The sequence below is a fragment of the Thamnophis elegans genome, chromosome 1 (assembly GCF_009769535.1).
Source record: "Thamnophis elegans isolate rThaEle1 chromosome 1, rThaEle1.pri, whole genome shotgun sequence".
NCBI lineage: Eukaryota > Metazoa > Chordata > Lepidosauria > Squamata > Colubridae > Thamnophis > Thamnophis elegans.
Genome location: NC_045541.1, coordinates 89,873,801 through 89,945,889, shown reverse-complemented (window position 1 = coordinate 89,945,889; position 72,089 = coordinate 89,873,801). Strand labels below are relative to the sequence as shown.

General features: G+C 38.9%; 1 protein-coding gene across 1 annotated transcript; it reads left to right on the top strand.

The window, feature by feature from the left end:
• The first annotated feature begins 18,253 nt into the window (after positions 1-18,253).
• On the top strand, positions 18,254-39,547 carry LOC116523579 (spondin-1-like). The gene is made up of 9 exons (XM_032238695.1): positions 18,254-18,449; positions 24,394-24,534; positions 25,701-25,779; positions 28,107-28,289; positions 28,427-28,597; positions 28,707-28,874; positions 34,297-34,461; positions 35,318-35,581; positions 36,217-39,547. Exons 1-9 carry the CDS (start codon positions 18,297-18,299, stop codon positions 36,378-36,380), a joined length of 1,488 nt encoding a protein of 495 aa, XP_032094586.1. The 5' UTR covers positions 18,254-18,296; the 3' UTR covers positions 36,381-39,547.
• Positions 39,548-72,089: the final 32,542 nt, after the last annotated feature.

Below are 72,089 nucleotides of genomic sequence, written 5' to 3'. Positions count from 1 at the left end.
GACCTTTCTTCCACAATTGCTGTTTTGTTTGAATGATAAATCCTAAAAAGTGCCAGTGGGAATGTTTTCCCCAATGCTAATAACAGCTAAGGTCGGGGGTGGGATGTTACGCTGGATGCTAATGAGGTCATCATTAACTCATAGCTCTGTCCTGGCCCATTCAATTAGTTGCTGTATAAAATTGTAGTTCATTTGTGGCTGACTTGACGGTTTAAACAGCAAGTTGGTTGGTTCTGGTCTTGTGGTTTGAGGAAGCTGGTTTTTCTTCCCTAGACTTCTAGTATCACTGTTATTGTTATATCATATAAATATTGCCTGTATTGACTTTTACCAGAGTTTAATTATTTTTAAATGGGTTAAGTGCTGTTTAAAATTGTCATGTTACAGGTTTTATAAATCATTTATTTATTAACTTGCTTAGAACATTTATATAGCCACCCATCTTATCAAAAACTCTGGAGGGCTCCAATCAAAAATTAAAGTAACACAAAAGCCATATGAAAACTAATAAATGATAATGGCATCTTGCACTGAATAGCATAGTAACCCAAGATGATGCCATATATTTTTAAGACTTTCGAAGTAAAACAGTTACAGGCAAATATTTTCATTTTACTTTCTGTGCTCTCTGACCCCTGCCAGCAGACTTTTACATTGGTTATTATAGCTAAGTTTATTAGGAAATCAGTGCTGCCAGATACATTTGAGTAGGCTAACCTTTTATAAATTGTATGGTGTTGCATTAAACAAAAAATTTGCCGTTTGGGAATTATAGAAGAGAAAGATAAGACAGTTTCTTGTCTCTATGGTAACAGTGTGGTGTGCCATGCTCAGCTGTTTCCACCCCTTTTAACATCATTCTAAAGATAACTGGGATATGTCTAGCATGGAAAGATTCCTTTAATGTAATCAACAATAGAGTGTGAAACAGTGTTACATAACAAAAGGCACGTCTCAAGCATGAAAGGAGAGTGAGAACAAAATTATCTACTGTATGATTGCAAAAAGAAAATTTACTGAAGCTTTTATTTTTGGTTTGGCTAAGAGGGACAAAAATGAATTATATTGTTTTCCTCAACTCTGTATCATCATTCTTTAGCTGTCTACCAACTTGAGTAGAGAAATTCTAATTAATTTCTAATTTGGCATCTGTGAAACTAACTTACTTTTGTTTGCAATGATTGATTGTTGATAGAAGTGCCATTTTGGCTGAATTATTGCATGGACCAGATGGGGAAGTTGATCCTACTCATCTCAGTCCAATGGTACTCATGCAATGCCAACACTGACTTGATGGTCAAGAAGAATTTCTTATGATTTGTGTGATTTCAATATATTTTGCCCATCTGGTCTTCTGTCCATTGTGACAGTTTTGAGGATTTAAGTAAAGTTAGTTTATGGCAGGAAGTACACAGAAATGTCTTGTGACATCTTAAAACATGTATCTTAGATCTGAAATCCTTAAAGAAAAGCCATGAATGTTAGAAATAAAATACCATATTAAAAGTGTTTTTAATATTCTACAATATGTTTTATAGTGTTGACTATAGTTATATGTACTTTTATTTGTTTCCTTAAAAGATTTGTAGAGCTGCCCATCTTGAAACAGTTCTGGGCAGTTCTATTTGTACAACTACTTGTACAGGCCTATCATGACAATTGATAAGTTTAGCCATCACATTGTTTAACCATTCTTCTACAGAAGAACCTAGACCCGTGATGGCAATCCTATGGCACGCATGCCACAGGTGGCACACAGAGCCATTTCTGAGGGCACACAAGGCATTGCCTTGTCAGCTTCAGTGCATGCATGCACTGGCCAGCTGATTTTCAGCCTTGATTTTTGTCCATTTTTGCCCTCCGCAGGCTTCAGGGAAGCCTCCTGAAGCCTCTGGAGGGAGAAAAACGCCCCCAAGGGCAACCCGGAAGTCTGTTCCAAAACTTCCTGTTTGCATAACGGGCCTTTTTTTGCCCTCCCCAGGCTCCTATAAAGCCTCTGGAGCCTGGGGAGGGTGAGAAACGGACCTACTGTCCCACCAGAAGTCAGGAAATGGGCCATTTCTGGCCTCTGGAGGGCCTCCAGGGAGGCAGGGGTGGCTGTCTTTGCCCTCCCGGCTCCAAGAAAGCCGTGTGCGCATGTGCGGGGCAGCAGGGGAGGTTTCACACATGCATGCACAGGGGTCATGGGGGTATTAAATTATGGGGTGGGCACACGAGTGAGCACGATAGCATGCACGCACATGCTTTTGGTACCTGAGGTGAAAAAGGTTCACCATCACTGACCTAGCTAGACCAATAAAAGAAGTCACTCAAATGATTGTTATTCCAAAGAACTTTACCATTATACTGATTCTGCCTCTTCTTGACATGTCAAAACAACTATATAACAACAAAGTTATTAGTGTTTGGGGGCCAAAGCCAACATGATGAGAGGGGGGGAGGGAGGGAGAGGGGAGAGAGAGAGAGGGAGGGAGAAAGAGAGAGATATACAATTGTGAGCAGGAAGGACTTTTTTATTTGAAGGAAACTTCTCCTCTTCAAAATAAGAAAAGCTTATACCATTCTCTCTTTTCTCCTCATAGTTTGTGATTTTCCATTATCTAACTTATGGGAAGACACAGTCATCAATTCATTCATCCTAGATTTCTGAACTTTGTAAAGGTCACTGTGTATGTGCAGTTTATAATTGTTAAAAAAAGGTGATTCTGTTGCATTATTTTTTACTTTTCTCTTAATTTTATCACAAGTGCTTCATGAAGATGTGTGTGTGTGTGTGTGTGTGTGTAGGGAGGGAAGGAGGGAGGGAGGGAAGGAGGGAGAGAGAGAGAGAGAGAGACGAATAAAATTCTATTTAGCAATTATTTTAAAATACATAATGCAACCTAATATGCCTGCTGGCCTACTGCAAGGTGTTGAATGTCCCTTTGAATTTGATATGTACAACTTAAATCACTCACTTTTTGATCTCCGCATATACAACCTGCTAATTACCATGATATAAATGCCCAAACAGTGTGCACGTAAGAGAAACTAGTCTCCCGTGCCAGTCCAATCTTGGTTTTTGTGACTGCTAAGGTAATGGTGAGAGATGTGGTAGCAACAACACCACTATTATGCAGAATAGACAGTGGACTTTCTTTTCAGCCAAGTTCCCATCTTAGCATTGTAATTTCCATTCCAGTTATAAAAATGCTAGACCAAAATCTTTTTTTGTAGAAATAACAGAGCATTTATCATTCACCACGTGAACATATATACAACTGACTTACTGTCAAGAACAAACCTGTTTCCAGGAGCCAATCTGGGTCAGTCACTCGGACCAGAGGTTTAGTCACCCAAGCTTTCAGACTACTGCTGGAACTCATCCTCAGGGAACTTCTCTCACACCAGATTGTGCGAGACCTCCATTCTTCTTTTAAAATCCATGGGATTCATGGAGAACTCAATGATTGCTTGCGTTGATGCGTCAGTGCTTCAGAAATAAAATGCATTAAAAGTTCTAATCTGAAAAGATTTATTAAAGGATGTTTCTTGTCATGGCAAAGAAAAAAAAATTTAATTGCAAAGTTATGAAGCAATCCATTCCCTGTAATTAAAGTTTCTATTAAAATGCCTTTCTGACCAGAAAGATGATTGCTAATTTGAAATATAATATTGAATGTTTAATATGAATATTGAATGTTAGATATCTTTGAAATAGTATGGTTTGTGAAGTGATTCAGCAATTTCTATATAATAAATAACTCCATCTCATATCCAAATCCTACAATCTGCTCTATACCACAGGCAATAGTGAACCATTTAGGCAACCTCACCAAAAAACCCAAGGATTTCAGATAAATAATATTTACTAAAAAGAAGCCATAATCAAAGGATCTGAGAAACTTCAATGTTTCAAGAAGTGTTACCTGTTGTGGCCCAGCAGGATCCAGTTGAGCTGCTGATGGACTCGGATAGCGAGGAACCATATGAGTCTGCCAGGAAGATGTGGAGGACCCTAGGCAGGGTTCAGACTCAGAGCAGGGACCAGAGAGGCTGGTTGGCCACCAGGAAGCGCCTGAGACATGGAGCAGTGAGGAGGATTCAAGGCAGTTTGTCCCTGACGCAAGATTAAAAAGGGCGGAGAAACGGAAGCAGCAGCTCCAGAGCAGACTCAGAGACGATAATTAAGCCCAGGTGGTTGTGGCCTGGCCCCTCCCAAGAGAGTATATAAGTGGAGAAGTTGGGAGGGGACACAACCGTTTGAAACAGTATTGAAATACTCTGTCTGTCTTGTATCTGTGTCTGTTGGATTTTGGGTTGCTGCCAACTATTCTTGCATGTGAGTCTTGTCTGGGCCTTCAGCCAAAGAAGTCGATAACTCCATGATTAAAGAGTGGCAAACAGCCAAGCCTGTGTCTGGGTGATTTGAAGATCAGAGTGGGGGGTCAGAACAGTTACCTATAGAAGCAATACTGTATTCAAACCTTTGAACAAGGACTCAGCCTCATCTTTTGAATGTCTTCTTTCCACCTATCCTTTCCACACACAAACGCCACAACTATCGGTTTATGATTGTGTTGTGACTGTGAACACTAACTCTCTTAACATCCTTTATCACTGTGCCCATCTTCTATTTCAAAGAGAGAGAGAAAATGACTTGGAGCGGCTATTGGCAACTTCTTAAATCTATGTGTGCTTTCCCAGAGTTGAGTTATAGCCATAGTTTCAGGAAGTGACACAGCGGCTTTTAAGAATGGTCAAAAAGAGCTATGAGAGCCTCTCTGTGGAACCAAAATGTTTTCCCCCCTCCACATCCAGATAAACAGTACAGATGTACACATATATAGTTGATATAAATACAGATAGATGCATACCAGTAGTCCTTGAGTTACCACTGCAGTGGAGCCTAAAAACTGATTCAATTTTACCACCTTTTTGTGGCAGTTGCAAAATAAACAGTGCAATTTTTAAGTGAATCTATTATTTGCTATGGTGTGATTTTATTGAGAACTGGAAATAAGTGCTGTAAATTGTGGTGACATCATTATTTGTCTGGAACGGTATAGGGTTTCCTGCCTAGGCATGGGGTTGGACTAGAAGACCTCCAAGGTCCCTTCCATCTCTGCTATTGTATTGTATGACTGCAGGATGCTGCAAATGGCTATAAATGCAGTCCTGATGTCAAAGTTTGATTGCAGAAGAGCCCTGACCATTAGAACTTGGACTCTGGGTTGTAAGTAGCCCCCCAAAATAGGTCCATTGTAACTTCAAACTAAGTGACAAGTTCTAAGTTGGGGACTACTTGTAATTAACTGTGGATATTTTGGTAGACACTTGCAGTGTCAGTTTTGAAAATGTATTGCACCCTGCTAAGATTTAAATGGATCTCTTAAAATGCAGCTAGGCCGCCATCCAACTTTAAAAATTGCACATTAGAAGTATTCATAGGCTTTTTAAACACTTATTAAAGGAAGTGATGTGTTTTAGGTTTTTTAAGGAAGCACTCTGATGTCTGGCAACCCTAGAGATTTTACACAAGACTGCAAATACAATTGTAGGCTTGTTGCTGTTTATAAAATATATTGCACTTTAGATTGAAAGCTGCTTGAAAGCTTTAAGAAATGCTTCAGGGGTTACTTCTATTATCTCTCACTTTTTTATATATTATAGCAAGTAGTGCAGCAGTCAGAAAATAACATTCTGTGCACTTGTTGACCAGGCAGACCATTTCAATGTTTGTTATCTGTGAAATCCAGATTTGTGGCCTAATTCCCTTTTATCAGTCTTGATAAAAGCAAGCAGTGTCGTTTCCATCGCCAGTGACAACGCAAGCAACCTGTGAAAGAGAGAACATCCTTTCTGAATGGTATTCCCTTGTAGCTAATTATTATATCTACACCTTGGCATAATTGTCCTAGCAATTGGCTGTCTGATTTTGGGTGCTGAGTGATGAATTTCCATATTTTAAGGGACAAAGAGTCAGGCATTTTTCACTGCTAATTTCAGAAACTTACAGTATGAGGTTCTACACATCCATGGATGCTCTGTTAAATGTAATGATGAATGAGGACAAGAAGGTATTCATTATCAGAGGGCATTCTTTAAATGGTGAGGCTGCATTCTTGTTTAAGAGATGTGGTGGCGCAGTGGTTAGAATGCAGTTCTGCAGGTCACTTCTGCTGACTGCTGCTGCCAGCAGCTCGGAGGTTCAATACCTGTTCAAGGTGGACTCAGCCTTCCACTCTTTCCAGGTGGCTAAAATGAGGACCCAGATTGTTGGTGGCAATATGCTGACTTTGTAAACCTCTTTGAGAGTGCTGTAAAGCACTGTGAAGCAGTGTATAAGTGCTACTGCTATTTTATGTAAATTATACATGGAAAATAACATCTTGTCTTTAGGTTCTGTAATAGAAAGCCCCAATAAAAAATCCTGAAAGGTCTAACTGGCTAAAATAAGGTCTTCCTTATGGCAGAAAAGACAAATACCAAATTACCTGTCATAGCAAAAAAGACCCATTTCCTGCTCATTTTACCTTTAGCCAGACAACATCTTCTGAAGAATATTGGGGAAGGTCATCAATAGTGTCTGTTACAGTGCAATACATGGGAAAAACTCATCATGTTATCTAGGAATGTTTAGAGTTGCATGGTCATCTATTCAAGTATCTTGCCTCTAAAGGGGGAAAGTATATAATTTGTATAATTATCCAAATTCACAAAGGGCTTATGAACCAATTTCATGACTGTCTTCAAGACAATCAGGACTAATCCATCAAGGAGCCATTAATCATTTTCTGTACCCAGCTAGTCATTCTGATACCCATGATCCTAGAATGGAGATGGAGAAAAGAGATTAATAAATGTGTTATAGATCACACTCCTTCAGATACACTCCTACAGTTAGTTAATAATGGAGACCTTGACAAATATATAAAAATCAAACTGGCAAAATAACAGATGACAGGACAGAAAATGGAAAGCCTTCTTTTAGGGCATCATTAACTTGTGCAATCTATTGCAAGATTGCAAGAAGGCCAAGACTCAGTATTACTTCCCTTTTTTTAGGAACATAGCTTTAAAAACTAGGTCCAAGCAGTAGTGGTAGAGTTAAATAAATTGAACTTTATTCCAAATAAATACAGATGTCTTCCATACATTTTTAGTCAAAGATTCATGAGGGCAACAGTAAATTAGTTGTCTTAAAACCTTGATGGAAAATATCAACCTCATATTCATCTCAGAAATTCCTAAGAACCATATTTTATCATTGCAGATCCAACCCTGGATAATCTCTCGGTCACAATCCCACAATCCATCCCACATTTTCTTTCATTGCAACTTATTCATCATGTAATTTCCCTGTTCTGATTCCTAACCTATAGTTCCAGAACTGAAACTCCTTTATGCAAGGATGTGAAATCAGGGGAGGCAGGGCCTCACCACTGTCATCATGAAAAAGAAAAAGAAATTTAAAAGGAAAAGGGCTGAGGTAGTTGCTGCCAGAGTCACAGTGGATGACTCTGCTTAGTGCTTAACTGCAGGAAGAGGCGAGAGAACCACGTGCCTTCTTTACTCTATCTTTATAATTACTTGAGCAGAGTTAAGCAAGGGTTAAAAGGCAAAAAAATTCTTATGCAAAGGAGGCACGTGGTTCTCTCACCTCCTGTAGAGGGCATTTTTAGAGGCTTTTTAGAGCTCTCTGGGAGCAACTAGCTCAGTCTGACCTCAGAGCTCTTGCCTTTCTCCTTTTACATTTTTTTTTCTTTTCATGATGGCAGGCAAGAGCAGAGTTGAAATCCTCTCTGAAACAGCTGGAAAAGGTGTGTGTGTGGGGAGGGGGGAGGAATTCAAAAAGTTTGATTGCATGCAGAGCCATGTTGCCTTTTCAAACACACACACACACACACACACACACACACACAGAGAGAGAGAGAGAGAGAGAGAGAGAGAGAGAGAGAGAGAGAGAGAGAGAGAGATGGATGGATAAAAGTATATAAGCCCAGCTTCACTGATTACAAGTTTGAAAAGGCAACGTGGCTCCACCTGCAATCAAAGGCTCGGATCGGAAGGCAGCAGGGGAATGGTGGGGGGTTATGGCAGAGAAGCTGCTTTCAAGCCATTGGAAAATATATCCAATCCAACTTCTGTGTTTGTGTTTGTTTGAGAGAGAGTGAGTGAGAGAGGGATCCAACTTCTCTGTGTGCGTGTGTCTGTTTGAGAGAAGGGGGAGAGAGGGAGGAAGGAGGGGGAGGAAGAAGAAAAAGAATGAAGGAAAACTTATTTCGCAAGCGGGAAAAATGCTGTCACTTTAAATCAGAACTGGCTGTGCCTGGCTGTGGAATTCTGGGAGTTGAAGTCCACAAGTCTAAAAAAATTTCAAACCCCTGTGTCAGTGCCTCACCAGCTATAAATCTCACTGCACGTCACTGCCTTTGCTGTCTTGGACATCCAATATAGATTATTCCTTATGTGTTCAAGTTATCAAAGTAATGCCCATCATCAATACTGAAAGCCCACTTTCCTATCATTTGAAGTAGGATATGATCTTTGTTTTGTCCCATTAATAGAGTTGTGGAGCTTGGTGGCAACATGTAGAGAGTGAAGCAATGAAGCCTTCATTCTCTTTAAAGTTCAGTCATTTTCCTTTCCAACATCCAGTAAGTCATTATATTGAGATATTTCAGGGTCTTGAGACACTGAACTGCACTATTCCTTGCTTTCTTCTTCAAGTATATTTCATAAACCTCATACTGTTTATTGACTTAGTGATTGTGGCCACAGCTAATTACTTTTCTCTGTCTCTATTGATTATAATAATCATAAACAATGTAAATCTTATGGATATAGTGTATTGTGCCTTTATCTCTATTGCCTTTATTTTGAATGCCTTTCTGAATTCTTTTCCTTAATTTGCTTTGTTTAATTTACAACAGTAATCTCCACTTTGTCATAGTTTTGAGAGCAATTAGAGATCTACAGTTTGGTCTCTTTCTCCTGAGATATTTTATGCCAGTTTTGTTATGTAATCATGCAGGTTAAGGCTACAATGAAAATACTACTTCTATTTCCATTACACTACATATTGCAGTATACAAAATTAAGGTACTCAAGGTAACTCAAATAAAATGCCTATCTTGCTTCAGTAGCTTAGATGCAGTTGTTCCCCAGGGTGAATAGCAGTCTTGGGTGTAAGTATAAAAGTTTATGATTGCTGAAAGTAAAAAAGCTTATGATAAAATAATATAGCTTTGCCCTTTAAAGCAGGAGCAACTTTGATTCCCAAACCACATGTAGAACCATCTCTCCATTGGTGAGCCCCAAGATTTTCTTGCTAGCATTTGATAGCATGATTTTTGTTTTGTTAAAAATAATAAAGATTGAAATTGACATTACACTCTTCACATATACACACAGAGAGAGAAAGAGAAAAGCTTGCTTCTAAGATCTGCATTTGTCTGCCCCCTTTGGTGTCACAAATGCAGTCATTTTGATGAGAGGAGAGGGAAATTGAAGATTTTTCAGAGCACAAATGGGCACAGATATCGTTTGTTTCTCATAGACTTTCCATTCACATTTTTAAATTTTAAAACAAGTCACAATAATGGTCTGGGCTCCTTTTTGTAATATCTAGCTGTTTAGATAGGACTCAAGAACTTTGGAAAGATTTGTCTCTTGTTTTAGGCATCTTGGACATTTAGAGAATAGCACTAGGTTTCCAGAAAAGCATTTATAACATCACCAATGTGTGCCCTCTTTCTGACTTATTGGGGGAATGGGTAAGAGAAACCAGAAGGAAGATAAGAAGTAGGTGGCTATGGGGGATTACCATTCTACATTTTGACCAAATGGCCAGTGTCATTTTGATACATGCAGATGAGTTATGTAAACAAATGTCTCAAGAAATGTACCCACATGTCTTCCAAGTTCACAACAGAGATTTGTGAAAGCCTGATTCAGAGAATCACAATGTAAAGCTCTCCCCCAACACTGTCCTGGTGTCTAAGGCAACACAGTTTAGTTTAATTATTTACCCCATAGATATTTGTTCCATATGCAGACATGTATCAGTATAATACAGATGGTCTACAGTAGGACCCAAAGCAGTTCCTCTCTGTCTTAAAGATTTTATACCTAGTTGTAATCAAAGTAAAGCAAATTGCTTATCCAAACATTCATTAATTAAGATTAAAAAATAGCTACATTTGGCCTGGGCACATTTGACTTCATAACAGAAAGTTCTGCCAACCAAATAACATTAAAAAAAGAAAAAGATGATCTCTGCCTGGAAGAGGGGACATTTTTGATCCTCAAGTTCATATCTGGATGACTCCTGGGAGAATACAGTGGTCCCTGAAAGAACCCAATTAACATAATTACTTCTCTTGTAGCAACCTGAACGAGAAGCTGTCCAAGGAACAACTCTCTTGGAGGTCTGACCAGTAAGATTTCTTAAGAAGTAGCAACATAATTTGGCAAGAGTTCTACTTTCAAATGAGAAGACTATATACAGTATGGGTAAATTTGGGTGTAAAATTTCTGATTTTTCTTTTTAAGCAAGAAGGGGCAAGTTTCTTTTGTGAAGGAAAGATAGGTTGCACCTGTTGAACTTTTTAGAAAAACTATGAAGAATTTTTTTTTTTTTTTTTTTTTAAACCCAGTCTAAGAACTAGCTCTCATTTTTTCCCTGGGCTGTTACAAACTACTTTTCCAATAAACACAACAAAATGCTCTTATTTTTACCCTTTAGCTTTGACCATATTTCAAACCAGTTCTATAGGCCTCAGTGAAACGTTATCCTCCTCTCTATTGCCCATGGCAGTCTGAGTCTGGCTCAGCCTGATTGGAAAAACACTGTATTTTCTTTTGTACACTGTAAACGATGTGGGGAGTAAAATCTGTTCTCCTTGGCAAAAGAATTCCAGCTCTTTCCTTGACCTCTGTTTTGCACAAAGAAAAGAAAAATAGAAGAATAAAATCATTTCTTGCCACAGTACCTGGATCTTATATTTCTGTTGCTGGAAAAGCACAGTAAGTCAGGAGAAAGTCTAATAGACTTTCCAAATATCCCAAGGATTATCTCAACAAAACTCACCTAAGCTATCTATACAGAGAGCTTCAGTTAAAAGGCACTATATTTGTGTGGAATGAGTATCAGGATGGAAGGCATCTAAATATACTGCTGGCATTCAATAATATTACTCTGGAGACATACTATAAATCCTCTCTTTTCATCATATTCAATCATTCTTAAGCTTACTTTTTTTTCTTTTGCTACATTCCTGTCAAATGCAAGCTGAACAATGGCTATTTATGTATTGTGGGCCCATGCATATACATGCCTATCTGCATGGAGAAACCTTTTGCTCCCAGATTTACTACTGCACCCTGAAAAATTTCTTTCAACACCCCCTCTTTGCACTCAGTATTATCCTTTTAGCACACCATCATTTTCCTCCTGCTATTCTCACCAGTTCTCTGTCAACATCGCTGATCTGAGAACCATTGTCCTGTCACAGACTTTGTCCCCAGCATGAACGATCTGAAATCATTTGTGTGCAGATGTTTCTTTTATCTCAAACTATATGGAAACACTGGGAAATTGTAGAGAAAAACACCTGCCTACATTTCATAAAAAAAGAAATGGAAAGGCTCTACATTCATAAAACAGGAAATGGCACAGATCCACATGTAATATCGTGTTCTCTGTGCTTTCCTTGATTTGAACTTTTGCAAATTGGAGTCCACATTTATATGAAGTGCAACAGATGGAAAGGGCTGTTCTTAGTTCTTTTGCTATAGTAAACATGATAAGGAACGGAATGTCTACCATCTATTTTACAACACCTAATTATTTTAGGGAATAATTAGGCTATCAAAGCAGAAGACAAACCTACTACAATCATTTAGGTACTTCCACATATAGTCAGAATAGTCATCCAGTTGGCCAGGTGAAATTGTTGAGTTTGTTGAGGTTTATTCTTAGGTACCTATGTTTCTATTATGCTAGAGCAAAATATTTATTTATTAAATTTATTTGCCACCCATTTTGCTGTCCAAAGTGACTCTTTAAAATATAATGTGTTTTTATTTTGCTAAGTGGCTGGCCAGTGGGTTGCACTTAACAATTTGTAGGTGCTGATCATAGTAAGCATGGTGGAAGTAAAAGTGGCTAGAGACAGATATTTGAGTATTTAGAGATATTTTTTTTAAATGATGCTAAATTACAATAGAGTTTTGTATCTTTCCAAGCTAAAGAAACTGCCACCAATTTTCAGCAAAGATGGGCCCAAAATGGGATTTTAAAATCACATGAAACTAGAGGTCTCAAACTATGGTAATAGCAATAGCACGTAGACTTATATACTGCTTCATAATGCTTTACAGCCATCTCTAAGCAGTTTACAGAATCAGTATATTGCTGACCAACAATCTAGGTCCTCATTTTACTGAAAGTCAACCTTGAGCCGTTCAGAATCGAACTCCTGAAAAAAGAAATGCAACGACCAAAAAAAATTAGTCAATATGAAGTTATCATTTCCTGATTCTATATATTTCAAAAAAATGAAAACATGCATACTGTATTCATAATTTTAGTAAATTACTTCATTTAGAAAGAAAGATGGTTATGATTTTATTGCTGGCCCTAATACAATGTGAAAGAGCCATTGTGCCAACCTGGGAGAAAGCTGATGTAGTTAGGTTGCCCATAAGTCTGTTCAAATATTTTTAGCTTATTGTCACTAGAAATCATGTCAGAGGCTTATCCCATACTCACTAAAATACAACTATACTTCAATATCATTTAATTGCTTTTAATATATCACCATTAAAGGTAGCTTCTTAAAGTGGTTGTTGCATTTTGTTTCCATGGAACTCACTTCTTCTGCTTTGAATGGCATTTGAATGGCATTTCGTAACAAAAACAAAAAATAGTAGGGGTGTGCCCCCCCCAATAAAATGATATTTCTTCTATTTCTTCTTTGGTTTAATTCTGCAATCTTCTTTACACTAGTTATGAATATCCTTCATTAAATTTGGTAGGATTTATTTATCAGCCCTGTATGCATTCATAGTAACAATGTCATCAATATCCTTTTTTTAAAAGAGCATGTTGCAAATTACAGGAGGAAGGTATGGTAGTACAGGTTTTTATATTCCTGCAATTTTAAAATGAAACCTTATGTCCCTTAATTTAATAGTGGCACAAAGATGAATGATCAGGGGATTAAAATGGCAGCATATCCATAATTGCTATGTGACATGATTGGTTCCTTTTGTTTCCTGGTAAGTCCAGTGCCTGAGAAACCAGGTGGGGGGAAGCAAAAATTCAAACTGAAAAGTAATAAATAGGAAGATGATTATATAATATTTCACATACTAGGTATACTGAGGAACCTGAATCAATAGCAACAGATGAGATTTCCTAAGCTTAAATATTTCCTTCCACTAAATAAAAAGCAGCCAGATATGGAACAGAGAACTGAGCTAGAAAATAGCCCAAGAATCAGTAAAATTAAAGTTCCAAATATCCAAACTGACTTTAGATCCAAGAATTTGGGTTGAGGATATGATATAGGAATTCAAGAAGTGAAATACAAAAAATTACAGTGAAAACATTCTTCCATGATCCAAGTTACCAATGAAAAGTTTTTCAAGTCTACTCAAAAGCAACATCTCAAAAGCAATACTGATTCCTGAACAGAATTTTATTTCTAAGATATCTTCATTGTAGATGTGCAGATTTTATGCCTCTCAGTTGTCTTCATTATTCACTTGGCAATGCTGATATCGTGTGGGGTTAAAGATTGATTAAAAGCAGCTTACACTGGAGGCATTACACTTGCAAAAGGCTATTTATTAATTAAATTTATATGCTGCTCATTTTCCTGTTGCAGTGATGCTAGATGGCTTATAAAATGATAAAATGGTCTTTAAAAAGGTAATACAAAATAATTAAAATTAGAAAGATTAAATAAAAACTAAAAACTAAGAGGAAAGATGAGATGAGGTGGGGATCTTATTCCTAACCCATTAGTCACTCCCAAAATAAAGTGTCCTATCAGGGGCCCAGGCTACCTGGCAGATGGACATTTCAGCTCTTCGGGAAGGCCTGGAGTATGGGGGCCACCCAGAGGTGGGTTCCTACCAGTTCGCACCTATTCGGTAGAACCAGTTTGTCAAATCTACCAAACCGGTTAGAAGAGGTTCCACCAGTGGACCCGGAAAGCAGGCCACACCTACAGAAGAGGTTCCAAAATTTTTTGAAACCCACCACTGGTCCTTGGATATGATTATTCTACACTATCATGCTCATATTTATAAAACTCAGTGCACCTGTGAAAGGTAAGGATGACTACTATGTTTGTGGTGCATTCAGAACATTGCGTGTGTTGAAGTTGTTTTAACGCAAACCAAAGATACCTTTTAAAAAACAAGTTTACATCATATTCTTATGCATGCCAGTGCTGTGTGTGAGGTAATTTAAGGTGGTTCTGACAAGTGTCGTCGGCATCTTCATATCCGGTCACATGGGCGGCAATCCACTCCCACAAAGGAGACCACACCCACAGAGTAGGTTCGAACAAGTTTTGAAACCCACCACTGGGGCCACCCTCACCTCTGGCAGGAGAATATTACAAAGGGCTGAGGCCATCACAGAAAAGTCTCCTCTCCTGAATTCTGCCAGCCAAAACTCTTTGGCACAAGAGATTCACAGTCAGCCTTTTTGACTGGAGCAATTCTTATTACTTTCTTTCTGCTGATATTAGACCTTTGTTCTGAGCATTTACTGGTGACAGTTTCTCCTATAGATTTGTCTTCATTTTTTGAGCAACCTCTATGTCGGTGATGGCGAACCTATGGCACGCGTGCCACAGGTGGCACACAGAGCTCTCTGTACAGGCAGAGAGCTGTTACCCCAGCTCAGTTCCGCCGCACATGCTTGTGTGCCTACCGCCAGCCAGCTTCGGGGGGCATGGGGGAGTGCATGTGCCGGGATGCAGGGTGCACATGAGGGGTGTGTGCATGCATGGGGAGTGGGGTGCATGCGGGGGGTTATACCCACATGCATAGGGGCAGGGCACATGGGGAGTCACACACACATTGCATTATGGGTGTGCACACATGCTCTTTCGGCACTTGATACCAAAAAGTTTAGCCATCACTGCTCTAAGTTGTGATACAAGGAGCTGAACTTTATTTTTTGACACTTAAGACTTGCAATGAGCAGGGCAATAATATAATTAAGTCACTAGTGGAGCTGCAAATCAGTGAAAATGTTATCATTGCTATTTGTTGTTGCTGCTGCTGTTAATTCTTGAATTTGTGGGGTCCTAAAATCCACAAAAAAGCCACAGGCTACAAGTGACCATTCTATTGTATCAAGAGACGGATTGATAAACCTGATCATACTCTGAAGCAAACCTTTAATGGTTGTACTCCTTTCCACATTGCACCTGAAAAATGTCTATTAGCTTCAGAAACATATTCCAGAAGTATTGCGGATATTGTGGAGGTGTGATGACTCTATAGCAAGCGTGATTGATTTCAGTTGGCGTTTGCTCCTTTGCAGCCTTCCTAAAATTGATCTCTGCAGTTGAAACCCCAAGCCTGCTAAATGTTCAAAGCTTTAGCATTTAGTTCGCTTGGTGCTCCTCAATCTGTCAAGATATTCTTCGTGGAGCAAGATGTTTGTTCAAGGAAAGCACACTAATGGCTTGAGATATTAGAATTAGACTGCTGCATCACTACAAAGCAAAGAGCCATCTTATCAAGGGGGGCCAGGTGATAGATGAGATGACAGAAGAAGTCTTTTCATCGGCAGCATTTATGATGCCTTATCCATCTTGCAAGCGTGGGCTCACAGTGTTAACAAATTTTCACCTAGGAAGTCTCAGATGAAGACAAAAGACAAAATTGATATTCCCTTAACAAAGATAGAATGTGAGTTCCGGGATTTTTTTCTTTTAAAGGTTCTGGTATTTGATCAACCCACTCAAGCGGGGGGAAAACAACTACACTTATTTGATATAAGTATTTTACCATATCTCACTCTGAAAATGACCAGCTGTAGGATGGCTCATCTATGTTATTTATAAATATATAAATCCGCAAGCTAGCCAAATGCAGCATTACAACTGGAAGAACCAGTTTTCAGTTTTAGCTGCATTTAATTGTAAGCTGTCAGATACAGAAGAATAATAGAATTCACTATCTGGCTCTTCATCTACCAAGTTATTTGATATACTTTCATACCCAGATTCCTTTCCTTTCACACAAAAGTTCATATCATCCTACCCTCTTTTTCTCTCTTTTGTTGCTCTCCAGAACAGGGGCTTTAAGAAGATCAGGAAGGATACACTAAGGATGAAGTCAGGTTGTGTACAGAAAAAAAGGCATGGAATTGAACCAAAAGAGAAATACTGTTTGAGGCAAACTCTAGCACAGAATCACTATGGGTGGCCCCTGCTCTGTTTTAGTTCTGGGAAAATATTTTCTCCCTTAGGGATAGTATTTGGGTTACCTTGAGATGGAGAACAAAATGGAGAAGGCATCTAAAATGACTTTAACTTCATAGCTAGAGTAGAACACTGAAAAGATTGACGACAAGAAGAGTTTATTTCAATAAAAGATTAAAAAGGAGGTCACATCTCTCCAGAAAACTTATAAGTCAGGGTATCTTCCTCATATCAAGAATTGCAATGGCAAAATAAAGAGGATTTGACAAGGTTTTGTTCCGATCCAGGTGTGCTTTTCTGTTTCTCACATAAACTGTTTTTAAAGAATGTGAGCGTAACTGTTCTGTTCCCTGCAGTTCCTTCCAATTCTGAGAAATTACCGTGACCTACAAGGCCCATGCAATCTTATAGGGACCTTGATGGGTAATTTTCATTTCTCAGGGTGGAGAATTTAGGAAGATAACAAACTTTCCAGGGATTCTGATGCTGCAACGTCTGGCAAATAATGAGAAATTGTCCAGGCTGTAGTTCCAAACTGATGCCTGCTCTGTCTCCTTGCGGCATCATTAAGATAGTAAAGTTGCAACAGTTTGTAAAGGTCCAGTCCATTCTTAAACCCTATCTTTTTGGCCTTCATTTTTGTTCTCAGATTGGAACAACCTATCTGGGCTTCCTGGAAAGTAAAACAGATGCCAGATGTCAGTGACATGGTTGCCAAGAATAGGATGCTTCAGTAGCATCAGGCTCTGTTTGTGCATAATTTAGCATAGGCAGCAAATTTTTAAAGCACTAGTTTTGTTCACAGCACGGATGCTTCATCCTCAGATAAATGGCCTGTCAATCACTGAAGACCTTTGGAGATTTATTGAAAGAGCATCATTGATTTCATATGGCAACATATCCTCCATTAAAGGAATCTTTGGCAAGTTCCCAAAAATCAGGGCGTACTGCTTATCACCGTGAATTTATTTTGGCAGAAATTTGCACAATGCTTGGCTGCATCTTTTTTTCCTTTTGCTATAAATCTCACACATGCTTGAGCATTAAAATCCAACTAACAGTTGTTTTGACTATTCTGCCAGCTTCGGTGTTTAAGATGAAGCCCAGATAAGTTCATCCAGATGCTATGCCTTAAGAATGCATCAGCAGCGTTGCCTGAATCTTAAAACAGTGTTTTGCCATAAGCATTAGATAATAATTTCTTATATTTCCTTTGCAAGTCAAGTCAGAATAAAATTGTGAAAGAAATACAGCAATGGGGTAAAATGATTTCATTAAGCATAAATACTTGACATGGAACACTGAGAGGGACCTGACCTTCATTTCTAAGCTCCCTTTAAAATCTGCAAGAATACTCTTCCTATCCTATGATTTGAGTCATCAGGAGCCTTCTACCAATAGGCAACAGAAATATGTGTAAAGCATTGTAATCAAGTTAAGCCATGTATAATTATTACTTCTCTTCCAAAGCCGCCTGTCAGGACAGGAAGGTGGAGGTACGAGAGTATATCTCAGACACTTTCCCTGACTCTTGTTAATGCCTGAACAAACTCATCAATGTAAAAAAATAGTGCTCCATAAAAACATTTTTTTACATTAAATCTGTTTTATAAAGCTGAGCTCCTAAATGCACCCTGTAGGAAGCACTATGTTAATTGAGGTTTGATTCTCTCCACAGCAGTGCTTCAGTAGCTTACAGCTGCGTCTGGGTTTTCCTGTCCTTATTTTATTCTGCAGACATGCTTGTGATTCTCAAGTTGCAATCTTTACTTTAGTCTTCATTTTTTTTTTTTTGTCTTTACTTTTAGGAGAGCAGCTCCCTCTGCTGAATTTTCTGTGGACAGAACACGCCACCTTATGTCTTTCCTTACCATGCTAGGCCCCAGCCCTGACTGGAATGTAGGGCTTTCAGCTGAAGATCTATGCACTAAGGATTGCGGATGGGTCCAGAAGGTGATTCAGGACATGATCCCATGGGATGCTGGCACTGACAGTGGAGTCACCTATGAGGTATTGGGAATGCTTAACCTCTTCCTAAACTTCCCGTGCTCCTTTTATGACTGAATCATAGAAAAACTCATGGAAGATGAGTTCTGTAGGAAACAGAACAGGGGTGAATCATACATCCCTAAGGTAAAAGTAAAGGTTCCCCTTGCACATATGTGCTAAGCCAAAGAGCCAGCGCTGTCTGAAGTTGTCTCTGTGGTCATGTGGCCGGCATGACTAAATGCCAAAGGCACATGGAATGCTGTTACCTTCCCACCAAAGTGGTCCTTATTTTTCTACTTGCATTTTTACATGCTTTCAAACTGCTAGTTTAGCAGAAGCTGGGCCAAGTAATGGGAGATCAATCTGTTATGCAGCACTAGGGATTTGAACTGCTGACCTTTCTGATCGACAACTTCAGAGTCTTAGCAATTGAGCCACTGGATCCCTCTATCCCTAATAAATCCCCAATAAACAGCTAAAATGTCATGTCTTCTGGTCCTAAGCATTTAGTCAGAAGGGAAGGGAATCAAAATATTTTGAGAGCTGATACACTGAATGTTGCAGATTGAGTTTTATTGATTGATCCTATACTACTTATTCCTTGTTGATTTCATTGATGAGATCAAAAAATGTATTTTTATCTGCAGCCCTGATGCATAAAATTAGAAGAAGGTGATAGTTTTTGCATGCAGTTATGCCCATGGTTTGCCTAGAACAGTGATGGTGAATCTTTTTTGGCTCCCATGCCAAAAGCGGGGGGAGGACAGGGGGGGTCGTGCATAGGCGTGCCACACCCATAATGCTATGTGTGCAACAACACCACCCCACGCACAAATGTGCACGTGACCAGCGACACACACACACACACACACACACACACACGCTTTTGGCACCGGTTTTTGCTCTCCCCAGGCGCCGGAGACTTTCTAGGAGAGAGGGCAAAAACAGCCTCCCCTGACGACGATGCCCCGATGCCAGAGACGTGCAGTCACTAGAGGCAAGGGTGGCAGAGCCTCACCAGTCTCCTCAGGAAAAAGAAAGAAATTTAAATATATTTTTTAAAATAATTAAAGCCAAGATAGTTGCTACCAGATTCCAGGTCACAGTGGCTTGGTGTCTGCTTAGTGTTAACCAAAGCAGGAGGCGAGAGAACTCGGGGCCTCCTTTCCATAAGAAATTTTTCGCCTTCTAAAAGTTAAGAAAGAGTTAAAAGGCAAAAAAGTTCAGATGCAAAAGAGGCACTAATTCTCTCGCCTCCTGATCTGGAAGCAGCGAATCATGTCTTCTTGAGCACGCTTACGTTGGGCGGGTTATTTCGGAGGGCGTGCTTCAGAGGAGAGAGGAGTGGGAAAGAAGGAGGAAGCTCGCTCTTTGCTGCAGACCTGGGCGCTTGGCGGCTCCCGCGATGCAAAGTGCGCCACCGCCCCCGATGCCGCCCGCCCGCTGCCCTGCGGCCGCTGCTTCTCCAGGCTCCGCCGCTGGAAGTCCAGGATCGCCTCTGGGGGAAGGCTGGGTGAGAAGTGGAGCAAAGCTTCTCCGCGGCCTCCCAGCACTGCACAGAGGCTCTTGCAGGAGTGTGTGCCAGCGGCTGGCAGCCTGGAGCGGCCCCGGCTGCGAGACAAGGCAGCGCTTAAAGCAGCCGCTGCGGGTGGTGGCATCGGGGGCGGTGGGGCACTTTGCATCGCGGGAGCCGCCAAGCGCCTTTGCTGCAGACCTGGGCGCTTGGCTGCTCCCGCGATGCAAATCCCCCCCCTGCCGAGGCCGACCGCTGCCCTGCTGAGCTGCTTCGCAAAATGATGCCCAGCTGAGCCTCACCAGGTATAAACCTCACCCACGTCACTGCCCGATGCCCTCCGGAGACCTCAGGAGCTTCCCTGAAGGCTCCGGAGGGTGAAAAATGGAACTGCAGACAAACCGGAAGTTTGCTCGTAGGGCCGGGTTTTGCCCTCTTGAGCCTTCAGAGAAGCCTCATGAAGGCTCTGGAGGGCAAAAAACGCCGTACCACCAAACTGGAAGTCCTCAAAAGAAGGCTGAAGTCAGCTGGCGAGCACACGCATGTGCACTGGCCAGCTGACAGGGCAACGCCTCATGTGCCTTGACAAATGGCTCTGCATGCCACCTGTGGTACGTGTGCCATAGGTTCGCCATCATGGGCCTAGAAGAATTTGTGAAGCAAATTGGCAGGATTTTTCTGAAGTAAATCATGAGCAGTTTTACGGACACTACACCAAACAATCAAATAGTGGGATGATTCTTCAAGATAGACAGCCTAGGCCCTAGATTTTTTTTAAAAATGGCATAAATTGTAGGTCAAGACCCATTCAACTTCTTGCTGGCATTGGATAACATCATGGGGAGTTAATTATATTATAGTTACAAGCTTTTGCAATGATATTAGCTGAAAATTGTTATTAAACATGCCTTGAAGGGAGGAAAGCATATCCAGACTTGCAAGATTTGATTGATATAACTTTATAATTAAAGTAGCATTAACATTATTCACTTTGGTTTTCTAAACTGGTCTACCTTGGAGAGGCTGACATCAATATCGCAAGTGCCTTCCTTCCTTTATTTTCATAAAAATTGGGAAGGTCAAGACACATTTTCAAATTACATTTCTGCCTTGGACTCAATTTTTGTTTTTGTCTGACTGTTGTCTTGGCTGCAACTCTTCTTTCTGTTCCCCAAGATCGCCATTATAACCCATTACAGAATTTGTGATAGGAAAGAAAATGCAACCCCTTAATAAAAGCAGTATCTTAATATTACGCAGCCAAAGTAATATCTCCTGAGCAGCTCATTTTTGTGAATGCAAAAAAATCAATAAATTGCAGGTAAACTTTGGGCTGATCTTGTGTGGAAAAGGAAAAAACTGGATCTCAATTCTGAACTGATTTCTTCTCACGGTGTTCTTTTAATTGAGAATATTCTCCCATTTTTTAAAATCTTTAGAGAACAAAAAGCTTCATTTGCTCCCATAGAATCAATAACTTTTTACAAATAAATAGGCACAATCAGGAGAACAACACGTTTGTGGTTATTTATTTTAGAAATAAGGTGATCATTGGCCCAACTTCACACTGCAGTGAATTCTGGAAAATCAGAAAATCTGCTGCCTCCAGACCAATAGGCAATAATTTTCTAACATCTAAAATACCTTGATGTCACTTGTGTATATTTCTAGGAATAGAAATACAAAATTTCTATAGAAAGTACGTAAAAAAGCAGAAATGTTTGGAGAATTGAATGTGTATTTCAGATATAAATCTATTTGTTGAACTATAAAAGGACTTGAATTTATTTATAAAATCATGACATATACAGTATAGAGTGATTTGTTTATAAAGGTATGTTTGGCGAATGAGATTGAAAATTCAAGCAATTCAGTGTATTTATTGACCAAATTTATTTGAAAGTGTTGCAAATAGAGTTATGCTTTGCTGAACTGAACTCTCAAAACCGTATCTTCTCCTTTGGGCTTGTTTGGGAGAATTTCTGAAAACAAAAAGTTATCTGTATTGTAGCAAAACAAATCAAGCTAGGATATCTGGAGTTTGTCCTCTATTGTATTGTCCAGACAGAGGAAGCAGTGGTTTTTTTTTGGGGGGGGGGAACAAAAAAGGAGGGAAGAAGATTGCTGACATAATGTCATGCTATGATTCTAGGCAGCTCATAACAATCGATATAAAAAAAACATAGTTAAAAACAAAAATATTCTTTGCCATGGACACGAGATATTTCAGATATGAATGGGAAATATGCATTTGTAGTGTCCCACTCACAATAAAATAATTACTTCCCCCTTTATCTTTTTTAACTAGCCAAATGAGAACCTTTTTTCAGCTGTTAGAGCATAGGAGAAGATGTTCAAACAAATATGATTGTAATGTTCAGTTGGCAAAAGCCAGCCATTCTGAAGGCCATCTGATGAGCATAGACTGAAAATAATTTCTTCCAATTTATGAACATTCATGCTGAGATAACCAGTGCCATATGCCATTTTCTACTCCAAGTTTCTTTGGAACAATGCAGAGATTTCTGTGGTTCACAACAGGAAGGTTGATATCTTACTGTTCTCATTGTATTGCTCTGTGTGACCTTATCAAACTTCCTGACTACCATCATTTTCTGCTATTTAGCAAAATTATTGTTCTCAAGTGTGTTATTGCCTTTCTCCTGGATGTTATTTGAGGGATTTTTCCCACTCTCGCTGCTTCATTTTTTTTTAAATCTCAGAGTTTACTATGTAGTACCAAGTCACGTCTTACTTTAGATAACAGTTCTCAATTTAAGGTCCTATAATATATTATTTACTTCCTCTCTCAGTCGGTATTAAGTGTCAGTGGAAACTGAGATTACGACTGCTTGTTAACTATAATAACATTTGTTGTTAAGCTTTGAAAACGGTGTCTTGGTCAAAAATAATGAGGATGAATAAATTCAGAAACTCAATTAAAAATGAATAAACAAAAGCTTTTTCTTGCCTTTCCTTCCCATACCATGCCATACACTATACAAGTGTAGTGGCTTCTGAAACTTTTTGACCAGAAGAAAAGGATTTTCTTGTACTGACAACTTCAAGTAAAAGAAAGATATTATGACTGAGTTTCCTGACCTGATCCTCTGGGATCCATAGGGCATCCAAGCTTAACAAAATTAGTCATGCACTTCTACTTTCCCCTAGATAAAAAAAAAATATCCCCTAAAAAAAAAAAAACCTCTTCAATTTTGAAGAATATTTCTTTTTTTAGCTTGGATATCTACTGAAGCAGGAATAAAGCTGTGATGGGATATGTGCTTGGTTCAGGAGATCCAATTTTAAAGGCAGGGACATACTATAGAGCTGTTTTTTAAAATTATTTTATTCACTTAAAAAACAACATGAAGCAATTTCAGCCAAGCTTTATCAGAAAGGTCAAGCAGTTTTACTTCTCTGGCTTTGGGCCTCTCTAAATTAGTCACCCATCAAAATTGGTAAATCCACACTAGTACCATCGCCACCTCCTTACCTCTTCAAGTAGGGTTTCAAAAAAAGAAAAATCTTTCTTTTTCTCCAAAGGCCAGTCGCTTTCTCTCAGCCCTAGGAAGGAGGTAATAGCTAATCACTTCTGAAAAATCTTGCCAAGCAAATAACAGGAACTTGTCCAAGCAATTTCTGAGAATCAGATACAACTGGCTTCTTGGCAATATTCTACTTGTCACACACCAATCCAATCCAAATCAAGTTTACCAATCCATATTGGGTTTTACTGGAATCAGGTTCAAAGCCAGTTGCTGTGTATTTCAGCCATCTTAGCTGCCAGTCATTACCTTTCTTCCCAGATTTCTTCTCTGATGATATTTAACTTCATTGCTAATGCCACCTGAGTTCCTTGCAGAATTTTGCTATGAGATTCTAAACTCTGTTAATTGGCAGTGACTACAAACTGTCTTATCTGGATGTTTGCATGGATACATGGATATAGCAGTGCCAGTGAGATACAGTGGTTGAGAGAGACTCATTACAGAAACCATTCTTCTGAGCTGAAAAAATTCTCACAAACTCTGACTACATAAATTAAACCATAGGATTGACTCATCAAAAATAAGAGAGAATGGAAATATAACTTCTCTTTTTTTGGGGGGAGGGCTTTCTCTTTATAGCAAGTTAATACCAATGTATTAATCAATGTAATTCCATTAATTATTACAGCGTAATATACATTAGATTACATCTAAGCCCCTTGAAATCATTGGGCATTACACTAGCCATGCATATTTAAGTTATTCCATTTTTTTTCTATTTGTCAACTCCTCCCTCTCTCCCTTCCTCCCTCCTCCCACCCTCTCTCTGCTTGTGGGGGGCGGTGTTTAAACTCTGGGTCCAAATGATGTTCATGAAAGTTTACCTGCACACTTTTGGTGTACTATGTTTTTCATTGTTGTGTTTCTTCTATGTCTGCCTATGCTTCTTTTTTGACTGCAGTCATCCAACAAGCCAACACTACCTCAGGAGAAGATAAGACCGCTCACAAGTCTAGACCATCCCCAAAGTCCTTTTTATGACCCTGAAGGAGGTTCCATTAAATCAGTAGCCAGAGTTGTCATTGAGAGGATTGCACGAAAGGTATTAGTATGAAAGTTCACTTAGTAACTGATATGGAATATTTGAGCATGGAATGGGATTAAATAACAAGAAAACTGAAATCTGGTAATAAAATGACAAATGTAGTTCAACAGGTTTTCATAAAGGGAGTGGGGTCAACTGGCTGTGCATGCTGGGTCAGTGGAGATGTGAGGGACCTCATTCCTTAGAGCAGGGGTGTCCAACCTTGGCAACTTTATGACTGGTGGACTTCAACTCCCAGAATTCCTCAGTGCTGGCTGAGGAATTCTGGAAGTTGAAGTCCACAAGTCATGAAGTTGTCAAGGTTGAAAATCCCTGCCTTAGAATGAATTCCTCTCTTTTCCACTTGAACTGCAAGGAAAGCAAAGAAGCACCGTCAAAGGTTTAAGGCCCTCAGAAGCACAAGAGAGGAGTTCCACCGAGCTGCAGAAGTTGTTACCAAATTAGAATTCGCCAAGATAGCAAAGGTGAACTTCTGAAAAGCAAGACCAATCAAATTAATTTTATTTCATTTGAATTACATTTAAGGATAGGTGAAATTAAATTAAATTTAGTTCCTGTACTGGTTGTACTTCATCAAATGCTCTGAGCCTGAAAAAGATTCTGCAGCAAAGCATTAAAAAAAAGCCATGTAAAGCAAGATCAAGCTCATTACTTAGTAAGAACATTTTCTAGCGAGTTAATAATATAATGATGCTATGTGTCACAGACAGATCTTTTCTGCGACAGAAATCTGGAGCATATTCCTTCATTAGGTATATGGAGAGTTTTAGGGCTCCCTGGGCATTATAGATAATAAATGGGGGCCCCAGGATCACTTAACAATGTTTTCTAGCAACATCCAGCTTTTTAGATGGGACATTATCTCCTCCTCATCTCCCCAGTACTCCCATCACTTTTTTCCCCCCAGCAAAATGATGTTTGCTTTTTAGCTTGTTTTGCAAGGGAACACAGCTTCCCCTGGCAATCAGAAGCACAATATCTTCATGGGACTTCCTTTAGGATCTGTGTTTTCCATGGGCCTGATGACTACTGCGATCTTTATAAACGTGAACGCTTGTAGATGCTGTTTGAATAACTTCTGGCAATTGATTTTCCAGCCCAGTGCTCAGCATCGTATTATTTCCTCCGCCAATTCAATCCAATTCGCAAATGTTTCTTTGCAGGGAGAACAGTGCAATATTCTTCCTGATAGCATTGATGACATTGTTGCAGATCTTGCTGCAGAAGCTCCAGAAGATGAAGGTACTTATTTAATGATGACCTCCTACCTTTATGAATTTGTTATTCCCTTCCCTTTTGGGTGCTGCTCCTCTGTATTTCATGCTGTTTGACGTATTATTAGGACGGTATTAAAAACAGGAGGGGGAAAAAACAATTTGCTTAGCCATTTGTGGTTGGAGTCTGCATCATTACTTAATAAACACCCACAGTGATAGTGTCAGCAGGCAGAAATTTTGGAATTTCCTAATTTAGCAGAAGACTAATCTCATGTACTTTATTATCTTGTACTGGATTGATCTTCATCAGGCTAAACTATTTTCCTTTTCTAACTGCTCCTCTTTCTTACTTATTATTCGGCTTAGCTCAAGAATGACATTGAACAGTCCAACCAAAGTTCAGTTCTTTATATGCTTGCACACAATAGACAGAATGCAACGGTGGTGAATATCCTGTAACTCAGGTATAGGATTAGCGTGGAGGTTCATTCTCTGAGCTTTCCAAACATTTTGTTACAGGCTAGGTAATGTCTTCAGCGGAATTTAGGGGATGTCAGTATCAGTGTTCTTCATCAGTATCGGTGTTCTTCTGGTTATAAGGGCTTTGCAGGGTCAGAAGGTCTTATGATGGAGAGGTCACTTCAGGTGATGGTCACCCCCTCTCCAATGTCAGGTGAGGCAATCCCCCACAACTAGCACTTCATCTCCCAATGACCCTCACCTGACATGAAGACCCAACACAAGACCCTTACCTAATGTGACCCAGACTTGACCCATTTTAAGATTCATCACAAGACCCTCACCTGATGTGACCCTCCCGTCACAAGACCTACTAACCCCCACAAGTTCAGAACATGAATCTCCACCCTCAATAGATAGAATCTTGACAAATTGAACCCTCATTGCTTTCAACCCAACGCATGTTCTGACCTAGGCTTCACAAAATCACGTAGCAGACTCCTTTTCCCTACAAAACCCATTTTTATTAAGCTAATGTGAATTCCTCATTCCCATCCAGCAAAGTCCCAGTAAAAAAGTCTTTCAGGGGTGAATTTGCAACCACAGACCTTATCAGGCTTGGAGAGCTGCCAGACTGATAGCTTCCAAACACAATGCTGTACAAGAAAATACTTGGCAATGAGTCTCTGAGAGTCACAAACAAATCTTAACACTAATTAAGCAAACTATTTGTCTCCTGTAAACTCCACTACCCTTTCGCTCCTCTTTATTCCCTATGGGAGGGGCCATTCACCATCCACCTTTGCCCTTACTCCTGAGTTGGCCTTGTTTCTTAACTGTTCCCTTCTCCTGGCAGCTCTGCACATGTGCACATCAAGAATACGCTCCAGCTGTTCTTCTGCCCCACTGATCTCTGATTCCGAAGACAGCTGATAACTGTCAGACAGCCCTGGCCCCATCTCTGCCTCCAATGCAGAGCACTTATCAGAGCCTTCCCCAGACTCCAGGACTGACCCATGTTCCTCCCCAAACTCCTCACTGTCTAAGTCTACCACCAGCTCCATTGGCCACTGGCAGGCCACAACAATTTTAGAGAGTGGCTATCCTAACTCTCTTCTTCTATCTCCTACCCAGCTCTGGGCATGTGCTCCTTTCTTTCTGGAAACTGCTGCTTCACTTTAATCCCATCTCCCCCTCTGTAAGCACCATCCCTCACAACTTTTTAGTTTTCCATTGCAATCTTTCTTTCAAACTTAGTTGGTTAAGAAGTATATTTATATATCTAGCAGTCAACCAGAGAGCATAAAAAGGGAACTTGTTCTAGGCAAGGGCAAAGATAGAAACAGGTAATTGGGCTTTTAGGTAGAATACCTCTTCTGTAGGCAAAAAGTCTCTGGTACAGTACCAAGTGTGTCCGATAAATTATACTGAGTAGATAAGTAATCTTTAAAAAAACTATGTTTAATTGTTTGGGAGGATTATCCTAATTGGGTTAAAGCAGAGTCAATAAATTTGAACTGAAAATGTTCATATGCATTCCAAGAGTGTAAGTAAAGATTTTAGGTAAGCAACACAGCATCATTAAGAAAAGAGTTGTGAGAAACAAAATAAACACAAGGTGTTCAAAGACAACAGTAGGTTAAAACCTAATTTGTGGTCCAGCCTATTATATGTGGACAGTATATCTTTGCATAATATATGCAGATATATGTATAACTCTACTGTGTGGTGCTCTTTACACCATACATACATACATACATACATACATACATACATACTACATACATACACATACACATACACATACACATACACATACACATACACATATACATATACATATATATGCATTCCCACATACATACTGACGCGTATGTTTGTCATTGTTTCCAGATGATACTCCTGAAACCTGCATCTATTCGAACTGGTCTCCCTGGTCAGCCTGTAGCTCTTCCACGTGTGAAAAGGGCAAGCGGATGAGGCAGAGAATGCTCAAAGCCCAGCTTGACCTCAGTGTGCCTTGTCCAGAAACTCAGGACTTCCAGCCTTGTATGGGCCCAGGCTGTAGTGATGAAGGTAGGTGAGAAGACCCTGGAGATGAGAATCAACATGGAGCCATCCTCCAGGAACTGATAATCAACATTTTGTGGATCAAATGTACCGTAAGTGAGGTTTGGGAATAAATGGAAACTATCCATTGTTGCTTTTCTTAGATGGCTCCACATGCATGATGTCTGAGTGGATAACGTGGTCCCCTTGTAGTGTATCTTGTGGCATGGGAATACGATCGAGGGAGCGATATGTGAAGCAGTTCCCGGATGATGGCTCCATGTGCAAAGTGCCTACAGAAGAAACCGAGAAATGCATTGTAAATGAAGAATGTTGTAAGTATTTGATGTACCCTGCCACACTTAATCAGCCTAAAAGCAAAATGTAAATCCTCTGTTAAATAAGTGCCACCAGACTGATCCTTGGCTAATATATTATGGACAGCTCCTAGCAGTTGCCTGGTAACCGAATGGGGAGAGTGGGATGAATGCAGTGCCAGCTGTGGGATGGGAATGAAGAAGAGACACAGAATGATCAAGATGACCCCGGCAGATGGATCCATGTGCAAAGCAGAAACCACAGAAGCTGAGAAATGCATGAATCCCGAATGCCGTAAGTAACTCTGGTCAACCGAGCAACTAGCTAAAAAGGGGTTATGTTAACTGCCTTGTGTACACATTGTGTGTTTATGGGGGAAAAAACCAATGCTATGTGCAAAGGACACATGCAACAAGTAACACAGTTCATCATGTGTATACTTTCTAATAGGTTTCTTCATAATGTAGACTTCTAAAACTTTTCTGTGACAAAGTAGCCATTTCAAACCAAAAGTGTATAATTATACTGACCACAAGACATGAGGGAGCAGTCAGTCTAAATATTTGAAGCCAGGACATTCTAGCATATCATAATCCATGCAGTTTTTAAAGGCAAGAAGTGAGAAGTACTCTCCTGGGTCTTTTTTTCAGTTTTATTTAAATATGCTGCTTTTTGTACACATATAAACACTTCTGATCTCTGCACCACACATATATACATTCACATAGACACACTCACAAAATGGTTGCAACCTGATTTGCTTTTTTTAGCAGAGTAAGTCATAACGTAACATCTTTATACATTATTGTTGTAAATATAATTGGATGTTGAGGGGAAAAAACATATAATGTCAGAGGTAAATGCCAGTTCTCTCACCATCATTTTCTCTTCTTAAAAACAAGCGTCAGGGCCATGAACTCCATCAAGATCATCATGCTGAAGGAGGGAGATTAATTTATGTATTCCAAGAAGTCCTTCAGTACAGACCTTTTCTCCAAAACTGTGTATTTAGTCACAGAAAGGAATAAAATGTTACCTGAAGGGAAGATGAGAAAATTTTATCAGCACATTGCCCCCAATCATATGGGTCCTCATTTTACCTACCTCGGAAGGATGGAAAGCTGAGTCAAGCTTGAGCCCTGTCAGGATCAAACGCCAGGATGTGGGCAGAGTTTGCCTGCCATACTGCTTTCTAACTACTGCACCACCAGAGTTACCTACAGGAGTCATTTAAACCAGGGAAAAGGTTTTATTAATGTCAACCCTTTAGCACTGATCCAACCCAGGAGAATACATCAGGAAATTTCATGCCTGCCTCTCACCATACACAATGTATACACTGGAGAGTTTCTTTTATCCATGAATGTTTTCCATATGGGTGAGGTTTCAGGAAAATGAGAGTCTTTGGTGCTAGACAGAACATAGTTCCTACTATAGTCAATTACAATTGAAGGAGGAAAATACTCGTTCATAATCTGCAAGTGGAAGGAGGATTGGGCTGAGCATTCTGATTAAGCTGAATAAGAAAACATACATTCAATACAGTGAGACTTTCTAGAGAATGAATGTCTGTGTGTTTCCTTAGGTTTTCAGCCCAGCACAAAGGCTTCCATTCACCATTTCCTTATTGAAAACTAAAAGAAAACTCAATCCTTCAAGGATCTGTTTCCTACCTTCCATCATCATTTACAAGGAATAACCAGGACCGAAAAGATCTGTGCTCAGTTTATTGGTAGTGTTCACATTTAACGGGAAAGAAGAGCCATTGAATTCAATAGGATTTATTACAGAAGAAGCATAGATTTACACTTGTTATGCTCAGTTTTCTGCAGTTTTCTTTCTCTGGTTGGATTGATATTATGAGCAGGAAAGTAATTTGCAAGAGACAGAATGGTCTCTGCGTATATCCTAGTAGGACATCAATTAATTTTAGAAAGAGAGTCTTATTCTACAGGCAATTAATTTTGATCAATAGACATTAATTCCACACTCAGACACCCCCGGGCGTATGCCTTTTAATATATGTGTATGCTTATTCATATACATTTATAAGTATATATATTTGATGGGGGAGAAAATAATCTCAGGACTGGTTTCAGTGGGAGGTGACATTTCTATTAACAAGATGAGAAAGATTGTTACATGTGTGCAAATATTTTTATGTCTAATCTTTCTTGGATGACAAATATTACTTCCTCACTCTGAACAGCAATTAACAATACCTACAGGAGTCATTTAAACCAGGGAAAAGGCTTTATTAAGTTCAACCCTTTACCACTGATCCAACCCAGGAGATTACATCAGGAAATCTAATCAGAGATATCCAGCATTGTATGAGATGGAGTGATTTTGCAACAAGAATATCTTAGATTAGTCTCTTTTAGGAATAAATTATGAATACTGGAAGTGAAGGATAGTAGCCTCAGATTGAAGTAGTTCATATATATATGAACTATATATATATTCTCATAACATATAACCACATGTATACTATTACATAGCCAACATCACATTATATTATTAAATGTTTACATCAATTCATCTTACCATCAACTTCCAAAAACAATTAAACAATTATTGGCTTTTCTGCTCTCCATACACCATATTTGTACATTACATCACTTTCTTCTCCCTCTCTCCTCCTCCTCCCTACCTCCTTTCTTCCCTATGTGATCCTTTCTTCTCTACTCCCCCTTCTTCTCTCTTTCTCCTCTCTCCCCTTTCCACTCCTTCTTTCTCCCCTCCTCTTCCCCCCGCCCTTTCTTCTATCCCTCTCTTTTTCCCTTATCTCTCTCCTTTACTTCACACTCTTCATCTCATTTTATTTCAGCTTCTGAGCGAGCTCCATTTTATGTTGACGGTATTTATAATTCCTTTTCAATATATATATTTAATGTTAACATATATCTTCCTCCTTCTTTTTTGAAAAGAGAGGGGAAAAACTTATACATATTTAGTAATTGTGTTTTTAACCACCACCATCACTACCACCACCACCCAGCCTATTTTTGGCCGAGATGTAGACCTGATTACAATTCCCAGCTATTCTCATCATGAAATTTATATAATTATGCATCCTTACATGCCCCAAATTTGTGATTCTGTCTTTAAATCTCAATAATTTCCCATTGTAAGTATATTTCTTGTTCCCTCTCCATTTTTCCATATCTTGGCTTAGGTTACCCTTAATTATCTTTAAATAACAATCCTTATTGTTCAATGTTCATTACAATTCTCTTAATCTACTATATAGAATAACAAGCGGTACACATCTCACTTTGTTCATCATCTTAGAAGTTCTATATATGTCCATATTTTATATATTTTAACCCATGCTTAATTGTCCTTTCTTTATCATATTCAATCTATTAGCAATTCACTTTAATTATCATGTATAAAAGTGAATCACAAACTTCTGATTTACAATCTCCCCATATCAGTTTCATATTTGTCCATATTCCATATATTTTAACCTTTATTTAATTATCTTTCCATTATCATATTCAGTTAGTAACTCAATTTTATTGTCATGTTTAGGAGTAAACTACATATATCAGCTTTATATTTCCCTCTATAACAATTTCTAATTGATTTTTCCCTAGTAAGTCTTTTGTCCCACTTCTCTACTCCTGTCTTCCCCCTCTTTTTTGTTTTGACACGTCTACCCTTTTCAATTTTCCCCAAGCCACACTCAAACCCAAAGAAATATTTCATATTTCCCCTTGTTGGGGCATAACCCCCTTCTTCAGTTTTCCCTATGCCACTGTCAACCTTTGTAAGATTTTTTGTCTGCTTTTTATTTCCTTTTGTTGGGACACATCCCCCATTTTCAATTTTCCCTATACCACTGTCGACCCCAATTAAGTTTTTTGTCTGCTTTTTATTTCACACCATTTCTACCCCTTCATTATCCCTCCTCCTTCTTCCTTCACTTCTTCCTTCAGTTCCTGCTTCTCTTGAGTTCAAAATTCTATTTAGACTTGATTTTAATGATTTATGCATATTTTTTATAATTTCACATAGTTCTTCAAATTCTCACCTTTCCATAATGTCCAGTTCCAAAGTTACACTTAATTATACAGTTCTTATTTCAAGTTCTGGTCCACCTTAAATTTAGCTAATTCAGCTAATGTGAAGCAGAAGAGAAGCAGGAGCCATCTTGATCTTTTGCAAGAAAAAAAATTGTATTTTCCCAGTTCTTGATTTTATTATTTTTTCCCTTATTACCTTCCACCTCTCATTGGTTATAGTTGCTCAAAGTATATTAATTGGAACAAACTTGCATACAGCTGAACTTGGGTATATTTCTCTTCGTCTCCTGCTTTTCCAAATTCTAATTTATGGCAGTTGGTTAATTAAATCGTTCCGCACAGGCAAGATTATCAGTTATCAGTGAGAAAATAGTGGTTTTTTTCTTGATTTTTTTTCCCTTGTTACATTCCACCTCTCATTAATTGGAGTTGCTTAAGATATATTAGTCAGAAGAAATTTGGATGAAGCAAATCTCCTCTATATCAAATCCAAAACCAAATTTAGAGTATGTATTTGAGTGGGTTTGTCACTTCTCTACTTTTTCCTTTTCTGTCCAAATTGTTTCAAGCAAATGGCTTTTTTGGGGCTAGTGATTCAACCCTCCATTTTTTCCTTTTATTTCTTTCTTTCTTTTTGCCAAAATCTGGATCTGTCCATTAATATTATTTATACTCACAAGATTCTTTACCTTTCCCAAGTTTTGATTTATGACTATGGGTTAATTAGAACTTCTTACCAGTCTTTCATCTCATCCTGCCTGCTCCTGTTCAGTTGCTTTGGCTGGAAGCCAGCTTCTTGTGCATCCATGTTGCCATCCCTACTCTGATTCAGAAAGCAAATCTCTGACCTGCGAGGGACCTGTTGCCTCCCTCTGGGTCTGATGAGATACTGCCCCTTCTTCGTTCCCCCTTTCAGGGGGGTTCTGATCCAAAAAGGATCTCAGAATTGGTTTGTCAGATAGGGTTCATGTGAGGCTCTTCAGAGCTCACCTCCCTGTCTGTTCAGCTAGAGAACTTCCGATCAACCCAGATTGAAGAAGTTCTTAAATCATCTACTTCGTAGATCATTCAGATGCAGCAAAATACAGACTGGAATCATTAGATGCTGGAAGACCAGTACACATTTCAATCCAGTTTCATTTTAGTCATTATCAAATATCTATCCTTTCCCTTGATGCGAAATGGGAGAACTTGCTGCGGCCAATTCACACTGGCCAACTCGCTTCTGCCTACTTGTCATGGCCATTTCGCCATGGTCAACTCACCACAGCCAGTTTGCCACAAGATAATTCATCACAACCACCTCGCCATGGGACAACTCACAGTGGAACAATTCAACAATTCAGTTTAAATATTTAAAATAATTGAAAAATGATTATGATTTTTGTCATTCACATTTCACTTTATCCCTCCTATTCCATCCTTTCTTCAATAATTTTATTCCATCATTTCTTCAGTAGTAGTGTAGCTCTTGTCCCATGGGTGAGTTGCCACAATGAGTTGTCTAGTGGTGAGTTGGCCACAACAAGCGGTGAGTTGTCCATAGCAAGTTGTCCAAGTTCCTCCCCCCGCCCCTCTTGATGACTGGGTAGATGGATCACTTGTTCGCCAGTTTGATCATCACTTGCAGATTTGCTGTTGAAATGGAATGATCTCATCCTCTTTCCCATCCCAACCTGCCCTAGATACCATTCCCTGCCTGCTTTCTCCTTGGTCTGAATGGAGCGACTGCAGTGTCACTTGTGGAAAGGGGATGAGGACCAGGCAACGGATGCTAAAATCTGCTGCAGAGCTTGGAGACTGCAATGAAGAACTAGAACAAGTAGAGAAATGCATGCTGCCAGAGTGTCGTAAGTATAGATATCTGAAGTATGAATATTAATTTTACAGTTGGCTTTATTTATTTCTTCTATTCCACACAACAGACAAGCAGAAATGTGTTACGTACATTACTCTTCCTATACAATAGCTGAGTGTTGACAAGCATGATGCATTGCTTTGCTACTGTAAAGCACCATTTGCGCACCAGAAATAAATTTCTAACGTTTTTTCAAGTACTACATATATAGGGGAAAAAAATGACCTGTATTTTAAGAAAGTGTTCATTGCCATTGCTAAAATGAGCTATGCCATATTAACATAACTTTGTTATAGAGACATTTTTTTCTTACCTCCAATGAAGTTTCTATGGAAAATAGTCAGGAACGTGATAAAAAAAACCATCCGTTTTAAAGTAGCAATACAAAATGATTAAATTTATGCCATTCCAGATTGTAAAACTCTGATGAATAATTGAATGCATTTCACACATGTTTTCACAGTATTTTTTATAAAAAGTACCATCCGTCAATCGTTGGAATCGAGGTTTGCCCCTACCCCGTTTCTACTCCTTTTCCTCTCCAATCTTCTGCATTTTTCCATCCACATCCTTCCTATAAATCTGCTCCAGAATTAATTTCTGATGGGTGATAATTTCTAATACTGTATGAATGTACTGCTGTCAGAGCTTAGTGAGAAGGTGGTCCTGCTAATGTATTTTCAGGGTAAGCTTATATAAAATTCATTCCGTGTCATCATCAACCTAAATGTTCATTTTTTTTCTCCTAGTGAGAGTAAAAAGAAGTAAATTATTCTTCTGCTAAACCAGATTGTTCCACCTAAGTAAGTTAAGGCTAAGCATCCTATTTTTCATCCTTGCTCCTCTAGCAATTGACTGTGATCTGACAGAATGGTCTCAGTGGTCTGAATGTAATAAGTCTTGTGGGAAAGGCCATATGATCAGGACAAGAATGATCAAAATGGAACCTCAGTTTGGAGGAGCGCCATGCCCAGAAACTGTACAGCGTAAAAAATGCCGAATAAGAAAATGCTTGAGAAACCCCAATATTGAGAAAAGGCGCTGGAAAGAATCTCGGGAGAAAAGGAGGAGTGAACAAGCGAAAGAAGATGTAGATGGTGGACAATTCCCAGGTAAGTGTAGTAAAACTCACAGAGCAATCCTTCCATTAAGAAAGTGAGCTGTGCATCAGAGAAGTACTTTACTAATTTATATTCTTGTTAGTACATCTTCCTTCAATGATCCCTAACTACTTTCCAGGAATCTGAATATTTCCCATAAATTCTTGGGTTTAGATGATTAAACAACTATAGATAACCTTCCTTCCTTCCTTCCTTCCTTCCTTCCTTCCTTCCTTCCTTCCTTCCTTCCTTCCTAGAAGTCAAGACCTAAGGGAAGGGAAAGGAAAGGAAGAAAAAAAGAGGAAGGGAAAAGAATGGAAAGGAAACATGCAACATAAAGTTCCAAAATAATCCATTCATATGATCCAGTGTGTGACTATTAGATACTAGAGTCACAAACAGACCTATGAACTGCTACATATGAAAATGTTAGATCATTCAAACCAATTAGAACTTTCAGCAAGTACAAACGTTATCCTGGTATAACTCTGGAGTAACCTGTAAGATCTCGTGATTTATAGAGCTTATCTTTCCATTTCCAAAACAGGAGTAGCAATAGAACTACCACTTGTGAAGAAAAAGGAAATTTCAAGGGATTCAAGCATTAAAGGGATCCTTATGTTGCTTCTCTGTTATTTTTATTTTAGGTTGTAAAATGAAGCCATGGACTGCTTGGTCAGAATGCACCAAACTGTGTGGGGGTGGAATCCAGGAGAGGTTTATGACCGTCAAGAAGCGTTTCAAAAGCAGTCAGTTCACTAGCTGCAAAGACAAGAAGGAATTAAGAGCCTGCAATGTTCATCCCTGTTAGCAAACCGAAGTCTTTTGAATAATGCACTCCTGAGCTAAATGTAAAAAAAAAAATCAACCTTGGTTTGATTTTTTTAAAAGAAAAGAGAAAATATATAAATTGTGTATATTAGTCTTCATTTTTTGCAGTGTGGTTTGCTTAATTAGTCTTGCTGGTGCAAGAGATCTATTTTATAAATACTTCCTTACAAATATCTGCTGAGAGTAGTTCCTTAATACTCCAGCTAGCCCTTAACGCATAAAACTAGTGAAGTCATTGTGAAATCTTATAACACTGAAATTATAGACATATCTGTGTGGACAAACCATAATCATAAAAATAGTCCCTGTAAATACTAGGGATGCATGCAAAAATGATACTGCAAACCTAAATATTTGGAAACCATTTTCAAAATATTCAAAGCAGTGCCTCTGTGTTTATACAGCTGTGCCAAGGAATTACTTTAATAATATTACAGGTGCATATTGATCTTCAACCATCAGCAATGTAAAAAAAAAGGTATTTATAGCAATCCTTTGACAATATCCCTTTTCTCCTTCCTGCAATTGCTTAGACCCCTATTAAATAAATCACCTTATGATTGTTTCCATTAAGAAAGGAAAGCAAATATAAGCTGCCCAGATATTGAAGAGTCATGAGGAACAATTTTCCATCTGTAAGCCAAGTCTTAATTAGCCAGTAAGCTGCATTTAAATATATCTTCCATACTCTCTCACAGTCGTATGCTAGGTGATAAAGTACAGGAAAATATCCTCCCTTAGTAAGTTCTCTTTGCATGCAACATTGCTAGGCAAATACATTTCAGAAGCTTGAGGGGAAATTGTGGACTTTGACAGAGTTATCCAGTGTAAATAAACAATATAAATACTCACAAAAGATGTGAATCTACCCAGCTCTAAAGTAGCTGATCTTATTCTATCCACCAAGTCCAGGAAGAATTAAAGAACGTTTTATTTTGTTTGGTTCAGAATTTACTTTTGCTTCTTTGTCATACAGCAATTTAATTTGGCTTCTATTTCTCTTACCTAAATGTCACTGCATTCATCATGTTTTTGCTTTATTTTTCTACTCTGCAACTCCGTGGTCATAGTGAACAAAGCACATGCAGAAAATAGCTGCTTTGTGGGAACATGGTGTTACTAATTTCCAAGCATGCATATCCCTACTCACAAAGAGCAAAGGGAAAAGCATAGCTATTTGAAAAATGTCATGAAGTTGAAGGATTAAATAAATGCCAGTACCACTGACAGGTTCCTTAGGGACATCTTAGGAATGAAGATGAAAGCTCCTATATTTGTATTATAAAATTTTATTACAGGCTTATAGCTTGAACTTTTAGATTTCAGCTTCCATAATCCCTAGTCAACACAGATGGTTGAAAAGACCGCCATCAAAAAAAAATCAGATTGTCTGTCTGCAATTTAACACATAATTATGTGACATGTCTTGCAAACGAAAAACAATATGGCTTAAATTAATGAATGCCAAATGCCAGTATACATTAGATCCCAAAACAGAAAATTATAACTTAAAAGCATGAAGCCAGATCATGTCAAGCAGGAATTGGGTCAATATATTTATAGAATTAACTGGCTTGGCCTTTTTAGATAGCAGAAATTCTTAGCACCTTAAGGGCACAAGGGTGGCCATAAAGGGATTTTTAGTTTCCAAAGATTAGCAAAATTCTTTTCCCCTAAAGATTTATGTACAGGTACATATACTTTCATTCATCACTTCCATATGACCACACAATCTTCCTTTCTATGAAGTTTCCAAAGTTCCTCCATCTAAATCTAGATAAGGCTATGGCTCAACTAGGTTGCTAGAAATGTACCCTCATAAATTATATTACAATTATTGTACTTTTTCATTCTGAACAGCCAGATATTTTTTAATGTAACTCACCCAAAAACACTGGAGTCCAAGGCAGAGAGTGAACATAGGAGTTCTATAGGTCCAGCATATGGGCACGTATAGAGCAGAAACATCTTGAAACAGCAAATATTTTTCAAGTTGCTATCAGTATTGGAATCCCCGGTCTTCAGATATTAAAGGTTCTTTTGTTTTATGATGATAAATTAGTCATCCATCCAATCAAAATATGAATAAAATGTGTACACTCCTGATGAATTTAACTGCAACAAACAGTTCCTTTTATTCTGTGATGTATTAAATACTGGTGACTGTCTTAGAAGAGTGTTGGCTCTAGTGAACTAAGTACAAACACTGCGTCTGATTTCAGAGGAATTCAGAATTGGTATTTCACTGGGGGCAATATTTGACTGACAGAATTGTGGCACAGTTGCCTTTAATTTCTTTAATGTCTAATAGTATTAGGAATGGTTGGCCAACTTTTCAAAGGATTGCTATCAGAAAGCATGACAAAGCTTGCAGATGAATATAATTTCCATCTTATATCAGTAGTTGTCCCAGTTCATACTAAAAAAAGGAAAATATTCTAATTTGTTTCAAAGGGATTTTTGTCTTGAAGCTTGTGACTCTTCACAGAATAATACCTAAAAAGTATCAGAAGAAAATGAAAGGAAAAACCAGAAGAAATCCAATCCAATAATAGTTATTCCATTCTTTTAATTATGGACTTTAATTAAGATTACCTTGTACCACTGAATTTAGAAGAATTTAATTATATCTAATGTATTGAAACCCTTAAGATTTCTGTGTTAAAAAAATGAACCCATTGTAATATGGAATACATATTTCTGAATTGCTACAAACCTTGTAATATAATGTTGGGTCCACATCAACCAACTAAAATATATGGAGGGTTGTGTTTTTTTTTTTTTTACAATAATTCATGTCTCTTGCACACTTGAGAACCAAAATGCAGGTATACAGCAGCTATAAAATTTTATACACCTCACTAACCATTTATTAACATTGGTATATCTTCTTGTTCTTCTTTGTTGTTGTTGTTTTTTAAAAAAAATAATCTGTAGAAACTTTACAAGCAATGAACAGAAATGCTGGGGGGAGGAATTATATGTACAATAGGTTTTAATAAAAGCTACTTGGTTTTTTTTAAAAAAAATTCAGAAAAGACCCTCTTTTATTTTAAGTTTTCTTGTTATTTTGGGTTCGCAATGAAATTTTTGAGAAAACTTATGGATATATTTCCTACCAAAGTCTTGTGTAGATGTTTTGTATGTAGTTGTCTGGCTAACACATTATTATTTTGGAATAAAGACATCTTTACTATAAAAACAAAAACATGCATGTACTTTAGTTTAATAGTACAGCATCAGATTAGAAGTGACGGGCAAAACCCTTTGAAAATACAGGTCTTCAGGTCTCAGCCAACTTTTCCTGAAATATGCTAGCACTGTGCAACATTGAGGTATGAATCTTAAATAGGATCTTGATAAACTCTAACATTGGGTACGATCTAACAAAATGAAATTCAATGGTGAAAAAAGTAAGTTTCTACATTTAGGCAAGAAAAACAAAATGCACAGGTACAGTATATGTGGTATACTGACTCAATAGCAGTAGCTGTGAGAGGGGTCTTGGAGTCCTAGTGGATATCTAAATATGAGCCAGCCATGTACAGAAGCTGCCAAAAAAGCCAACACAGTTCTAGGCTGCATAAACAGAGGGATAGAATCAAGATCACGTGAAGTGTTAATACCACTTTATAATGCCTTGGTAAGGCCACCCTTGGAATGCTGCATTCAGTTTTGGTCACCACGATGTAGAAAAGATGTGGAGACTCTAGAATAAGTCCAGAGAAGAGCAACAAAGATGATTAGGGGACTGGAGGCTAAAACATATGAAGAACGGTTGCAGGAACTGGGTATGTCTAGTTTAATGAAAAGAAGGACTAGGGGAGACATGATAGCAGTGTTCCAATATCTCAGGGGTTGCCACAAAGAAGAGGGAGTCAAACTATTCTCCAAGACACCTGAGGGTAAGACAAGAAGCGATGGGTGGAAACTAATCAAGGAGAGAAGCAACTTAGAACTAAGGGTGGGGGAGAGACCCACTTTCAAGACAGTGTCACTGAATATGTGCTCTGATTATTAATCTAGTATAAATTGATATCCATAGGAACATTTCCACCCACCCCAATAGTTTTATTTGGATCAGTAGCCGTTTTTGAGAATTCAAGCCAGGGATATTTTGTATTATATGCTACATGGTACTTTTGTGGACATTGTGAATTGAACATGGGATCTTCTGCATAATGGACATGTACCATCTGCCACTATTGTCCTTCCCTGAACTAACACTGTCCATTCTGCAAGGTAACCATTTAAACACTCAGTAGCAGTACATGTTTCTGGAAGAGATGCATTGTAACAGCCACGGTAAGTACTGTACAAAATGTCAACCATGGAATGTGCTCACGAAGCTTTTTCAACACTGAGATTTAGAATTCTCCTTGGGAAATTGAACCAATTAAAACATTTTATGCAACACTGAAACTAGCAAGACTATTCCCAGTTGCATATCCATTATAACTAACACAACAGTCTCTATTTTTTTTCAGCTAAAAGAAAATAAGCAACTTAGAGCTGCTTAAATTAAAGCAAAGAAAATTGTTCTGAATTACTATTTTAAAGAAACCTGTGCAACAGGCTTTTTATTACAAATGGCAGATACATTTAATTTTAATTTTCATATGAGCTTGGCCATTTAAAATTTCTGAAATCCATAAACAAACAAGGGCATGTATTCAGAATAAATGTTCTAAAACAATAATACTAGAAACATTAGATACAAAATTATACATATTTTATTTCATATGTACCACAAAGCATAACAATATAGTAAATAAAGCAGATTTTAGAATTGTAAATATCAAAATTGGACTAGGAACCAATATGGCTGCAAAAATAACCAAAATAATTTTAGATTACATTAATGATATATTGTTTCCAGCTCAAGGGACATAATAATTTCACTCTAGCCTACATTACCAGATTCCTTTTTAAAATGGTGTACCCAATTCTAGGCATCAGAATCCAATAAAGATTAAAAACACCAGAAACAAATTCAAAGAAGGATTATCAGGGGACTGGAAAATAAGTTCTATGAGCAAAGTAAGGGACCCACATAGATTTAGTCTTTAGAAAATATGGCTAATGGAGACATGATAACTGTCAGTCCTGTCTCAGCTTAGATGTTTAGGAAAGAAAGACCCTCAACTCCAATTGTAGTGAAAGTTATCAGTTTTACTGAAGCCAATGATTAAAGCATAGCAAAGCTAGATTTGAATATTCCCACATGAATCCAGTTCTCTTCTCCTGGGCCCTCCCCACATGGTGCTTTCATAAATGTCCAATAGTGTTCAAAGGAGGTGTTTTGGTAGCAGTCCTAAACATTCTTTGGTGGGTGTTCGCATTCCATTCCCACACTTGGGTTTGCCAGGCTCTGTTCTGGGTTGACTCTTCTGGTTCTTCTCATTCTACCATTCCCCCTTCCTATATCCCCTCCATCCTCTCTCACTCCTTTTATGGTAGGATGCCATTGAAGCAAAGCAGGACTTAGGCGATATGATGGCAGACTTGACAATAACACTGTTTAAGTCTTTGCTGTGTTGTCTCCCCTCTCATACTTTCAAGCACAGCACTGTCCCAGAAAGGTTTTAAGTAACCAAAGCCAGATTCTGGTTAAAAGGAAGAAATATCCTAAGAGTTTAACAATGGAAATAATTATCTAAGAGATGTTTTAATTCCTACAAATGTGTATCTTCAAGCAGAAGCTGGATAGATCTTTGTTAGCAATGCTTTAATTTGAATATCTGCATGAAACAGAGTTTGGCCCTGATGATCTAAATAGTCCCTATTAAATCTATGGTTCTGTGAGAAACAAATATACATTCTTTATTTGCAAATCCTTTCTCAGACTTGGGTACAATTCACTGCTTCTTATTTCCTTTTGAATGGATGTGGAGAGTATTGAAATGTTCTGTATATCTAGGGAGGGGAGCTATAAGGCATTTAATACTCCCTTCCCTTCTGTTATACATGCATGCTTTATTACTTTAACCATGATTATAGTTCTAATGGCTCCCTCTGTTTTCATCTCTGCAGCATTCTTTTGAAGATAGATAGATGATATAGATAGATGATAGATAGATAGATAGATAGATAGATAGATAGATAGATAGATAGATAGATGATAGATAGATAGATAGATAGATAGATAGATAGATGATAGATAGATAGATAGATAGATATAGAGAGAGAGAGAGACAGAGAGACAGAGATATGATAAATAGATAGATAGATAGATAGATAGATAGATAGATAGATGATAGATAGATAGATAGATAGATAGATAGATAGATAGATAGATAGATAGATAGATGATAGATAGATAGATAGATAGATAGATAGATAGATAGATAGATAGATAGATAGATAGATAGATAGATAGATAGTTAGTTAGTTTCAGGCAACATTTAATTTGTGTAAGGTTCCTTGCATCCATTTTATTGCCAGTACTCATGTTGGAATATCTTATGACCCAAACCTGACATCATGGGCCAAGAGAAAGTGACTGGCATAAAATCACCCAGCCAGCTTTCATGCCTAATGCACAGCTAGAACTTACAGTCTCTTAGTTTCTAATGTGATACCTTAAATACCAGAACAAACTATTTCTCAGTTTTCTGCCCAATAGGTCAAACACTTGGTTGATTTTATAAAAAAAAAATTGACACTGTATTTGCTGGCCAACATTAGGAAGAAAAGAAAATTCATGCTGGAATTGGACGTTATTTAGTAGATGGACATTAACTGGACATTATTTGAAGTAGATGGAGAGCTGCAAAAGGGGGAAAAAGAACAATGATTTCAGACTGGTAGAATGACATTATTCAAAAAAATTGAATTGAATCTCAACATTTCTTTTTCTAGAAAACAAGCATTGCTCCCAGGGAGATGTTGACTGGAATAACTTAGAAATGAAAGTAAGGATACAATTTCCTGGACTTTAAACAACATTAATGTAAAACCTTCACATTATCATCTTATTAACTGTCAAGAAAATAGGTATATCCAGATTCTTCTGTTTAAGAATAAGCAATTTTACCACAGGCTATAGACTATAGCAGTAGAATAGAATTTATGTAAGGTCCATATCAAGATAATCTACAGATGCCTGTCATTCTTCTGTCTGCAGGCATACTAAACTAGAATCTCTTCTGCTGTGTTTTCATCATCTAAACTTCATTTCGTGCAATGTTTTGTATCATTCTGAGAAACAAAACAATTTTAGCCCACTCGGATGATATGCAGCACCCTCTCCTAATTTAGGTTTGAGGTTTGAGGTTTATTCGATTTATATGCCGCCCTTCTCCCAAGGACTCAGGGCGGCATACAACATTAAAAGAAACACATACTACAAAAGTTAAAAAGAAATTAAATAGGATATCCCCAAACCCAATTAAAATTAACAATGACACATTTTTTAAAAGAATTAAAATTAAAATTAACAATAATCAATACTTTGATTTGTTTTGTTCAGGCCAGGCTGGCTTGCTGGAAAAGCCAACTTTTTAGGGTGCGTCGGAAGGACCGGAGGTCAGGATTATATGAAGCTCTGGGGGCAGCTCATTCCAGAGGGAAGGCACTCCCATAGAGAAGGCTCCCCCCCTGGGGGTCACCAGTCGACACAGTCTGGCCGACGGCACCCTGAGGAGGCCAACTCTGTGGGATCGCACTGGACAATGGGAGGCTACTGGTGGCAGTAGGTGGTCTCGCAGGTACCCTGGGCTTAAGCCATGGAGCGCTTTAAAGGTCATAATTAGTACCTTGAATCGTACCCGGAAGACAACCGGCAACCAGTGCAGGCCGCCTAAAAGGGGTATAACATGGGAGTACCTGGGTGCCAAGGTGCCAAGGTGGCGCAGTGGTTAAATGCAGCACTGCAGGCTACTGCTAGATCAGCAGGTCAGCGGTTCAAATCTCACCGGCTCAGGGTTGACTCAGCCTTCCATCCTTCCGAGGTGGGTAAAATGAGGACCCAGATTGTTGGGGGCAATATGCTGACTCTCTGTAAACCACTTAGAGAGGCCTGAAAGGCCTATGAAGCGGTATATAAGTCTACTGCTATTGCTATTGCTATTGCCCCCATGACAACCCACGCAGCCGCATTTTGGACCAGTTGAAGCTTCCGGGTGCTCTTCAAGGGCAGCCCCATGTAGAGAGCGTTACAGTAGTCCAGGTGAGAAAAGACGAGGGCATGGGTGACTGTGCACATAGCATCCCGATCCATGTCTTTACTAGACATGGTACTCTCAATTCAGTATGCACTAGGCAAAAGACTTTAATATGCTCCCAGCTTAAGATCACAGACCTTGTATTGTTGCAAGCACAATGGTGGTTGTCCTAGAACACCCAAACAGTACATATCAAGCCACAAAGGCGCTAAGTGACATAGCAGAGGGATGGTTGAAGTATGACACACTTGTCCAGAACAGTAATGAGAGTTCTTACTTCCACAGAAGTCTATGGAAGAAAATTAAAATGCCTTTCGATATTCTTCAGAAGCACTGTGTAAGACTCAAATTGCTAATCTTGCATTCTTTTTTTGATAATTTTTTTTAATTTTTAATTTAAAACAAATACAACATCCTTCTTTACATGCTATAGAAAGTGTATCAGTTGGTTACAAAAAGACTTTCGTGCATCTCTTCCACTGTCATCAACCATAATTCATATTAACTTAAGTATTTTAACTCAAATATTTATACATGTCACCATCATCATCTCTCCATTTTCATTTGGTTACAATTGTTTAAGCGTCCTTCATCATAAAATATACCAAAATTTAATACATAGCCACATACTGGCCTTTCAATTACTATTTCTAAAATCCTCCACTAACACTAAATCCTTATGTCCTATTCTAGCTAAACATCCATAATATTTAATAACAAAGTTTTCTAATCCTCCTTTCCAAATCACTGTTTAAAGTTTACATCCAGTTTCCTTATGTTATACCCATATCTATATATATACGTTGTTATTCTTATCCCTTCTTTATTTGACTATATCCTGTAACATAACATTTTTCCCCTAATAATCAAAACTTTAATTGTATCTAACTTAGTTGTTGTTATTATTGTTGTTGTTGTTGTTGTTATCCTTTATGTATAATCCAAAGGGATTGCTAATCTTCCTTACATGGGTGCCATTCAATATTCATATCCAATTATACTCATCATAACACTTCACATTGTATACATTAGTAACATTATCAGTTATTTATTTAAGCTATATCTATTATCAATAAATTTCACTAAGTTAAACTAGTTTTAAATTATATTCTTCCATCTACTAACCTGTATCTTTCTAATAGCAAAACAGTCTCATATCTTCTGTCATTTATGGTGCCAGTCCTCTAATCACCTTCTTGGTCAGCTTTGTATAGACTTCTCTTAGCAACTCCTTGCTTATAAGATCTCTCATATAATCTTGATGCCCTCTTTCTGCTTCCTTATTCAGCTTATCTTTGATTGTCAGCAGTGTTATCAATGCTTTTGCTAATAGAATTTCTCTCTTTAAATCCATAGATTCATTAGTTTTTTCTTCTTCTGTATCTTGTCCTCTGGAATAGATTTCCTCTCCATTTAATTCCTCTTTCAGTATTCCATTCTTTCCATTTTTAGAGACAAACCAATCACCATAAATATCAGCAGGTTTAATCTCTTTATATTGATTTTCCACTTCGATTTTTTGAGTTTCAACCACCCCGTTTTGCATTTGATAGACATCCTCAATTTCATCATCATATTTTATTGTTATGTGCTCTAAGTTTTCCAGTTTTTTCTGTATTCTTTCATATGTATTTGATAATTTCTGTATTTCTGAAAGTATCTTTTGCAAACTTGAGACTTCTATTTTCTTTTGAAATTGCGCCATTCTAACAAACACAGCTGCTCTGGTTTGGAAGGTTAATTAAAGCATAGATTCACAAAGAACATTGTTTTCATTTTTCTCTGATTAGAAATATACTTCAAAGGGACATCTGTGTGCTTCCCTTCTTATCACTCTCTGTAGCCAAGCAGTAAAACCTTGTATTGCCAAGTCAAAACAATCATAGAGAAAAAAAGTGTTCCATTTTCAATACACAAAACTCCAATCAACAAATCCTCCCAGCCTCCGAGCAGTGTTAATACTGTTGAAAATCTAATTTCCTAAGTATCTTTTTTGTATTTCAAGTTAGAAAAAGGAGTCCAATCTTTAAATGAATTAGAAAAATACCCACAGCAATGAAAGAGGAAAACTTTAGTCCATAGGTTATAGAGAACAATAAAAGAAAAAATAGAAGAAAACTTAATCCATCCATTTCAAAAGGCTTGCATAGATTCCATCCATGAAGATAGCATTTAAAAAGTAAGATAACCACTGTCCAAAGCCATTCCAAATTTAATCTCGCTGCTTGATTCTTCTATTCTCCAATTTAGATTACTTTTAAGTTTTTATAGGCAGTCTCTTTTTAAAACAGTAAAAGTTCCTCACCAGCTGGAAACACTTTCTCTTTCCGTATCCTTCCATTTTGGAGCCGGCCCGATTTTGTCAGCCTTGGCTGGATTTTTTGTCGCCAGCTTGAAGAACTTCTCTTGCTTCTTTCAGGGATTTTGCAATATCCCTGAGGTCAGCGAGACGTATTCTTCCTGTTCAACATCTCTTTGGGATGGTTTAGGTCCGATTGGACCACCCAGTGGCAAAAGTATTGGCTTCGGTCTCAGAGCATCGAGACCGCACGTCCATCTCGTCATGACATTGGCTCCTCCCCTCCGCTAAACTTGCATTCTGTTCCATCACAGTTGACTCAATACTTACTGAAGATTGGAGGAAGGAGGAGCTGACGTCGCAACAACATGACCAACAACATGGAGCTCCAAGATCACAGTCAATACTTTTGCCACTGGGTGGTCCTTTTGGACATAAACCGTCCCAAAGAGATGGTGACAGGAAAGAGTACATCCTGCTGATCTCAGGGACACCGCAAAGTCCCTGATTGATCCAGGAGAATCTCTTTTTGCCCATGACAGAAGCGCAGCCATTGAAGCTGCTGAAGTTGGGACAGCTCCAGAACAGGAGGAAAACGGAAAGAGAAAGTGTGTCCATCTGGTGAGGAAATCTTATTATTACAAAAGAGACTCCCCCCGTCCCAGAAAAATTAAAGCTAAATTAAATTTGAAAACAGAAGAGAACAAGCGGCAAAATTAAGCTACATTAGACATGTTATACTTATTTTTTATTTTACGGATGGAACTTTTGCAAATGTTTCCTATTCTTTAAATTGAACAGATTAGTTTTTTCTTCTACTTTTTATATTCTTTTTTTATACCTATGGATTAAAATCTTTTTCCTTATTTTTATAATGCTGGATTGGATGGAGTGTTTTTGCTCATTTAAGAATTTTGTTTTCTTTAAGCCTGGAATATAAAAAAGATATAAAAAGGATACAAAGAGGGCTCTAATAACAAAGGGAAAGGAAGTAACACTGCCACTTGGAGGCTGGAGGCTTGGAAGGCTTGGGAATATTGTCTTTTCAGGGTCCGCAACTTGGGAGTCCTCCTGGACCCACAGCTGAGTTTCGACCATCACTTGTCAGCTGTGACCAGGGGGGCATTTGCCCAGGTTCGCCTGGTGCGCCAGTTGCGGCCCTACCTGAACCGGGAGGCCCTCACAACAGTCACTCGAGCCCTTGTGCTCTCTAGGCTGGAATACTGCAATGTGCTCTACATGGGGCTGCCCTTGAAGAGCATCCGGCGACTTCAGCTAGTCCAGAATGCGGCCGCGCGAGTGATTGTGGGCGCACCGCGGTTTGCCCACATAACACCGATCCTTCGTGAGCTGCGCTGGCTACCTGTTGATCTCCGGGTGCACTTCAAGGTCCTACTTACCATCCACAAAGCGTTCCATGGTAGTGGATCTGGCTATTTGAGAGACCGCCTTCTGCCAATTACCTCCCTGCGTCCCATCAGATCGCACAGGGTAGGCCTCCTCCGAATTCCATCCGCCAGTCAGTGCCGACTGGCGACTACGTGGAGGAGAGCCTTCTCAGTTGCAGCTCCGACGCTATGGAACAATCTCCCTGTGGAGATCCGCACCCTCACCACCGTCCAGGCGTTCCGCACGGCCCTTAAGATCTGGCTATCCCGTCAGGCCTGGGGATAGGACCTTACTCTCTCCCTGCCCGAATGCCGAGTGAATGTTGTGCTTTTATTGTTAATTATTTTTACTCACATTTTCTTTTATGTCTTGTCTTGCACTCCCCTCCCTCATTATTGTAAGCCGCCCTGAGTCCCCTCAGGGAAAAGGGCGGCCTATAAGTGTTCAATAAAACCATAAAAACCATTTTCTTTTTTTCTCTTTGATCATTTGACTTTGCATTTCAAGGTCCCTCCGCTTGTTTACAGAGAGTGATAGTGAGAAGAACATGGGTTGTTTATACAGGTGCTCTTCGGGAGCCTTATTGGCAGCTGGAGTGGAATAAAAACAAAGCCTTGTCTTGAAAGATTATAAACTTGCTTTAAATTTAATAAAAAGTTTTGAATGCCAGAGTGGCAGTGTTTACAAGTTGGAAGAATGGTGTAACATGAAAAATAAATCTTAACATTGCAAAAGATATGTTTGAAATTCAAAAATTATTAGAAGTAAAAGAGAAAATTGAGAAGAGATTGGAGAACATAGATCATACAACAGTAAAATTTGATTGAAAAATTGAGGATGTTCATCAAATGAAGAACGTGGAGGTCAGAGTTCTAAAAACTGAAGGAAAAAATAAACAAAGAGACAAGAAAATTGTTGATACTGACAGTGAACTGAGCGTGGTTGGAAATGGAAAGAGTAGAATATAGAAAGGGGAGATAGATGGACTGGAGCACTACCCCAGATTTCAAAGTATAGAAGAAGAAAAGAGAGAAGAATTGACGGAACTAAGGAGATAAATTTTATCAGAAGCACTAGTGATAACCAAAGATAAGCTGATCGGAGAAGCATGACTGTGGAAGGGATGCACGGAAGTTTTTGTAACCAATTGACACACTTTCTACAATTTGTAATGAAAGATGGTTTTGTGTTTTTTTGTGTTTTGTCTGTTTGTGTTTATTCAAAAAAAAATCTTTATTAAAAATAATACTGAAGATTGGAGAATCTGTGGCCCTTTGGTTTACTGCTTCCAGAGCCACTATGTTTCTTATCGAGGAACACAGATATCTCACCCCAAAAACTAGATGGGATTCCTGCTGAAATAAATGAGGTTGTACTTTCAGGCTGCCCTATTTGGGCCACAAAAATCCATTTAATTTACCACACCTCCCCCCTCCCCTTCCAGGGCTCACCCTCCTCCAGAGCCAAGGCTGGGGATCAGCAGGGGAGCTTGGGTTCCTAAGCCCCCAGGCGGACTCTTTCAAACCCCCCCCCCCAGCTGAAAAGGTTGGAGCTGCTTGGCCTTTACCATCAGCATCAGCATCATCCTGACTTGGAGGGGAGAGGCAGCTTGGCCTGGCCCCTTCCTGTGAGGCTGAACCTGGCTTTGACCTCCTGGATCCCACCCTGGCATAGCCCCTTCCCCCACCAGAGCAAAGGCCGCCTTAGCACTGGGTGCCTGGAACTTCCTTTCGCCACTCGGGTCAGCACTGACATCTGTGAAAAAAATTCAGGTGCTCAGGCTTGAAAATGTGCCACTCAAACACTATACTTTTCCACACACACTAAAAAAAATTAGAAGGAGCATTGCTCTGGGGTCCAGAAACCCAGGCTTATAACTACCCCTAACCTGGGGGGAGGGAATTAAATTTAACAAAATTATTATTTGCAACATCCTTCAAACAAAACAAAATGCTGGTTGAGAAGAAAAATAAGGAGAATATTTGTAGCTCAGGATTGAAATGAGGGTGTTCTTGGTGCTCCCTGAGCTTGGTTGTTTTCTTGCAGATGTTTCATTACAAAACTAGGTAACATCATCAGTGGAGAAAGAAAGAAAAAAATATTTTCTGCTCTCATTTCTACTCTGATGGTTTGGATTCCTGAGAGTCTCCACTCTGAGCTCATCAAAAAATTAAGAAGATGGTCCACCCAGAATTAATAGAATTAATACAATAAAAGGATTTATTGGAGAGGAAGGGATTACAAGAGAGTAACCAGGCACACAATGGGAAATACACATCAAAAGGAATGTGCTAGGGCTTGCTATTTGCCTAGCCAACAGCTTAGAAAGTAAAAAATAAAAAGCCTTTACTGTGAAATTGATTAAGGTCTGGTTAATTTCAGGCAACAGCTGCCAGCTGGAGAGTTCTAATCAACTAATTAAGGTCACAGAACTGGGTTTTTAACTTGCAGTTAGCAACTTTTTAGGGACAGGCTACTCCTTGGAGAAAAACAGCTCAATAAGAGATAGCTTGTTGAGGCAATTTCTCTGCTGGGGCAGGGATGGGTGGAGAAGAAAATGGGTCGAAAATGGCGAACATGTGACTAAGAAAGAGAAGCTGTGAAGGTCGTACATGCAGGCACTGATCCAAAATTACTTTCATCAACATCCTAACTGCAACTGCTGATTGTCCAAGTCAGTTGTTAAACAAGGCCCACCTATAGTTTCATTAATAAAGGTTTTCAACCCTAGATTTCATAGAGCAATTGCAAAGGCTGCTATAAGAAACGTATAACACAGAGCTTTGTAGCAACTTGGAGAGTGCTCACCTAGTAATATTTGTTGGGACCTAAATGTTTGTCCATTACAGTCCACTCAATGAGATGGACACTATAAAATAAGCATTGAGCAGTTATACACAAGTACTGCTACTGGTTAATGGACTTTTCAAACTGTCTTAATTCAAAGCACAAATACTAGGAATTGCGAATCTCTTGACAAACCATATTCTAAAACATGGGTGCCAAACTCGATGCGTCCTGTGACATATCATGAGGTATTGCAACATTTTTTGCTTTTGTGGAGCTGGGGTGGGCGTGGCCTATGCATGATGCATCTGTCCCATGGGCCGCCAGTTTGGCAGGCCTGTTCTAAATGCTTTGCATTCTGCATTTCCTTATGAAACTCAAGTATGGACATTTTAAAATCAGGGATAAGGTTATGTTGTGGCCCAGCAGGAGCCGTTGGAGCTGCAAACAGACTCCGACAGTGAGGGGCCTTATGAGTTCGCTCTGGAAGAGGTGGAAGACCCTGGACAGGGTTCTGACTCCAAGCTGGGCACAGAGAGGCTGGTTGGCCACCAGGAGGCGCCTGAGGCATGGAGCAGCGGTGAGAGCCGAATGGAGTATGCTCATGACGTCAGGCCTTGGAGTAGTGATGTGAAGACAAGGGAGGTGGTCCTGGTTGCCCGGCAACACTGGGCAGATCGACGGAGAAAACAGCTACGCAGTTACAAAAGATAATTGGATCCAACTGGTTGTAATTAGGCTCCTCTCAAGATTGTATTTAAGGAGGGACTCGTGGAGGAGTCTGATTTGCAGGATTCAACTTCATTCTTAATTCTGGAGAAGCTGTTATATGTCTCTGTCGACGTCTGAGTTGCTGCCAAGGTTCTGATCTGTTTGTTTATGTTTGGGCTTTCAGCCACCGAGATTTATGTTTCCTGTTAATAAAGTGCTGTGAAATTCCAGTTAAGCTTGTCTCGGCATTCGTTACTGGATGGAGGAGGGGGTCAGAACAGGTTACCACCAAACTTGAATTTAGAATAATTCCATACTAATAATCCAAGGCTACAAGGGTGGCAACAAGCATCAGATTAACATTCATAAGTTAATTAATGAAGTTGGCATGTCAAATTAACATAAATAGTTTCCTTGGAGAATCAAATTCTTTTAGGGCCCTCGGCCTTACAACTCAAAACAATAGATCTGCTTGCTCTCTTATTTTCTCTGTCAGCTTGAAGGTGGCAATGTATTATCATTATTTGATTCATTGCTCTGACAGCCAGATGTTTAGATTGAATTTGGCATTTTTGTTCACCTATCAAGTCTTTCCCAAAGATCTGAGATAGGCAGATGTTGTTTGAAACTTCTAAAGGTATAGTGTAATTGCAGGCTGTAAGTAGTTCCAACTAAGCTGCCTTTTGCAATTAACTGATTTTGAATTTTGTCAGTGCCAATGGTATTCAAATAATGTTCCAGATGTTTTAGCATTGCATCCTAAAACATGCCTATTATTGTACTGTCTTTGCTTTCTTTTGCCACAGTCAATCTGTTTCTATTTGCAGACCTCTGTATTTTGTGGATTTCCCCCCAGTTCTTTCTCTTCTCTTCTGCTGCATTTTTATTTAAATTTATATGCCACTTGACTCTCAGCATACAGATGATTTAAAACACGAAAACAAGACAATATAGCTAATGGAGATCACAGAATAGCAATAAAGCGGAAACAGAAGAAAGCAATCTAAGTTAAAAAAGAGGTTTCAGACATCTTCACCAAAGGTCTGGGTGAAGAACCATATCTTCAGGCCCCTTCAAAACATCAGCAAAGTGAGAGGATCATTCACATCTTAAGGAGGGACCTCATTCCAGGTGGGAAGGTGCTGTGAAAGAAAAACCATGTTTCAAGAGTCATGATAGATGACATGGTTTAATTGAAGGAACCTGGAGTGCACCAGCCTATTATTTCAAACTGTCCAGGAAGATACTTTGGGAGACAGGTGGTTCCTCAAGTAAGACTCAATGCTATATAGGGCTTCATACCTAACATCCCACACTTTGAATGGCTCCTGGAAGCAAACGGAGAAGGAATGCCCATCATTGCTCATGCCACTGCATTCTGGACCAGTTGAAGCTTGCTGTGTTCCATCTTCCACTAAGCACTCAAAAGGGTCTTTTCAATCACTAAAATGTTATCTACCCATTGCGGAGTAAGCAGAAAAGTAGACCAGCTTGTAAAATGCTATTCCTGTTTCTGAACAAAGTTGCCTTGGGTACATGTATGTCTATGTGCAGCATTTACAATGAGTAAAACAATTAGTTAAGTCCCGTGACTTTGCTTCCTTCCCTCTTTACTATAAGTCATAGCAGCAAGAAAAGTATTTTCCAGCCACAGCACCTCTGCAGGAAGTCATAAAGCAAACTGAGCCACTTGTAATATTTACTCATAGATGTTCTTGGCTTGGATATTGTTCTGTTGTCATAAAAATGACAAGGGCAGTAGAGGCAAAGCCTTCGCAACAAAGTCACTTGGGCAATCTGCCCAGATCTGATTGGCCCCAAAGGGTGGAAACCAGCATCCATTCATTGGGAGATGACCCACATTGCCTGCTACTCTTTACACACACACACTCCTAAATGGCTGGCCTAGGCACAGCACCACCACAACCAATAATTCCTGAATAAAATGTTTATTTGGCCAAACTTCCACTAATTTGTCAGTTGTTGAATCACTGCCAGGGCCATCTGTAGTTTTCACTGGGGAAAAAAAATGACATGTACTCCACTGCAAGTCACACATATTACAGTCTCCCCTGATGACGACCTAAATATAGACATGCAGTTTTCTTGGCAAATAATTGAATTGCAATTTCTCATGCTGAAGTATCCAGTTTTGGGGGAATAATTGGCAACAGAAAAGGGCTGTCCAGGAACCAGGAGAAAGGGTATATGTCCATCTCAGTCTGTAGCATTCAAATTTGTTTGCATCTGCTAGTTATCACTTGGCTGTATTGCCAATGTGATGTGAGGAAACATACTGAGGCTGCTCTTGATGGACATCAGAATTACAGGGAAAATGCTATTTAAAGAGAAATACAGGCCAAGAAGACTTAAGCTACGAATGGGGATGGGAATGAGGCTGGGGTGATAAGTGCCAGGGTTGCAGCATGGTAAGGTTTCCATGGAATTCTCTTCACCAGTTTCTTTTGTACCTCAATCTTTGAATTTTAATGCTGATTGGAACTGAATGAAGATGGGGGTACCACATGTGTAATGGCATTTTTGCATTTTGACAACCCGTGTCTCTTTTTTAAAAAACGTGATTTGTCATTTGGAATTTAGCTTCATCTGTTCCCATGAACTCTAGATTTAAAGCAGGGCACAGCTATCTTATTGATTTGATTTATTAGAAAACGTGTGTACAAATAACTTTTAAAAAGGAGCAGGGAAATGGCCTCACTCTTTAAAAAAAAATCTGGAAATATTGAAAACGTTTGTATCGGTAGCATGGAAAATTTCTCTTAAGCAACACATAATAAAAGAACATGCTGAAATGGAACTGAAATCCACTAGATGGAGCAACAGGCCCACCTATTACTTATGCAGTAGAAGTTCATGCATTATCTCAGCTTAAAAAATGACTATTAAAACAAGAAAAATGAACAACTCAGTTTAGGAGGGCAGACTAAACTGGGTAATATAACCCATTAAAAACTTGTATTAATAAACTATTAATGAACCACTTTTTTCCTCAAAAGCTGTCCTCCTGCTCTGAAACATAAAGCTATTTCTGAATTAACCACTATTAGTACCAGGGTAGTGTAGTAAGTAGTGTAGTCTTGCACTAGCAGTGAATAGATTCCAGTCTACCCACAGCCAAGGTCAGCCACTTTCTTTCAGCCCAGTCTTTCTCATTTTGGGGAAATTTGGAAGCAGATGGTCCTCAACTTGAAACAGTTAATTTAGTGACCATTCAAAGTTACAGTGGCATTGAAAAAAGTGACTTATGACCATTTTTCAAACTTACGGCCCTTGCAATATCCCCATTGTCAAATGATCAAAATTCAGATCCTTGGCAACTGACTCATATTTATGACGGTTGCAGTGTCCCGGGGTCGTGTGATCATATTTTATGACCTCTTTACAAGCAAAATTAATGGGAAAGTCAAATTCACTTAACAACTGTGTTACTAACTTAACAACTGCAGTGATTCACTTAACACCTGTGGCACAAAAGGTCGTAAAATGGAGCAAATTTCACTTAACAAATGTTATTAGTTAGTTCAAAATAGGCATGTTAAAATTTGTGTGATTTTTCAAATAGAAACTGATAAAGTTTTAGCCATAACATGCTATATTTAACTGTAGTTGAAAAGAAGAAAATGTGGATAATTGATGTAGCAATACCAAGAAACAGTAGAACAGAAACTATTGAAGAAATCACAAAGTATCAAGATCTGAATATCAAAATATTTTGGCCCAAACCAGCCATGGTGGTTCCAGTAGTTATCGACACCCTGAGTGCAATATCAGAAGAATCTTGGCACTTAGGAAATCTGTCATTTTGTATTTCCATCTGTCAATTACAAAAGGCCACATTGTTTGGATTTGGACATATACTATACCAATTCATTACAATTTCCTAGATTCTTGGGAAGAACTTGATGCATATGAAGGCCAATACCAGCTAAGGGACTGGCAAGTCTAATTTCACATTTGTGTGTGTGTGTGTGTGTGTGTGTGTGTGTGTGTGTGTAACCATCCTATGTAGGTGAGTTGTAGTCTAACCTAATAATGATAATGGTATAATTTACCGTACCAAGTTTCTTCAAAGTCTCTCTCTCTGTGTCTCTCCCCCCACCCCGCCGCTCCCTCTCCCTCCCCAGCTCTCTCTCGCACCATCCTATGGAGGTTAAGAGCACTATTGTAGCAAGGTCCTTCAAAGTCTTCTCTCTCCCCCCCTCCCTCCCTCCCTCCCTCTCTCTCTCCCCCTCCCTCCCTCCCTCCCTCCCCCCCCTCTCTCTCTCTTTGTGTGTGTGTGTGTGTGTGTGTGTCTGGCTGGCTGGCTGGCTGGCTGGCTGGCTGGCTGTGATAATGATCCAATGACCCTCTAGAGATCATGGGTATCAAACTTGCATCGTCCTGGCAGAGTCACGTGATGGATTGGGATTTTTTTCCCCTTTGCTAAACCGGGCATGGGCATGGCCAGAGCATGATGCATCTGGCTCGTGGGCCACAAGTTTGACAGCCTTGCCCAAGATACTGTAAAACTAAATTTCTCACCAGTCCTACCGTGCATATTCAAAACCTCCTAGAGATCTGGAGATCATCCACGATACAGACATTTCTTAAGATTTTTGAACCCTATAAAGCAGGGTGCAGAAGTGAACAGTGCTTCAGTTTGTTAAATTATCTTTGATTTAGGAAAGAGAGTTTCTCTAACCCTCACTCCACAATGAGGTTGCTCCCAGACTTTGCTTTGTGTAAAAGTCTAGGAAAAATTTAAATAGGGGTGACAAAATAACAGGTTCATGAAAGTAATTTTCCACAATTCAGTGGCAATTTTTTGTTACACCATTCTTACTTTGTGTTGCTAGAGGGAACCAAATAGCTATTTTGTAATTAATGCATTCTATCTCATGAATCCTTAGCTTCCCCTTTAAAGATTCAACTAAGATACCATACATAATGACATCCAATCAATTGTTGCATTCATCACCTCTATAATTTTCATTTAGAACTGGTATTTATTTTAAGGGAACCTTCATTGTTGTTTCTGTCTTGAATTAACAGCATCACAGAGTAATAAGAATGGATGAACTGACCTATTTCACACATATCATCCTTTAAAAAAAATAAATTAAAGTCAGGCAAATTGAATCCACATTTTTATGATAATTTTTGTCTGTGTGATTGAAATACTGGACTGGTATATGGAGTTCCAAATTCAGTTCATCCTCAGTCATAAAAGCTCCATAAAGAAAATGAAGGGGAAGGCATGCTGTGGATGCCCCTGAATGAAAACTGAGACCTAAATCTAATAAATAAACAAAAAATACCCTGCATGGACAAATGCAGACACACATGAAATCCAAAGGATAATTCTCATTCAAAATCAGTAATAGAAGCTGCAAAAGGCATCCAGGGACCTGTCCATATGACTGTCAGGGTTCCAAGTAATACCCCTAATGAAAAAAGAGGACTCCGAGGTTTGAGTTTCCTCCCCATTTTATTAGCAATGTCATATTGGCACATCTGGGAAAACTGGAATCCGAACGTTTCAGGTTTCCCCCACTCAAATGAAAGTTCATGTCCCTGCCCAACAGCCACATGTCCATCACATGGCCCAATCAGGCACTGCCCAAACTGGAGATGGCCCCCAGTCACTTTATCGCAACTGCCTGGCAAGGTGTCCTTCACTCTCTGAGAAAAAACGTTATTTAGACTATGTAACTCCCATACGCCATATAAGCCCCATTCCCATTTTCCCACAGTAGAAAATGTGGCAGGCCTGAAGGCCCAACGTAAAAGATGGCTTCCAGGTCTGACAATGATGTTTGGAACAGCATTCCCCCACCCCAACCCCCGATATAAGTATAGCAATTTGTCTCCTAGGAAAAGTCTAAAAACAGGGCTTTAATCCCAGGCCTGGGATTAATGTATTGTTGGTTTTAAAGGGGGCTGTTTTGTTTTGTTTTGGTTTATTTGATTTGATTTGTGCTAGTAGTCTGGGAGGTTCTGCCACCCTGAGTCCACTGGAGTTGGCTGCTAAAATAAGTTGAAAATAATAGCATTAAATTATTCATTCACTCACTCATTCATTCATTCATTCATACATACATACATTCTCTTTTTTCCTTTCTCTTTCTCTCTCTCTCTCTTTCTTTCTTTCTCTTTAATGGCCACTGATAACAATATAATAACAGTAGAAGCATCCCAAAGTGCCAGATTTTACAAAATGAGACCAAAACTTGTCCTCAGAGTTAATAAGGTTGACACACGGTACCAAAGGTATTGCAGAATCTGTAATAGCTTTGTGAGGAGGAAGAGGAGGAGGAGGAGAGTCTTCTAACTTAGGCTATGTCATGCTAAAAAGATTCATGTGATTCTTTTAACTAAAAGGAGAGGAGAACAAAAGGATTTTCAGGACTTATGTAAAAACTGAGAGGAAAGATTCATATCTTTTTGAAGCATGTTCAATAAGGACTGAAATCAATCCCAGATATGGTCTCCAAAACCTTTGGAACTGATCTTTTAAATAATCTTGCTTTAATGGTCAACACCATCATATTAAAAAGATGACTTCTAGAATCTTTTGTAAGAGACAAAATCCCAGCAGTTTGAACAGGCAGATGACATCAGTCTATTAACTAGTAGTAAAGAAGATTTAAGAGAGCTAATGCTGAAAGTAAAAAACAAAACCAGAAAGTGAAAAAAATTATTAAAAATTAAGATGAAGGTAGTATCAACTGGCACACTGAATAAAGTTACAGTGACAAGGAAAGAAGCAAAACTGGTCAATAATGTTGTTGCTGCTTTTCACCAAAGAGATTAATCTAGGGTACGGAGATTTCTATGACAACAAAGATCACAATAGCCAGGGTATTTGCACTGATGTTCTACAGGCTGTAAAAATGTGACTTGAGAGTAAAAAAGAGAAGACAGACATTTTTGCTTTATAAACATGGACACAGTTATTAAAAGTACCAGAGAATATAGAAATAACTGATAAATTAACCTTGGATCAAATAAAAGCTGCTGGCTCCATTGAGGTAATGATCAGCAAGCAACGTGACTCTCCTTTTTTAGACATTAGTATGAACTTAGGATAGACTTCAAAAATGATAATAGCAATAGCACTTAGACTTATATACCGCTTCATAATACTTTTACAGTCCTCCCTAAGCAGTATACAGAGTCAGCATATTGCCCCCCAACAATCTGGGTCCTCATTTTACCCACCTCGGAAGGATGGAAGGCTGAATCTAGTTAGCAGTCAGCTGAAGTAGCCTGCAGTACTGCACTCTAACCACTGCGCCACGTCAGGTTTGATGGAAATAAAGACAACAAATAAAATGGAGTCAGGGAATCAAAGAAAATTATAGCATTGACCTTGAAAGAGCTGTACAGATTACTGGGTAAAGATCAAAAAGAAAAGCATTTGTTCTGCAGTCAAGCCCAGCTTGATGTCATGCCACCAACTAATCACCATCTTAAATTGGACTCTGTGCAGAATAGAAATGACTTGTTCCAAATCTGTAGCCCCAGCAAGCTTCATTGTACTCACATTCTAGACAACCTGACATTTCTAAACAATCCCTGAAGGCATGTAAGTGTATTAAAAAAAATAATGGACTGTTTGTGTCACCATAATCACAATCCAATATATCCAACTATTTTTTTCCTTGGGTTTTTCCCCCTTCCTGCGGAATGGGAGAAGCTGTTCCCCCTCCTCTCTCCATAGCTCTTGAGCTCCAAACTTTGATTGTGGGCATAGTGAATTGAAGAAAAGAAACAATTGTCCCCTAAATTTAACCTGACTAAGATTAATTTATGAACATTTGATTATTATATATTCACACTATTCGCAAATCATCACATTCCTTTCTTTTCCATAAATGTCCTCTTTTTTTAGTTCTTATGGACAGCCTACATCAGTGGTTCCCAAACTTGGCAACTTTAAGACTTGTGGACTTCAACTCCCAGAATTCTCCAGCCAGCTCTGCTGGCTGGAGAATTCTGGGAGTTGAAGTCCACAAGTCTTAAAGTTGCCAAGTTTGAGAACCACTGGCTTACATAATACGCAGTTTCTGTATAAAATACTCCTATGAGAAGACAAATTACAATATCTATCAACTGTACATGCCATATGCTTGTTCTATTACTGTGATTTTTTAAATTTTTATTTTAAATAAATCCAGCCTTTTGCATAACCGTGCCCTTTTTAAAATGCAAGGCTGAAACAGTAGTTCTCGCTGTGCATTTCCTTGGGAATTGGCAAAGTGTGTGTTGAGTTCCATTATTAATGGTGCATGCTTTAAATCATCCAACCTGTATAGGAGAGTTAAATTAACAATTAGCCCTCACAGAAAGAGATCAGGTCAGATCAATTCAAAAAATCAAAACTCTTTGATCACTTCCATTATCTCTATGAAGCAATCTGGAACAGGCCAACTGGCAGATTGCACCCTTTGCACTCAAGCAAAGGTCTCCTGCTTTTTGATTAATGGTTGAGTGGCTCACCTTCTGTACTCTGACAAATTGCATTTAAGCAACAGTTGCTGGAGAATAGGGGAGGGGGGTTATGAGGGCAGGTAAACATTTTATGTTGCATGATCTAGAACCAATGACACTTTCCCTTCCCAATAACAGATGACAGAGGGAAATGGCAAGTTCAACCACAGTGACTTATTTTCATTATTCAAACTCATTACGGATCTTATACTCCTAGACTCTTTTGTAGAGCAAGAGATAGTTAGACTTTGAGAGGCATGCTGAGAGCCAGACAAAAATAGAAAAAGAAAAGAAAGATCCAACCCAGGACGAAAACTAATTTTAGCAATAGCAATAGCAGTTAGACTTATATACCGCTTCATAGGGCTTTCAGCCCTCTCTAAGCGGTTTACAGAGTCAGCATATTGCCCCCAACAACAATCCGGGTCCTCATTTTACCCACCTCGGAAGGATGGAAGGCTGAGTCAACCCTGAGCCGGTGAGATTTGAACAGCCGAACTGCTGAACTAGCAGTCAGCTGAAGTAGACTGCAGTACAGCACTTTAACCACTGTGCCACCTCGGCTCCTCGATTTTCATTTAGTTTCAATTGAAAGGGACTTTAGAAGGAGGATAAATGCAGTCCTGCCAGCCCTCGGAGGAAACCAGACAGGAAACATAAAGTGGAACTAATTGTACTTTATTGTAAGAATGTATTAGCAGATTCTTGCAAGACTCAAAGTGTAAATCTCTCACCTCCATTTTTAACTGCTTGATCAATTAGTGTGAGTCCTTTCTAGGTTTTTTTCTTCTGCCTGTTAAGCTACAGGGCTCTCCCTTATCTTGCCTTATTGTTTCCTAGGCAACATCTCTTCCCCTATCCCCTTATCCATATCAAGATCATTCTCACATACCATTACAATCCTAAAATTCAAATTCTGCTTCCAAGTGGTAAAAACTGAATCTCAGAAACATCAGTGGTAAGATTCATTTTTTTTTACTACCGGTTCTGTAGGCATGGCTTGGTGGGTGTGGCATGGCATGGCTTGGTGGGCATGGCAGAGGAAGGATATTGTAAAATCTCCAATTCCTCCTCATGCCAGGGGAAGGTTGTTGCAAAATCCCCATTTCCTCCCGTTCAACTGGAACTTGGGAGGCAGAGAATAGATGGGGGTGGTGCCAGTCAGAGGTGGCATTTACCAGTTCTCCAAACTACTCAAAATTTTCACTGCTGGTTCTCTAGAATTGGTCAGAACCTACTGAATACCACTTCTGAGCCAAATGTATCCCAAAAGGCTAGTGGACTTCCTATGTTTTTTTCCCATAAAAATGTTTTGCTTCTCATCCAAGAAGCTTCTTCAGTTCTGGATGACTGAGAATTTCCATAGACATCAAGTCAAACACTGACTAGTAGTTGTGATACACACCTCAGTAATCAAGAGCATGTTTCTCCACTTTCTATGGTCCTTTCAAAGATCATTCCATGTACAGTGGTTTGAAGAAATTAACAAGATATAAAGAATGGAGCAAATTTGCAATTTGTAATGGTTATTAGAATCCTCACCACCATGATTAAACAGAGGTAATTCTTAGCATCTTTCCTGAGAATCATAACTGCTAATTGCCTTCATGAATATGGAATTAAATACTTGCCTAGAACAGAAAAGTCACATATTCTTAAAGATTGCTAGATAAGGAGCGAAGCTAAATAGGATCCCATCAGTACCACTCTATTCTCAGAAGAAATAGACAGTAATAGACAAATATCAAGAGTGGTACTTATGCTAATCTATTTGGAGCCCCCCCCCAAAAGATTTTTAGCACATTAATCACAGATACTCTGTTATAGCAAAGCTTTTGTGTTCCACACTGTAGCTTCCCTCTGAGCTTAGTTGACAATGTATATGTTGCCGATGTTTGTGAAGACAAATTCAGGCATTTCCCATCTGATTCTTTACTTTTAGACATTATTTTTTGAAACTTGTCAAGCCAAGATGTTTTATGTACAAAACAATTGTAACCAAATATGAGACTAATATAGTTGAAAAGGACCTTGGAGGTCTTCTAGTCCAACCTCCTGCTCAAACAGGAGATCCTATGCCATTTCAGACAAATGATTGTTCAATTTCTTCTTATAAACCTCCAACAATGAAATACTCCCACCTTCTGGAGGTAAGCCGTTCCACTGATAAATTGTTTTAACTAGCAACAAATTTCTCCTTAATCCTAGGTTGCTTTTCTCCTTCATTAGTTTCCATCCGTTGCTTCTTGTCTTGCCCTCAGGTGCTTTGGAGAATAGGTTGACTCCCCCTTCTTTATGGCAACCTCTTAGATAAAAGTAGAGGGTTATTAATGAAATGTTCAAGGCATGACTGCTATTACTGCAAACTCTATTTTCATTTTCTTGGTCCACAAACCATGGGGTTATTTTAAAAAGATCAAATAAAAAAAGTCTCATATAGATATTAATCATGTTTATTAACACTAGGACAAGAAAAATAATGTAGTAGACTGAACAGAATCTCATTGTGAAAAGTTTGTATTTGTCTGAACTACACATATTTTCTAACTTTCATTCCTGCCAAATGGAATTTTCTATTCAAAAGAAAGGATGCATTTCTTCAAATGACAGGAGATTTCTAACTACGCAGTCAACATTTGAAATGTTGAAAGGAAAGATAGTTGAGGATATAGATGTGCTGTCCCGCTTACCCACCCACCCAGGGGGTTAGGAGTCGTTATTAAGGCTTCTGAGCTTCAATTTGTATTCCCCAGCAATTCCCCTCAAGGCAAGAATCATGATGGCTGAAGAATGCACAGCAAGGAAACAGATAGATTGTTCCCAGTATTGTTTACCTTCTATTGCTAAGCTATATAGCTGCTTCCTAGTGCAGCCTATCAAGAGAGGCAAGGCTGCCTCCTTGTAAGTAGCCTGGCTGACCTTCATTGTGCCTGCCTTCCCTCAGCCCTACGGATTGAGAAGAGGGGGTTTCATCTCCATTGATCAGCTACACCTGTGTGCCCTCTCTATCCGAAGCCTCTGGGCTTCCCAGCTGCAGCTATTCCTCTCCTGCCCTTAGGTCAGCTGGCTTCTTGTCTTGTCTGTGCCTTAGGCTTGACTCCTCCACTTCTGGCTTGTAGCCCTTGCCTGACTCCCCGCTGGACGTGCCCATGGACCAGCTCATCCTCCTCCAAAATCGTATCTGGACAGGTGTCTGGGGAAGTATCCAGGGGAGTCCTCACAACAGGTAAATTTTATAAGAAGTAGGTTGAATCTACCTTAATTAGAATAAGATGAGAGACAGTGAATAATTGCTAGAGTAGGGTATAATTTTTTAAAAAATGTATTTTTGAAGAACAATGAGGTATGAACACATTTTTGGGCTCGTTTCCTGGGTCATGTTTGTGACAATCATACTTGCAGCATCATGTTCCAGGATTTCTGGCTGTTGGAACTTTGTAGAATAGAATAGAATTCTTTATTGGCCAAGTGTGATTGGACAAACAAGGAATTTGTCTTTGGTGCATATGCTCTCAGTGTACATAAAAAAATAGAATACATTCATCAAGAATCATAAGGTACAACACTTAGTGATAGTCATAGGTTATTAATAACAATCAAATTATATTAGGAAACAAATAAAACAATATAAATTTTAAAGATAGTCATAAGTGGAAAGAGGTACTAGGGAAGAGATAGGTACTAGGAAGGAAGAGAATAATAATAGTAATGCTGTCTTAGTAGTTACTTTAACACTGTTGTGGGGATTAGTTGTTTAGCAGAGTGATGGCATTCGGGGAAAAACTATCCTTGTGTTAGTTGTTCTGGTGTGCAGTGCTCTATAGCATCGTTTTGAAGGTAGAAGTTGAAACAATTTATGTCCAGGATGTGAGGTCTGTAGATATTTTCACAGCCCTCTTTTTGATTCATGCAGTATACAGGTTCTCGATGGAAGGTAGGTTAGTAGCAATTGTTTTTTCTTCACTTCTAATTATCTAATTATTTCTCATTAGGCAGCAGCAGCCTAATGATAAATATTTTTTTAGTTGAAAAAAGACATAGGAGAAAATGCCCTCAGCTAAAGCAGGGTAAATTAAGCTCCCACTTGTCTTGTAATTTCTATTGCCATTATAAATGTTTTCTCTCATGTATCCAGAAAGCTTCTGACTTTTTTAGCAAACTTCTAGTCCCCTTCATGGAAGCATGTTGGGCATCTCTTCAACAGGAGCCGATCTATTGATCTTTATACTTGCTAAACCTAAATATATTCCATAGTGAGGGGCACAACCAAATATCTAAATCAAAAGAAAGGAAGAACTTTCAAATAAATTCCATTACCAGACTAGGTAACATCATCAGTGTGAGTGATAGTCAGCCATCAACAGATATGTATAAATAAACCACAATTACACAGCATTCAAGAGAAACAATAAAAAAGCTTAGAAGGAAACAAAAAGACCAGAATACATCCTTCCCAGCAGCTAGGTAAGTAGGGATTAACACCAGGCAAACAGTCAAATAGAAAACAGTACCCTAACCCTGGAAGTACCATGGAAAAAGTCTTACCCCCACTAATACTAGTATTGCAAGATACTAAATGTAAACAAGAAGCAAACCCCACACTCACTTGTACTGATGATGTTACCTTGTCAGGTAAGGAAACAAGCAAATATCGAAGCTTAGAGAGCAATCAAGAACTCCACAATATGGAAATAGCTGAGACCTTTTTCTGTGCATCCTCTTATTTCCATGTATATGGTATATAAAAATCACTTCCCATTTCCAATCACAGAAAGGGTCCCGTGGCACAGAGCACTGAACACAAACCATGGTGTTTCAGCTTTATGTAATAGTGTAAGTCAAGAATTCACAAATGGTTTTATTGTTGTAGATAGAATAAAAATATCATTTTGTTTCAGAATAACAGAAAGCATGACAGAAGTTCTCTCTATCCCATCTTACACTGAAGAAAATCAAGGCAGGAAGAGTTCAAGTTTCTTTCTCACACTCTCTTCCTCCTCAGAACTGAGTAACTTCTGAAAATCGTCCTTCAATGCTTCACTCATGCCTTCACAAAATTAGCATAAATATGACTATTATAATAATTGAATGCAGCCAACCTGCATGACATTCAGGTAAGCAATTGGCCAAAAAACTCCTGTTCAAATCTGTTGTTGTTTTGAGGATATATATGGTATACATATGACTGCATATCCTCTGATCCATCCAACATCATAATAAAGTTTGCAGATGACACAACAGTGCTGGGTCTCATAACTGGAGGGGACGAATCAGCATACAGGGAAGAAGTCCAGAAGGTATCCCCATGGTGCTCAAGAAACAACTTACATGTAAAATACTAGTAAGACAAAGAAGATGGTGCTAGATTTCCGGAAGCACAGAGACGAACCTGCCCCACTGTATATTAGGGGGGCTGTATGGAGAGGGTTTCCTCTTTTAAATTCTTGGGGGTGCTTATTAGTCAAGATCTCACCTGGAAAAACAACACGTCTCTGGTGAGTGGAAAGGCCCAACAGAGTCTTCATTTCCTTAGAGTCCTGCAAAAAAATCAGGTGGAACAATGGCTGATGACCTCTTTCTATTGGTCCACCATAGAAAATGTCCTCACATATTGCATTATAGTATGGTATGCTGGTTTAACTGCTGCGGACAGGAAGAGAGTGATCAATTTGGCACAAGAAACCATTGGTTTCCCTGTGACACCACTGGATGATATTACCAGGTCTCGTTGCTTTAGCAGAATAAGTAAGATACTCAGAGATGATTCACACCCTGGTCAGTGTCTCTTTGCACTTCTACCATCGGGCAGAAGACATCAAAGTATAGCCAGCCGAACAAACAGGTTTAAAGATAGTTTCTATCCTTGGGTTGTGAGACTTTTAAATACAACCACAATCACTCCATGCAAATGCTAGGGGTTTTTTTTCTTTTTCTTTCTTTTTTAGTTTATGTTATAATTTTGCACCAGTGAGGTTAAAAACCAATTTCATTATATTTAAGTACAATGACGATAAAGATTATACTTATACTTACTTATTTATGATGTTGTTTTTTTAAAAAAGTACATAATGGTTTGATTTGATTTGTTAAGTATAGTCAATAAGAAGACTTGCCCATTGCCATGATATCTCTTCTCTCCTTTAAAACCCATTTATTCCTGGGTTGTTGTTTTTTGCTTCTACAGTGTATTTATTTGGGATTTAATTTTCTGAGATAATATTGTATTTCTTTGTTGCTGTGAAGTCAGTATCAGGGGAAGCCGAATTTGTTCTTTTGCTAAATTCGTGTTTAACATCTTCCCTCTAGCTTCAACAAATGCACTCTAGGGGTGTATCTATTCTATTGTGTTCCAAAAAGAAATTGAAAAACAATAATGTACTGTGTTTCCCCTTGCAACATTGCTATGAGCCCATTATTCCACATGGAAATATATAGAAATAGATTGCACAGAAAAAGCTTTGTTTTACGTTAATTGTTCCTGGTATGGTATTTTTATGAAAAGAAAATACAAAATATGGATTCTGTATTTAAATTTTAATAGCCTTTATATGTTTTAGAATATGGATTATAACCAGTAAGGGGGGGGGAATCCATGCCTTGTGTCTAGGTCATTGGCCAACTTGGACTCAATGAACAGTCAAAGGGTACATTTTTTTTCAGATATTTTAGTCATATTTAATGAACACATGAAAAATTCAGCAGGAGTCAGTGCGGTTAACCATCCTCCATCTATGATGTAATGGGTCCCTCTACACTTTTCCCTTCATATCAGATGCAAATTCCTCGTATTAGCAGGTATGTTCAATTTATGAATCCTATACTAATTAGAACGAACTCCCACAGTGACTCTGAAAACATGCTGCTAACTAAAAGTTGCTCTTAACCCCACATTTCTAGCTAGCTTTATAATAAAACCTGAATACAAATACAACGTTAGGATTGACAGTTGGAAGGTAAGGGAGGATAGCAGGACCAAAACAACTCGAATGAATTACAGATGATGCTCCTTATTTTGTAAGGCATTTTCTCCTACAATCAGGCTATTATAACTTATGAAAGAACTACCTTAATTTTATGTTTTGCTATCTTTTTTCTGAAAAAAATATATTCTGAAATGTGTCAAAAAAATTGACATTTTTATTAAAGCTCACCCTTGATGTTGAGGCCTGGCTCTTTCTCTCTCTTCCTTGCTGCATTTTTTTGTCCACATAATAATGGATCAAAATTGCAGGCATGAAAAAATACTATGAGTTCATCAAAGTCCTTTCAAAAAGAATTGTAGAGAAGATTATAAGATTATAACCTATTTTGATACTGTAACTATATTTAAGGGAAGAAATATGTCTCCATTGCTTCCACAGGCCCAAAGTGTGGTTAGGGCCATTATCATCTAACATACATGGTGTAATTTTCAGCAATTTTGTCAGAGCTGATTATCTATGTGATGGGTTTCTGTATTAGCTGAACTGTAGAAATCAATTGATCTTAAACATCACACAGCTGAATTTTGTAAATCCATCACTGCAATAATACAATGCAAAGCAACATTACACATCTTTATTTGCACTAGGGCGGAAGGAAGTTATTATGAAACAGGATATTTTATAGATTATTACAATAAAGAATTTCCAACCCAGAAAGGTTACAGTTTGGTAGAGGATATCTAATGGTTCTAATGTCTGTCTTTTTACCTCTATTTTGCTGCTTAAATGATTCTGATTTTTAACCTATTGATAGTTATCCTGAGCCATTTTAAAAGAAAAACAGGACATGTTTCTTTCAAATAAATAATCAGGAGACATTCAGGTAGGAATGATGCAGAGTAAAAGTTCTCCTACAGTAAAGATCTATCATAAAAGCAAAAACCTCTTTTCATTTACACCTTGACAGCTAGCATTGACAACAGGATGTTTCTAAATGATCTCATTTCAACCCAAAACAAGAAATGACAGATATATGTAGTATTTTAATTCATTCATTCCTAAAATTGCTTTTGGGCCATTTAATTTTTTTAAAATTTAGAATGCCCAAGAAATGTATAATTTATGGATCAAAAATGAAGTAACCAGATCCATAAATCTTAACCTACAGGTTGACCAGAATACAGCCATCCCTTCAATTTTCTTGTTCTCCAAATTTATTGACACTGTATTCAACCCACAGAGGTGCAAAGTTGCTTATTAAAATGTGGGAACAGTATGCATTTAGAAGTTCATATCTGAGGACACATTAATAATAGGATATATTTTTCTGAATAATGTATTTTTAAATTGTATTCATTTATTTACTACAAGCTTTGTGATTGTTTTCAACAATGAAAATGTAGGCTATACATGCCACAAATAATTGAATAAATGTATTCTTGGGGCAGGGGAAATCCTTTCCAGATGTTGAACTGACATGGTTTGAAATAAGGGTATCCACAGAGAGCATCCAAAAAGTCAAGATGGCCTTGATGACTACATAACCAAAGCCTGATCCCGTACTTTTTATTCTGCAGCGCATCATTTTTTAAAAAACAATTGTGCATTTATAACCATCATTTTGACTTTTCACACACAGAGACAAACACACATAGATACACACCCTTGATCAGGAGTGGGCTGCTTGAGGTTTGCAGCTAAGATTCTGCCCAGGCGAACCCTCAAATGCTACCCCTGCCACCCTGGGCCCACTGAAAGTTTAGGAAGTCTGGAAACAGGCCTGTTTCCAGCCTCCGGGGGGCCTCCATGGGAAGCAGTTTTCACCCTCCCAGAGGCTCAAGGAAAGCCTCCAAAGCCTGGAGAGGGTGAGTTTAATAGAAAGAAAGACTAGGGGAGACATGATAGCAGTGTTCCAATATCTCAGGGGTTGCCACAAAGAAGAGGAAGTCAAACTATTCTCCAAGGCACCTGAAGGTAGAATAAGAAGCAATGGGTGGAAACTAATCAAGGAGAGAAGCAACTTAGAACTGAGGAGAAATTTCCTGACAGTTAGAACAATTAATCAGTGGAACAGCTTGCCTCCAGAAGTTGTGAATGCCCCAACACTGGAAGTCTTTAAGAAGATGTTGGATAGCCATTTGTCTGAAACGGTATAGAGTTTCCTGCCTAGGCAGAGGGTTGGACTAGAAGACCTCCAAGATCTTCTTCCAACTCTGCTATTGTATTGTATTGAAAAACATCCCACCCTGGCCGCAGTGCAGGAGGCTGACTATGCCACGCCCACCACAGCCACAGCCACCCAGCAATGGGGCAGCAAATCCATTGCTGCAATTTTTGAAGCCCAACCCTGCCCTGGATCAGAACTATTTCCGTCCATCCCTACCCAAAGCACAGGCCTCCCTTGTTCTTATTCTCACTGCAGCTTCAGAGAAAACTACATTTTGAAGTTCCTCATAAGAACAGAAAATAAGGCTGTTTAAAATGATGGGTTTGGGGGTGGGGAGGGTTGTAAAGTATTAAAACCCAGAACCAAAAAGAACTGAGCAGCAAACAAATTTGCTTGAAGTGGGAATCACCAAGGTTGATGCCAAGCCAAATTGTGCATCCTTCAATTGTATATCACCAAAGGATCCATTTATTCTCTTAAAATGTGCTTGATGGAATGCCCCACTTTGCATCAATGTAAGGAACTGTAATCATAAACATGGTGTAGGAAGTTATCATCCAGCCCTCTCCCAGAAAAATGAAATATCCTAGGAAATATTGAAAAGGCAGAATATTTCTCTGGATGTGAAAAGAAACATGTTTTAAAAGACAATAGTTGCCTATAGCTTTCTGCCCATCCCCAGCTAATGGGCCATTAAGATGGCCAGGCCAGCCCACTTTACATAATAAAGACTTCTCCTCACTGCAGCTGTAGGGGGAAGGGATATTACTCAACTGACCACAAGGCAACTGAGAAAACTCATCACAGCCTAGAGAGTAGCCCCCTGCATGGCACCATGGGAGTCTGACAACCAGTCAGAATACATTTCTTACACAGGAACAGGAAACAGAGAGGTGGGACTGAACAGGGTATAAAAGCCTAGCAAGCCCCTCCCTCACGCCTTCTCTTCTTCTCCATCAACATTGAAACATGTGATCACCTTTTCTGGTCAGGGCTCAAGCCATGTGGCCCTGTACAACAATAAACCATCTTCCCAAGCAGCCTCCATGTCTCCAGTGTCTTCTTCCCCACTTGGAGCTGAACCCAGAAGGACATTTCTTTCAACAATTGGCGACCCACAGATGGGACTCCAAGTTAGCCTAACTAATGGATATGGCCCAGGTAAGCCTCCCATGCCGGCACAGACCCCATTGAGTCTGAGGGTGGACTTTATCTTGGCCTTAACCATTGGATCTAGGTTTTAAAGGGGTTTTGAGTTTGAGCTCAAAGGCTGCCTGGAAAGAAGGTGAGTACCTTTAAATTTTAATTCTCTAAAGTTTAATTTTAAAGCATGGCAAAGCATGGGAGATGTGTGTATGCGTGCGTGTGTGGGATCCTTCTCCTGAGCACAGCTGGATCCTGGTTCCTCTGTGTGTTTTACCAAGAGAGCCTGGAAAGTATTAGGGTCAGGCCAGAGCACAGGACCTTCTGTTAGGGAAAGGAGAGTGTGTGTGAAAATGGATGGAAAAATGAATGAAAATTTTGTTGTTGCTGTTGTTCTGTGAAAGCAAAAAGAAAAAGCAAAGGCTCGTTGTGTGTAAAGAGAAAGAGGTGCAGGTACTAACTGTTAAAGGGAACAGAGGTCCTCTGCAGATTACCTTTTTGATCTGTAAAACCCTAGCGGAAATTCCCTGGTAGGAAGGGACCGAATACTTCATTAGGGAATTTGAAGTCCTTCCCAGAATCTTTTTTTTTCTGAAAACTTACGGGGCGGTGGTCACCCGGCTAAGCCAAAGTGAGCCCTGCATGTAATGGGTCATGGGAAGCGTTAGCTCGAGGGTGACAGGAAAATCCCTTGGAGATTTCCTAGAAGCCTGGGACGCCAGGCACATGCCTATCTTGGCAGGCATGAAGGCAAGGAAATTGTGTGAGAAATGGGCTTTGCTGAAAGATAATACAGGAAAACTAATTTGGCTACATAAAGGTACTTAAAAGAAAAGGGGAAAATGTTGAGGTTTCTTTTTTTCTCCTGTCTGTTTGTCTCTTTGTCTTCTATGTAACCACGTGGTTTGTTTGTTAAGATTTGTGCCTTCCCTAATTTAACAGATTTGTAACTAAGAATGTAGGATGTGAAAACCTGAGTGTTTTGTCTTTTTCCTTTCTTATTTTCTCCTTGTTCTTGTGTAAATGTGTGCCTAAGTCTTTGTGCACCCTCAAGGTAATTGTAACTAAGATGTCTCTGAACCAAAAGATAAGGATTTTAAAGTGTTCAATGAAAGAAAAGAGTAAACTGGCAGAAATTGCCTTCGCTCAGTTTGTTGCCCCCTTCCCCCCCCCCCAAAAAAACCCAGAGTACAGAGAAGTATTTTTTTTCCTTCCTTCCTTCCCTTTGCCTTAAAGTAACAACCCAGGAAATGTTTTAAGTTCATTTACAGGAAAAGTTTCATCCTTGCTTCTATCGTGTGTTTAAATGATTTTACCTGTTTATTTCCTTCCTGAAGCATGTGAATCCAGACCCCATTTTGCATCTGTGATATCCCCATAATGTTACCAGTTTATCTGTTTAGTAACTGATGATTTTACCTTTTTTTTAAAAAACTCTGCCTGCAAGCTTTCTACCCCCCCCAAGCCCCTCCCTTACACTTAATCCCCCAACAATGCCTTTTCTGTGGGGGAGGGAACTTTGTTTTCATGTTTTTCAGGCCTGGAAGATTTACCCTTCAGGTGAGTATAGATTTTTTTTTTCCCTTTTGGGGGAAGGAGGAGAGTGTTGCCT

Bases quoted from the DNA above. Each gene is read 5' to 3' on its own strand.
- LOC116523579 (XM_032238695.1), top strand. From the start codon at position 18,297: ATGTCTTTCCTTACCATGCTAGGCCCCAGCCCTGACTGGAATGTAGGG. The intron at 18,450-24,393 runs GTATTGGGAATG...TTTTGACTGCAG, and splicing joins ACAGTGGAGTCACCTATGAG to TCATCCAACAAGCCAACACT. The intron at 35,582-36,216 runs GTAAGTGTAGTA...TTTTTATTTTAG, and splicing joins AGATGGTGGACAATTCCCAG to GTTGTAAAATGAAGCCATGG.